Raw genomic sequence first — 70,364 nt, 5'->3', positions numbered from 1 at the left:
GTACATGGATATATTGATGTATGGATATATGGATGTATGGATACATGAATACATGGATATATGGATGTATGGATATATGGATTTATGGATACATGAATACATGGATATATGGATGTATGGATATATGGATTCATGGATATATGGTTGTATGGATATACAGCTATATGGATGCAGAGGCGTGCATGTACATGTAAAAACGATCCATGTCTGTGTTTGCCCACAAACAGCCACATATAAATACAAATATAAAAATAAATGTGAATATATACAAGAATGATAAAACTATAATCATTTCCAGGCTCATACTCAGGCCCAACGGCGCTGCCAGCTCAGCAGAAATGCCAGTGTTTCCTGCAGCTTAGAAAGCGAGAGGAAACCACGGAGCTTTCAGGTGGCAGCAGGTGCTGATCTCAGAGCTGACAGCGCTGCCTGGGGCTGCTCTGGCCCTCAGCCCCACACCGAGGCAAACAGGGATCACCAGCACTCTCAAATATTGTGGTGGATCCCCCCCTTCCACTCTATTTTAGTGTGTGATAAAAGCACGATGGCCTGTCTTGTTCAGGTGTGATTATGAGTAGGAATTCTCTGATTCCTGAGGAGTCACTGATGTCTGTGCTTCAAAGGACATGAGAGGAAAAGACAGGGAGAACCAGAGAGTGTCTGTGTCCTGGGAGGGATTCAGCCCAGATCAGAGCTTGTGTTGTGTGCCTCAGGCCCAAGCAGGTGGTGAATAAAATTAAAATAAAGGAACAATAATTGTGTGCTCCCAGCTTTAGTGCTCCTAGAAAAGTTGTGCATCTCCTACAGAAAATTTTCAACAATCTGTGCCCTCAGAGCTTCCTTCCTTGCTACAGTTTGGCACTTCTCAACAAATTTCCCACCTGTCCTGGGTTGCAGTGTATTCTATTACCATCCTCATGAGCTGTTGAAACCAGGTGGGGCAGTGTTTCCTTGCCTCCTCCCCCCAGACTATCTTTCTGTTCATGGCCCATCATTGTCCTGCCACCTGACTCAGAGATAACTCCCTCCGGACTATCTTCTGTTAATGAGCCTAATCAACACTTGGCCTCATGACTCATTACCCCATTGTGAGATGTTCCACCCAGAGGGAGGAACCAAGCATCCCATCGTGGATATAATCTGAGACTCTGAACACCAGAGACAACCCTTTCCACTGGCTCTCCAGAGGACAGGAGCTACACAGCCACCACTGCACCTTCTGAGGAAAAGCAGACCCTTTTTTTCTACAGGATCACTGCTTCAGAGAACTGCAGCCACCCTTTTATCGGACTGCTACCACCACCCTGACTAACAGGGTGCCACATTGTATCCTAACTCTGTCAGTTTAACCCAGTGTTATCTGCCTTTATTTTTTCTTCCCCCCTCCTTTTATTTCCCTATTAAATTGTTATTCTGACTTGGTGTCTCCCACTAGTTTGTTTTCAAACTAGTACACCACCTCAGCAGAGCGTTGATTTGGGAGGCTTTGTGACACCCAGGCTGCTGGAAAAATCTGTTTTCTTCCTCTGAACTGAATGCTGAACAAACACCATCTGATCAAGTACCTCTGTGGGCACCCAGGGAATGCTGCAGTGCAGCAAAACTGGGGACACACAGCACCTCTGGAACAGGAGAGCAACTTTTCATCTGCAATAAAAATGAGGATTTTCCCTCAGCTCCATCCCAAAGGCAACAAAAGCAGAAGCAGCTGCCAGGGCTGGGCTGTCTGGAGTTGGAACAGAGCAGGAAATCAAATCGTGGGCACACTCAGCTGTCTGAGCAGCAAGGGTTCAGATGAGAGGGAGTAGCTGTGTGTTCACCTTGCTAGACCATGGATCTGGAGAAGAAATAGCAGCAAGGACGCAGTGGCTGGCAAGGGACTTTCATTCCAACTGCAAGGTGACAGTACATGGGGAGAATTCAATGTTTCTGCAGCCAAAAAAGCTCTGAGTTTTGCATTTGTTGCTGGCCAAACAAACTTCAGCTTTGTTTTTCATTTCCAGGCTGCAGGACCAGCTGCAAAGCCAGGACCTTTGCCAGGGCTTTGCTCCCTCCCAGGTGGTCAGACTGTCCAGGTACTGCAGGTATAGCAGGTTTCTGGGCACTGTTCTGCACTCAGCATTTCTGCAGCAAAGATCACCCTGTCAAGAGGCCATGTGGAGATCTGAAAACCCTCACTGAGAATCTTGCTTTGTGTTAGTTCACAGAATCACAGTCACCAGATGGGTCAGGCTGGAAGGGAACACAGGGGCTCCTCTGGTGCCACCTCCCTGCTCCAGCAGGGCCATCCCAGAGCACAGGGCACAGCATTGTGTTCAGATGGTTCTGGAATATCCCCAGGGCGGAGACTCCACCCCTCTCTGGGCTCTGTTCAGGGCTGGGCACTGCCCAGGGCAGCAGTTCTGCCTCCTGTGCAGGGGAATTGCTGGGATCAGTCCCTGCCCGTGGCTCTGGTGCCGCTGCCGGGCCCCGGAGCAGAGCCTGATCCACGCTCTGTCCCCTCCCTGCAGCCAGGGACACCCAGGGCTGAGGGCCCCTCAGACACCTCCTGAGATAGGTGTGGATGTGCACACAGACGCGGAATCACATGGAGAGTGTAGAGAAAGTATCCACTTTCTATGATTTATTTCTATGATAATAATGTGTTGTTTCTTCTCATAAATCATTTCAATTTCAAACAAATTGGTTTCTAAAAGTGGGGTTTAAATCTTTTATTGGTGACCTGACTATGTGGGTATGTGTGGCTATATATATTTATATATATATATGTATAGGAGAGAGATTATTTTCAAGAGTGTGTTGAGACAGGACAAAGGGGAATGGCTTTAAGTTGGCAGAGGGGAAATTTAGGTTGGATATTAGGAAAAAATCCTTCCCTGTGAGGGTGGGCAGGCCCTGGCACAGGGTGCCCAGAGCAGCTGTGGTTGCCCCTGGATCCCTGGCAGTGTCCAAGGCCAGGCTGGACGGGGCTTGGAGCAACCTGGGTTAGTGGGAGGTGTCCCTGCCCATTGGCAGGAGGTGGCACTGGATGGGCTTTAATGTCCTTGCTCACCCAGACCACCATGTGACTCTGAGCATGTCACAGAGAGCTGTTCTGTCTCTCCTGTAATTAGCCCAAGAAATGCCCCATCAGCACAACCATGAGCAGCACCAACAGCAGCCGCTGAGCAAGGACAAAGTGTGCAGAGCAAACATTTCACAGAAGGCTTTGGTGATGATTGTTGTTATTTGCCCTGCAGAACTTCCTAGAAGCCCTTGCCATGGAGAAGATGAAGCTGTTCAGCAGGGCTGCTGTGGGAGCTCCTCACACCCTGCCTGGCACTGGGCCCAGCTGCCCTTTTCTCAGAACAGCACCTCTGGAGAAGGAACGCTGAGCATCCCGAGTGCTCTGTCCAGGCCATCTCTGCCCAGGTGTTTTTCCACTGACAGATCACCCCAATGCCTGGGCTGGCATGTGCCACGAGCTGGGAATGTTCAGCGTGGAGAAGAGAAGGTTGTGTGGACACCTCACAGCCATGTTTCTTTGAAAAACAACCCCTCCTTCTTGAAAGTCCAGTGATGTCAGGGGTCAAACACTCCTGAAAAACCAACGGGCCAAGAGTGTTTGTGGGATCTGAGTGGAGAAACCTTTTGTGGTCATCCTTGCTGACCCCAGGAGAAAACAGCAGAGGAGCTGGCAGGTGTTGGCATCTGCAGTGGGCAAAGTGAGAAAATAATAAAGGAAGGCAGGCTGTCAAAGAGGATTTTTAGCACCCGGTACTCATGTTAATCCCCTGACCTACTTTCTGAAAGGCCTATATAAGGAAGAATACTCTCCACTGAGCAAGCAACTAATAAGCAGTGCCAGCATTTAAGAGTTGGGAGTGCATCAGTTCTGAGATTCAGTTATCTCTTCCTGGAAAAAATTAAAGCAGAGAAAACAAACACTCTTCAAATTAAAAAAAAAAAAAAAAAAAAATCCACCCGCAGGTCTATTTCTAACGAAAGCTTTGTACCTCAGCAGGGCTGGGAGTTGGCACCATGGCCCCAAAATGTGTTTGTGGGTGAGCTGCCCAATGGGGCCTCACCAGAAAGAAAAATTCCTGCCCTCAAATTGCCACGGCTTATTTTACTGGAGTTGTTGCAAACATCCGTTGAGCCACAGGCAGCCACAATGCAGTCTTGGCACCGAACTCAAGTTGTCTCATGGACTTGGAGCAGGTCCAGAGGAGGGCATGGAGCTGGTGAGGGGACTGGAGCACCACCCCTATGGAGACAGGGTGAGAGAGCTGGGAGTGTTCATCCTGGAGAGGAGAAGGTTGTGTGGACACCTCACAGCACCGGGGACAGAGAGAGACCCTTCATCAGTGATGGGACAAGGGAGGATGGGTTCAAACTGAAAGAGGGGAAACTTAGGTTGGATATTGGGAAGGAATTGTTCCCTGGGAGGGTGGGCAGGCCCTGGCACAGGGTGCCCAGAGCAGCTGTGGCTTCCCCTGGATCCCTGGCAGTGCCCAAGGCCAGGCTGGATGGGGCTTGGAGCAGCCTGGGATAGTGGGAGGTGTCCCTGCCCATGGCAGGGGTGGAATGAGATGAGAATATGTGGGGTATGCCCAGCCTCTGCCCTGGAGGGAAAGCCTGCTGAGATAAGGAGAGTGCTTAATCTCCCAGCAGAACTCCCCTGGAAAGGCAGCCACTTTCAGTTACCGTGAGAAGAAGACAAACCCAGAATCCTCTAGGAGACCCTATGCAGATCCTTTGTAGCCCATTGGCCTCTACCCTCTGACACCCACCCCCTGTATCCCTATAAGATCTAGCCCTCTGCCCCTGTGAGAGCGGAGAGAGCTCGTCCCTGGCCTCCCCTTTGCGGGGTGCGGACTAATAAAGCTGCCTCGTACGGAACTGCTACACGGGTCTGTTCGTCTCCTCCTGGTCTGGCCTGGAGATTGCCCTGCAGAGCAAGAGGTGAAATCACAAGCTGACAATCACTAAAGAGCTGACAGCCTCTGCACGGGCCCTCCAGGACGGCTGAGGGAAGACACCGGGCCCTGGGAAGACGGTTCCTCACGGGACCATCTCTCCGGACCGGTCACAGCTTCCTGGGTCTGACCTACTGACCCCACGCCAGCCGCCTCAAGATTAGATGAGCTTTAAAGTCCCTTGCAGCCCAAACCAGGCTGTGATTTTTTTCTTTCTTTCCTTTTTTTATGATTTCAAACTGTAAACACCTTTAAGCCTACAGACCTGTGGGGGAGGCCCACGCTGGGCACAAAGGGCTCTCACTCAGCCCTTGTGACCATCCTGGCATTTTGGGAGCTTTCATTTCCACTTGGCCAAGGTGAGATGTTTCAAGGGTTCTTTCTTCAGTCTTAACGACAGGACCTCCCCTTTGACTTCCAGTGGGGCTGAAGGTACTCAGCACATTGATATGAGGTTTATTGGACTTCAACCAGCAGGATATGTAGAGCTGTTGTCAAAATCAGACATCTGGCACATTTCACACCTGGCAGCTCTCATTTCACTGCTCATGCTGCTTCTAGTGAGGGGACAGCAATAAATGGCACTGGGGTTGTTTATATTTTGATAAGTTGAAGGCTACACCCTTAGTCCTTGTAAGAGCCACAAGATTATTTTCACCTCTTCATCCTTCCAAGAGCTGTTTCGTATGTTCTGGTGTAGGACGTCACAGTGTTTCAAAGCTCCTTGCCGTCATTCAGGAAATAAAAATACTGGAAATTTTCCAGAAGTGCCTTCCCTGGTGAGAGCACAGTCCCCTTCTGAGCACAGAAACATCAGCTCGAAGCATCCTGGCCCTCAGGATGTTTGGGAGGCCCCTGGGGGAAAGTGAAAGCCCATTGTGTGGTGCTGTGGTTGGGGCCAGACAGATGGGTTGGTTCATTAATCACCCAGTGTTGTTGGCTCAACACCTTTCTGGCATTTGGCTTTCTTCTTGCCCTCCTCCACACAGGGAAGAGTGTTTTCCTTATGGAAAAAGTCTTTCCTTAAATCCTTGCTTGTTTGACTTCAAAACAGCACAGATGCAGGTGTCCATGTGGGCATGGGGAGCCAGGCAAAATGAATGTTCCTAATCTTTCCTCTTCTTCCATTAATTTTTTCTTCTCACAGAGAGATCGGCTCAATAGCACTTCCTGTTGGATCCCCTCAAACTCACCAAATCCTGGGATTTCTGTTTTACATGTGTCAAAACCTGAGCACAGAGACACAAACCAGCCAGTTCAATGCACAGAGAAAATCACTGCCAGAACCCAAAACATCATCCCCTTCCTCCCTGCACTGCCATCCCCTTTCCTTTGCACCCTCACTCCTCGAGGCACAGGGGTGGGGAGAGCTCAGCTCACAGGCAGAGCCTGCCTGGCTCCTGCTGTAATAATTTCCACCCAATGTCCTCTGTGAAAGAAAACAAAAAAAATCAAAAAAACAACAGAAAGTACCTTAAAGCTTTTTTTTTTCTTTCTTTCAAAACTAAACTCGCCAGCCCCAGGGGAACATCTGACACAACCAGCTCCCTCCTCCTGTTCTTTCTGCATCGCTGTGTGCACACAGGGTGCCCTGTGGGAGGCTCTGAGATGAATTTGCCACAGGTGCTGGTAAAGATGAACCACATTGTCCTTGCAGCTCCAGAACCTCATTGGCACATCCCAGGCCCTCAGGGGCCACCAGGGACAGGTCCTCAGGGGCCACCAGGGACCTTGGCGTGGGTTTGTGCCAGGGGTGAGCAGATGAGCTGACCAGGGCAGAGCCACGATTTGTGCCCCCAGGTAACCTCTCCCCGCACTGACCTGTTTGTTAGAGCACCAAAGCACTCAGGCACTTGTGGCTTTTTGTAAAGCTGCAAAACAAGAAATGTCCCCTGATTCTCAGGAAACCTTACAAAACCACACCAGAACTCTGTCAGGCAGCCTGAGGTGTGTTCTCACTGTGCCTGCATCTGTAGGGATGGGAGAACTAACATGTATCAAAATTAAAAATGACCTGGCATCCGCTGAAATGAAAACAAACCTGAAAAGCTGCCTCAGCTCTTTTAACGAACAAATAGTGTTTCATTTCAGTTTTTCTTCATGATTTTGGAGTTTTCTGCTCTCAATAAACCTTTCAAGGCCAAGCAGAGCTGCTCAGTGCCTCCCTGCCGGGCTGGCCTCGGGAAGGGCTGCATCCCTGCTGGCTCTTCATGCAGGGGATGGGTGCAGCTCTGATCTCCCATGGGACAGGGTCCTGCACCTGCCTGTGCTGCTTCATCCTAGAAACCAGCAGAGACATCTGCACCTTTCACCATGCTCACTTTTAGTGGCTTTTGCTCCAAGATAAAACTCAGGTTTTCTCTTTGATCCCTTCCTCTCCTTGTCCCACAGGGGTCACAGCCCGCCAGGTCTGGCTGCCCTGCAGGGTTTGCATGCAGAGCACACCTCGCTTCTGATTTTCCTTCTTCTTTCCCATTGTCTGAGACTTCAGGCAGTGCTGCCCTGTGCAGCCAGGCTGTGTTTGCCCAGGCACTGCAGTGTCCCAGGATGGAGCTCTCTCAGCTAAAGCCGATGGCAGCAGAGTCTCTGGAGAGGGACAGGACATGAGCAGTGCCCTCCTGAACCAGATGCATAAAATAAACTGGACAATCCCCTTTGGAAAAGTTCTATTCCTCTCTCTTGATTTAAATAAAGAGGTATGAAAGATCCCTATTAAATTTTGACTGAGTGGAGACAGCAAGCCAGAAATGAATCCAGGCTCTAATGCAACAAACCTAAGGAGTACGCCGGGAAAACAAACCCTTCAGCATTTAAAATAAATTAAAAGAATCTTTGTTTTCCACATTGCACAATTAAATCATGGGTGTCACTGTCCCAGGGTGTAACTCTAGTCAAACAGGAGTTCACTCCAGTGAATGGCTGCTGTATTTTAGCTGTTGCTTTGCCTCTCTCCCAGAGCATCTTGCACTTAATTATTGCTGGTGGTACACTGGGCTGGGCGGGCATTTGGGCTGGCCCAGCACAGTGCTCTGGCTCATTGTAGGGATTAAAGACAGTGGCTGGTGACCCTGGAAGTGTCCAAGGCCAGGCTGGATGGAGCTCTGAGAACCCTGCTCTAGTGGAAGGTGTCCCTGCCCATGGCAGGAGGTGGAATCATTTGATCTTTAACGTCCCTTCCAAACCATTCCATGATTCCCGTGATTAAGTGGCTCTGGACAATCTGCCCCTGCTGGGCTCAAGAATGGTTTTACTGTGTGTGTGGAACACACCTTTCTGTACCTATTGCTGCTCCTGGCATAAAAATAAAGATAGAACTTTAAGCCGAGACAGTTTCAGCTTTACTCAGCTAATATTGGAAGGGTTGTTGATCTCCTGTAGAGTCCAGTGGCTGAATTCACAGACTCCTCTAACAGGTACTCATTCAGGGAGGGAATTTTAGCCTGCAGTTTTCATGGAATTATTATCAGGTATTTTCCTGTGCTTTCATTCAGTTTATGGTATTCTAATTTGTGCATGCTGACTCAGTCACGATTTCTTGAAGATGGGGGAAGATTGCTCAAATCAGTGCTCTGAATTACTCAGAGAGGGAGATTACATCTGTTATTATGGCATCCACTGGTAAATTAATCAGCCTGGTAAAGGATGAGGAAAAATACCTCCATCATCTGTCTCAGGTTTCGGCAAGAACCAAACCAAGCAAGTAATCTTGGATCTAAACCACTGCTTTATCTTGTCTAATTCTGGTGCCTCAGCACTTCCAAAACTTGTGGTTTCACCTCACCCATTCAGCAAAACCCAACTCAAATTCATGAACAGGCTTGGTCAACCTGAAAGTGCTTTTTCCAATGAATGATGAGTCACTGAACCATTTTCTCCCAGTTTTGGAGCCCCAGCATCTCATGGCAGGCAGTTCTGTGCTCACAGAGATGGCTATCACAGCCCATTCCACCGTAGGAGTGTTGAAAGCTCGGGCTGTGGGCTGTGCAGCTGTCTAGGACTGTATCCTGTGCTACCCTGAGCTCTCAGGACACCTCCTCCTCTATCTCTTAATTAATCCAATAGATTAATTGCCATTCAGTGGCTGCACCCAGTGAACTGCTCGCTGGGGTTGAGGTTACCAGACTGCTTCTGACTGGGATTTGCCCTGACTTGCAGGTCCCTAATGTGCTCTGTCATTCTGGTTTCCACCTTGCTGCTTTCCTTTCCTTTGTGCTGCACCCTCAGCTGGAGGCCAGACTAAATATTTAGATTTTGATTTAAATATTTAGATTTAGATTATAAGAACAGAGACATAAAAGTCTCAAAGGCTGCCTATAGAAAGTTCCTCTTTCTATGGAGAATCCAGGCCTGATCCAGCTGCTGGCTTTAATCAGAAAAATGGTGCCCAAGATAATTTCCTGAAGAAATCCAGTGCAGTCACCAGTGTTAGTTTGCTGGAGCTGCCTGACCTCCGCCTGGCTCCATCCCCTGTGACAGTGCCCTGCAAGGATGGGCACCTCTTCTCGTGCCCAGATCCCATGAAACCTTCATGACAACATCCTTCCCATTCCCTTGGACCCACAAATCTAACCTTTCAGCCACCTAATCCCTCATCTATCCCTACAAATCTAACCTTTCAGCCACCTAATCCCTCATCTATCCCTACAGCTCCTTCCTTCTCCTCCTCTTCCTGTAATCACCTATTTTTCTTGCCTGACAGTCCCTGCCCCCTCTTGTGCATCATCATCCAGTCCTTGCTGCACTGAGGAATTCTTTGTTTCTTCAGGAAACAAAACAAAACTGATCCTTTTCCAAAGTGTTATGAAATCCATTAGATTGGCAGTCAGGGAAGGCTTCCTGAATTGCTGAATAGAAGTGCTGACAGAGTTTGCTATCACTGGAAAACCACCAGTGATGCAAATATTTCATGAGGAATTAAATAGCTGTTGTGTTTGGTTTGTTATGAGGCAGCTCAAGAATAAATTCTATTTAGAAAAAAACATCTCAGAAATTTATCACAAAGAAAATGTCCCTTTCTCCACCACTAAAATATAGCAAACAGAGATCAAAAGGCTTAATTTTTTCCCACAGTTTCAAGCTGAATAAATACATTGAATAAATAAAATAATAACCAGTGGAGAGTTCCAAAACAAAACATCATTTTTATAGAAAAAAGAAATCATTCTATTCCCCAAATGCTGAACTTGTGTCTTTCGAGCTTATTAAAATATAAGGGGTTTTTTTAATTTCTGAAAAGCTTTATCAGAATGATCATCTTTCCAAAATCCGGTTTTGCTTTTAGTGAAACGGCATTTCTGAGAGGAGGGGAATCCACTGCAGCATTTCATAGAATCCCAGGAGGGTTTGGGTTGGAAGGACCTCAGAGCCCATCCCATCCCACCCCTGCCATGGGCAGGGACACCTTCCACTGTCCCAGGCTGCTCCAAGCCCTGTCCAACCTGGCCTTGGACACTTCCAGGGATCCAGGGGCAGCCACAGCTTCTCGGGGCAGTCTGAGAAGCTCCAGCTGCTTTCAGGCCTGATGGTTGAGGTTGCCCTGAGGGCCACTCTAAGCCAGGTATATCCCCAGTACACCCCAAATATGCCATGGCACCCACAGGGTTTAGGTTATCTTGGGTTTGCTGATCCAGCTGGCATGGATTTACCAGCTGGAACTTACTGGGTCTGACCCCATGGCCACAGCCCACCTGGGCATGCAGAAATGCCTTTCCCTTTTCTCTCCCCAAAGCCAGATCCATCCCCTGCAGGACCAGCACTGAAGGCTTTGCTGCCCACTCCTAGGGATGCTCCAGGAGAACAAGGGCAGTCCCTGTCCCCAGCCTGGGAGACAGAGCCTCAAACCCCAGATCAATGTGCTGTGCTTTTGCTCCTCATCAGCCTCTGCAGCACCTGATCAGGCTGCTCTCACCAGGCTGCCTCGGAATGTGTTTGTGCAGCACCTCAGACCACAGGTTTCCATTGCTGGTGTCACCACGACACCAGCAAGGCTTTGCCAAGGCTAAAACACTTCCTCAAGTGCTCTGCTCACCCTGTCCAGCTGCTTGTCAATGCCTTTATGTCTCACTTCTAGTTTTTAGGCTTTCAGGTCTTTGTGTGTCTGCCTAAGTTGTCTTTTGGCAAAAAAAAAATGCTGGTAGGGATATAAATAATATCACAAAGCAGCAATAATCACAGCCCCAGAGCAGCAGAGTGGCTGTGCTGTCTCTCCCTCACCTATATTTGGGTTTTGATGAGCCCAAACTTGGTTCTTCTCAGCCTCAGCCCCTGCCCTCCCCTGCTTCATATCGATTAATAATAACAACAACTTCTCCGTGGGTTACCACCCACAGATATCCACCCCCAAAAAGCCCCGGAGGAAAGAACATGAGGTAAGTTGTTGTGTTTTTTCTATTTATAAACAGAAAAAGATGATTCCCAGCCGTAAAAGAGACTGAGATGTTTATCTGCTATGGCAGAAATGTCGAGTCGACTTTTTGAAATTCCAAATGTGAAGTTTCCTCTGCTCGAGTTGAAGCTGTGTTGTGTTCTCTCACAACCTACACCACCACCTCCTCATGATCTTCACCACATCCCTCCCTCATTCCTTGCCTTGCCCAGCTCAGGCTCAGCTGGGACAACAGGGACAACCCCCTGTCACAGGTGCTCGTGGAGCTTTTCTCTGGCCAGTGATCCTGTTGGAATTCAGGGAAGAATCCCACTGCAGCTCCATGGATCTCATTTGCCCAACTCATCTGGCAAAGCTTTTGGGGAGTCTCTGCTCCATCAGTCACTTCTCCACCCCCCTGCCTGAGATTTTCTGTCTGTAAAATAGTAAAAATTAAGAAGAAGATTTTTTTCTTCCAACAGGATTTGAGCTGTGGGGTGAAAACACCTGGACTTAGGCCCAGAGATTTTATCATTAGCAGGTGCTTCTGCTCAGAGCTGGGTTAAACCCTTCCCAAGGTGTTCACGGAGCAGCTCAGAAGTGCAGAGCACATCTTGGTGGCTTTCCTTGGTCCCTGCCACTCTTTTCCCTCGGGCTTCTGGCCTAAGAAACTTGAGGCAAAGTCCTGAACATCTCCTCTAAAATAATGCTCCACTTCCAAGGGATGCTGACGCCCTGCCGGGGGGTCATGCCATGGCCCTTTCTCCCAGAGCCACCAGGGCGGGACATGGTGGTGACACAGCCCTGGGCAGAGACCAGATGTGAAACCAGACTTCCTTCCAGTCTGGCTTTTACCCACAGGCCAACCTCCTCTAGCAAACAGCTAAAACCCAACCAAACCAACCAAAAGCAGCCGTATCAAGACACATTCTGAAACCGCCTCGTTACATTTAGCAGTGGCCACGGAGAAAGGGGATATTTTTTGCATTTGAGTGGGTGCCTCAAACTTTCAATTATTTGCTGTGTTTTTATTTCATTCATTCAAAACACTCTTTGAAGCTGCGTTTTCCCATCCTGCGTGTTTTGAGAAGTTGAGCAGGGGAAATTAGGTAGAGATTTTCCCTGCTCAACAGGAGCAGGAGTGAACAAGTGATTTGGGGTCTAGAAAATATCTTTACTCAGAGAAATTTGAGCAATTTGGTTTAATTGTTTATTTATTCCAGCTGGGGAAAGAAGGAAATCTAAAACTGGGTCCATGTGAATTTAGATTAAGACAAAGAAAGTTTTGACCAGTGAAAACGAGAGTTAATGACAGCTGAGGGAAAAGAATCCACAAGATTTTCCTATTTTCTCTCTGGCTCTGTCAATCCAACAGAAAAGAGAAGCACATCCATGAGACTGGGATTAGTTAAACGTTGTCGTGACTCCTTGGAAGAAATGGCAGGTCCATTCTGACTGGAAGTCTTCGAGCTGAAAGCTGGCTGGCTTCTAAAATGAAATCTTCCAGTCTAGTTGAGTTTCCTGGGTCAGTTGTGCTCAATAAGGCAATCTCTGAGGAATTCAGTGTAATGGATTAGTGCTGATGTATCCTGGATGACAGAATTGGCTCAGCAGATGAGACACAGCCTTTGGAAGCGTATCCAGGAAAAATACCCACATGTGCTTGTCTATCACTAAAGATGAGTTCTACTTCAAGACAAATTTTCTACAGATTTTCTCTAGTACTTCCCACCCTTCTTCTCATTCATGTTTTAATTTTTCTACGATTAGATTGTCACAAATTCAACGCTGAAGTTGTATTTCACGTGCACCACACTCACATGAGTGTGATACCCTGAGTTACCAAGTGCTTGATTGTTCCTGTGACCCAGCCCACTGGGGCAGTTGAATGCCAATCAATCAGGGCTCTCCCTTGGGTGGAATTCCCCACCCAGGACAGTGACGATGAGGGTGGGTCGATGGGCGGCACAGAAGCCTAAGCCACGTCCCCCTGGGCAGTCTCCGGGTTCAAACCACCTCCCCCTGGTTGGGAACATTCTCTGTTCCTCGGTTGTTCACTGGTTCTTTGTTGTATCTCCCGCCTCTCATTTCCCCCATTGGTTCTTGTTGAATTGTATCCTCCCCCTGGCGCGTAACTCATTGGTTGTTTTCCCCTTTCCCCACGGTTTTCAAACCCCATAAAACTGAGGGAAAAGCCTCTTGGCGGGATCCGAGATTAAGATCAGTGCCATGTTCTGGTTGCTGAACTTCTGACAATAAACCTGTTGGAAGCCAGAGCAGAGGCCCCTCTCTTTTCCTTTGCCTCCGGATTAATGCGAGCCCAGACCATCGGCCCTGAGGTGCTTCCTCTGTGAAGGATCCAGCACGCGTGCCCAGCCAGCGCCTTTCTGCTGCCAAAGCCGGTCCAGAAAGACATCACAGAAGTAATGCTTCATTTTCTTCTGACTGAGAACATTTCAGAGCTCCTGGAAACAAGCCAGGGACAGTGTTACTTGATGATTTCCCTGACCTAGAAATAATCCAAGTTTTAATCTCTCCTGGAAGAAGCCGCTGTTAATTGATAGGAGAGAACAACACCAGAGTCTCAGTGTTTCCTAAATCTCTTTAAACCCTGAAACATACAAGATGTAGGCTTGGCTGTGCCATGCCTGCACTGATTTCCCACCATGACAAAGAATCCATGATTTTTTTGTCTTCCAGACATGGACTGAAACCACTCTGAGAAGACCAAAGCAAGGGTCAAAACCAAGCCCAAATCTCAGGAGCAGAGGAGGGCACATAAATCAATCAATTTTCACTTAAAACCAACTGGGGAGCACAGAAATGTCTCTCTGCAGCAAAGATTTCCATCACCAACCATTATATTCCCAGTAGGCAGGAGTGGACAAGTCACAATTCAAAGCTTTGTGCCTCTTCTTTTTCGGACTCCATGAAATTTTCGTAATGAAACCCCAAAAAACAAGGTGAAGTGCATGGTTTGGTCTGGAAACCATGAGCAATTCTGTGGTTTTGCTTAGGATTGTACTGCATCTAGTCCAAACTGGGGAGTTTCTCTTCGCTGAATATGACCTAAAGAGATTGAATTCATTCACAGCTGAAACTGAGAGCGAAATTTAGGGGGCATGAACCCACGCAGACTAAAAGAAGGAAAAAGGGTTTGCATGAAACCGCAGGTCAGGTTTGTTCACTGAGTTCAGCATCACCTTGAGTTGCTCTGGGAGGTGTTTGTTGCTGATTCACCAAACCACAGCTCCTGGACCCTACAGGGCTTGAGCTCCTCAGGAATTGTCAGCCAGCTCTGGGAACACACAGGTCCCCAAGTGCTGCTGATCTCAGGGTGGCACCTCTGAAGGCGTGGCTGAGTTTCCCCTTGCAGCATTCCTTCCTCTGGGAGAAGAGAAGGCTCTGGGGAGATCTTAGAGCACCTTCCAGTGCCTGAGGGGACTCATGAGAACATGGGAGCAGGACTTTCATGAGGATAGGTCGTGATGAGACAAGAGGGAATGGCCTTAAGCTAAAGGAGGGCAGATGGGACATTAGGAATAAATCCTTCCCTGGGAGGGTGGGGAACCCAGAAAAGCTGTGGCTGCCCCTGGACCCCTGGAAGTGTCCAAGGCCAGGCTGGATGGGGCTTGGAGCCACCTGGGACAGTGGGAGGTGTCCCTGCCCATGGCAGGGCCATGCCCATGGGACTGGGTGATCTTTAAGATCCCTTCCAACCCAAACCATTCTGTGATCTATGTAGGCTGGCAGGCCTCCGGAAAATCTAGGGAAAAAGTTTGGAAAAGTAGAATTGCCAGAGAAACACTTGCTGTTTGTTACAGTGGCTCGTGTTGATGGGTTCTCTTGAGTGTCCTTCGGGCATCTCAGTGCCCAACTCTTCTGCACAGGGGAAAATCCTACTTTTCCACCAGCAAAACCTGCTGTGTGTGGTGTGCCCAAAAAGCCCCGAGACATTTGCACAAAGGCATCAAAGCAAGGAATAAGAGAGGAGCAGAACTCAAGAATGGGCAAGATTAAATTTTTAAGCCTGCATGAATTGAGAGTGACATTGCAAAGATTCTGGGGTTGCATTAATTCAAGAGAAGCTGGAGTAGGAATGACATGAATATCAATGGGAATGCACAGAGCTTTTGTGCGCCCTGATTGGAATCAAAGAAAGAAATGCCAAATTTAATTCCACGGAGGGCAAACCACCCAGGATCCAGAGTGGAGGTGTCCTTCTTGTGGGTAAGAAATGCAGCTCTGAAAAGGCTTTGGATAATTTCAGAGTAACTGTTCCAGAGACAATGCTGGCAGATGCAGGATTTTACCTGGCAATTATCTCTGTAGGAACAAACAAAGACTGTCACTCAAGGCTGAATATTTTGATTTTCCTTTCCCATTCTCCTGTAATTTATACATTTTGTGGCTTACAGAAATAAACAGGCAGTGGTGATGCCCTGGCTGCTGTGTGACACAGGGATGCCTCAATTCCCTTATCCCACTGTCACTGCTCCTCCCTGGCTGTACCTGACAGTGATGGCTCCCAATCCCTGGATCATCCCTGTTCCATGATGGCCTTCCATAATTTCACTCCCAGGCAGGGTCCATTATGCTTATTTGATGACTGCCACCCTCAGAAGGGTGATGTCAAAATCTGGGGGTGATTTTTCACAAGAACCATAATAATTAACCTCCCACCCTCCACCTACTAATGAGGCTCCTGCTCTCAAATGAGCTCCTGCTCCCAAACGCCCTCAATCATTTTCCCTGCCTGTAGCTATCTCACAGCTACCTGGACAAGAAACTTGTCTGGGCTGTTTCTATAATCAGCCCTGGTATGGGCTGAGGACACAAACATTCCCAGACTGATCCCTCAGATACACCAGGATGAACCACTTACCGAGAAAGCACCTCAGAGCCACCTTCAGAATTGGCCTGGGGAGCCCAGAATTACTTAATCCTACATATTTGTGAGAATCTTGCCCCTTGTCAATGAGCAGAGCCTGGGAGAAGCCCAGCAAGTGCGAAAAAGCACTGCACACAAATGCTCACGCAGAGCTGTGCATTGGTACACCCCAATTAGCAGGATCATCAGCTGGGGAGGGCTGGGATCTCCACAGCTCTCTTTGGAGATGTTGGTCAGCCAAGTGCTGCACTACTCCCAGGAGGGAACTTCCAGCTTTTCTTTCGGTTTTTTTCTGGAGATTTTTGTCGTTAACTGTGGGGACAGGAGAGCAAGAAAGCAGCTACAGCTTGGAGGTGTCCCAGGCCTCAGCTCGTAACCAAAAGCCCCCAGCAGCTTCAAGCTGAACTTGTTCCAGTCACCGTGAATAAAAAGCTCCAGCTGACTTCCATGCTTTAAGGCATTTTGGAACATCATTCTTAAGGCTTTTACCAGTTTCACACCTGGAGAGAAAGCTCCTGTCACCCTGAGGAGACAGGTTATATTGCCTTCTTTGAACACTGATTTTTGGGGGGGATTTTGACAGCGCTCTGTCCTTTGCTGCAGCTTTTCTGTGTGTGCTCATGCTCCTGAGTCATTTGCATCAACTTTGCAGAGTCCTGGGGACTGCTTCAGGGAGTCTTTAGGGGAACAAACCTAAAGAGGGTCCCCAGGCTGGAGGGCACAACTCTGTTTAACCCCTGAGGTTAAACAGAGGCACTTTCACCTTCTGATGCCTCGTTTCTTTCATTAACAGGGAGGTAGAAGAAGAACACCAACATTGACCCGCCTCAGCAGCTGCTGTGAGGATAAATCCATCCCAGACTGAGTGACAGAAGGTAGCCCTGGCCCCTAAGGCACTCTACACTGGGAATTTTGCAAGATCTTTCCTTATTTGCCCTATAGGGATGGAAAAAATAAACGACTTCACAGTTTCTTGCCTGAGAAGAAGAGTGATGGAGCTTTCTTATTTTGAGAAAGGTGAACTAACAAAGCCTTTCGAGCTGCCAGAATTATAAATAGACTTTCACCCCACATTCCTGCACTTCCCTGGATGTACAGACTGCATCTCAAGCTAGTGAAACTTTGATTTTTCAGTGGTTCTCGTATGATTGCCCAGTAGAGTTCAGTGCATGGATGCCACACTGAGCAGAGCCTGTTTATGAGCCACAGGGAGATTTAGGAGCTGTCAAGTGCTGAATGCCAACTTTTGTGGGGTTTTCATTTCTAATCTAGGTACCTTATGGTGCCAGGTGAATTCAATTGTAACTGCTCTCTCAGTGAAGTCTAACCAGAGGTGATGTCCCGAGGAAGGTTTGGTTATTTTCAATCTGACCTCAGATCTCTCATCTCTCTTTTATCAAAAGCTGTCAACACTTACGCACAGGGAGCACAAATAACAGCTTCTCCCCTAAATCAGACTGACCAATCTTTGGTTCACAATTCCACTTCTTTCCATGGCCATTATTGACATTTCACACTCACACAGGGGAAAATCCTGATTATTACAGCTGAGCCATTCCAGAGCCATGCCTGTCCCAGCCCAGACCCTCAGATCTGTGTCTCAAAGACACCCAAGCTGCCCTTCCCAGTGTCATCATTTCCAAAACCACTGCTCATCCCCACCCCTGGGTGCCCACAAGCCTCACGCTTAGGTGGGTGACAGGGCCAGATGCTGCTCCAGTCCAATCCTGCCCCACAGCTCAGCCCCCACCTGATGCTTTTTTCCCATCCCAGCAGCATTCTCATTTTCCAGGGATAAAGCTCTGTGCCCTTTCCCAAACAGAACATCAAACTATCTGACCTATAGGGCCCTTTCTGACTTAAATTCTGTTATTTTCCTGCAGATGTTGAGGGGAAGATCCTTTTCTGTGATGCTGCTGCCTCTCTGTGCCAGCCCTGGTGTGTGTGACACTGTGCCAGTGTCAGTGCCCCTCACACCACAAGGTCCTGGCGTGGTCTCTGCCAACCTCACCCAATGTCCTGCACGATGAAATGGAGCCTTTCTCTTCATTTCCGTGGGTTTGAGTGGTTATTTCTTCCTGCTACCCAAATCCATACATTAGGGTTATTTTAGGATTATTTTATTATTATTATTATTATTATTATTATTATATTAGGAATCCATCCATTCCTCCTTCTGACCCAAATCCACCTCATGGTTTTTCTCAGGCCAACATTTTCAGGTGTATCCAGAGATTTTAGGAGCCACACTCACACCAGCAAGTGTAAATGTTCTTTTTTTCTCTCTTAATGAACTTGAAATTGACACAATCTTCTTCTTCTTCTTTTTTTTTTTATTATTAATTAGATCCCACAGTATGCATGAGAATATATTTCTGAGTGGTTCAATTTTTTATTATGCTGCTGGAATCACACAGAAATAGCCTGCTTTTCAAGAAACTATGAGATCCTTGTGGGAAATGAATGTCTTTCTGGTGTTCCATAACAGAGTAGCTGGAGTTTCAATGATTTGAAATCTCTAGGGGTGCCTGAAAATCTCATTCTGAATAACTCTGAGTATATATATATTTTTTTAATTTAAACAATATTAATTTTTCCATTTCTTCCAGCTTTGCAATTCATGCATTATTTTCTTCTGGTCATTAACCAGAACACAGAGGGGTTTAATACCCAGAAATGGATTTTCCACTTGGATTGACTCTCCCAAATGCTGCTGAAAGGCACCACAGGTTTTCTAGCTCCCCAGTTTGAGGAATGTCACATGGGAACAACTCTGGGTGTGTTTGGGCTGACAATAATTCCACTGAGTAAATGCTGTCTCTGACAAATTTGTGGAAGTTATTGCACTTTTATAACTGTTCCATTGTATTGTTTTATTGTTGCATTTTATTATCTCTCCTAACGCCTCTGCTTTCTACCTGCACTCCAAAGGAGATGGATGATGCACATCCACTACAGTGTCAAGAGGTGGTTTTTTCCCCCATACCCAATTTTCAGCTAATTTAATACACCTGATTTTCCATCTTCTCACAAGACCGAGTGATGTAATTCTTTTGAGCAAGGGAGGCAGCAGCACAGCACGAATAAACCCTCTGCAGCTTCCCAAGGAGATGATACTGCACAGTGGCAGCTTTAACCTTTCCTTTTCCCCCCTCATTTTCCTCCTGTCTGATGTCTATTTTTATCCAGTGATCTTATTTGAGAAACAAAATGAGGAAAGAACATTGCTATTCTTGGGAATCCTCCAAGAGGCTGGGATGAGAGATGGGAGATAGGCAGCATGTCCCTGCAAAGAGTGTTTTGTGGTGGCCGCCAAAGGTGTCCTTGCAGCACGGCTGGGAATGAGATATCGGAGTGTCATTTCCTTCAATCAGTGATCAGCTTTGCTCAGGACCACGTGAACGGGCAGAGATTCTAATCAAAGAAGTTAAAAACTAGACCCAAACAACTTTTTCAGCCTCAGCAAGGGCTGAGGTGTGGATGTGAGCACAACCCCGCAGTGCGGCGCGGGAGTGATTCATGGGAGGAAACGCAGAGCCTCCGACGATGAGGTGATTCATCCTCTGGGCGCTCAGGGTGTTTTGCAGCAACCTCAGTTTACTGATTTTGCATTTCCATATCAAATGATCTCCACATGTGCTCCCATGTTCATGTGTGTGCAGTCAGCTGCAGCTCACAGCAGGCTGGAGAACCCTGCATCCACTGGGGTCTCTCACTGAAGATAAAGGATCTTGGAAATCATCTCATTCCAGGCTGGGTGGAGCTCGGAGCAACCTGGGATGGTGGAAGGTGTCCCTGCCCATGGGGTGGGATGATCTCTAAGGTCCCTTCCACCCCAAACCCCTCTGTGATTCCCCGATTCCACAAGAAGCCCAAAAGCATCCTTGCTATCAATGGCCCTCAGGATGATGGCAGGAATCATTTGATTGAGCTTCAGGGCTGGGACCAAATGAGACTCCCCAAGCCAGGCCAGATGTGAAGGAACAGATCAACCTGCTCATGCCTTTGCCCAGGTTGACAGTGATATTTACGGAGAAGCTCCATGGTGTTTTCCAGCTCTGCCAGCCATCAGGGAGGTGGCAGCCACAGCTGGGATGATGTTGCTCACCCCGTGGTGTTTAGAGCTGTGTAGGGGCCAAAATGACCTCATGAGCTCCCAATTGTTTATTTCCTTTTCCTTCTCTGTGCCACGCCTTGTGTTTTCTCTCCCCACTCAGATGACAGCTGCCAGGACCAGGCAGCCCAGGGCCATGAAACAGACATTATGGTTCATTTTCTCTCATAGATCTTGGATGAGGTTCTGGGAGTGAACCGCATGGACATAAACACGAGTGATGGCTTTGACAAGAAACGGGCACAGTTCATATAAACCCAGAAACTTCTAAAGGCACCTACACCCTTCACCCCCCTGGATTTCAGTGGCAGCTGGGTTCCTACACATCTCTCAAAAACTGGGCATTAATGTCTTTGGTAAAGGTTTCAGTTATCACAGCTTCGGCCAAGGGTGAATTTCCAGCGAGCACATGGATGATGCTCATCTCTCATGAGTTCATTTCCTCTCGGCCCAGGAGTAGAAGAGTAAGTACTAACAATGGGCTGGGATATTTTGTATTTTTTTCTGACAAAGGCAGCCGCTTGCAATATCTACCAAGAAATAATTAGAGCTGCTGGTTTTGTGGTTCGCTTGTTTTCTGCCTCCCTGCCCTTTTATGCAAAGCTCCTTGCCGCAGAGGACACAGCTCGCGCTGATGCAAATTTGGGGCAAGCACCTATTTAACCTCTTGAACCAGAGCTGGGGAGCATTGATGCAACCTTTGGCAGAAGACATGAAACAGTGAACTGTGCTCTGGGAATCAGCTCCATCAGGCAGGTGAGAGTGTGAGAGGGTTTGCAGGGTGGTGTTTTCAGGGATTAGTAACAGAGCATTGCACTAAAGTTATGTTTTGAAAGCACATCAGCAGCACCAAGCCAGAATATACAGCCAGAGCACCCCAAAACACCTATTTCATGGGGGGTGCCCCATCCCTGGAATGTCCAAGGCCAGGCTTGGAGCACCCTGAGATAGTGGGAGGTGTCCCTGCCCATGGCAGGGGGTGGGATGGGATGATCTTTAAGGACCCTTCCAACACAAACCATTCTGGGATTCTGTGATTATGGGACCTTCCCAGCAGATTCCAGCATTTCCAGCTCACCCTGTGGGTTTGCAGTGTGTGGGCTGATCCGGATTGCCCTTCTTTGCACACATTTCTCCCATTTTTCCTCACTGACATTCAGTGATCTCTTTTCCTTTTGCAGCCATCAGCACCACCTGGTTGTTCTTGGTAAGTTTAGCACAGGTGTTTTTCTGTTTGAAGAGCTGACCTGCACGCCAGGTGTGAGTGCCAAAGCCTGAGAGCTCGCTGAGAGCTGGACCCTCCTCATGACACCACAGCAGGTGACATCCTACAAACTACACCACCATCACTCTCTGGAATAACCTCCACCCCAGTGAGGGACGTACCTGCTCAGTCATGAGCAGGAGCTGCTGAACTGCCTGTTCTGGAGTCACTGCAAGACCTTGGGAATTTGGATTTTCCTGCATTTCAGAGATGTCACATTGTTGAGGAGGGCTGGGGAGAAATTACTTTGGTAGGGGATCTCCATGTGCTGCTTCCCAAAGGGTGGATTTGCTGCTCTGAACTTGCTGCCTTAAGGGGACAAATGGCCTTTCACAGGCAAGACTTTGTAAATCTGTCCTTTATAATCAAAATTAATTTGCAGAATGAGAACCTCTGCTGCTCGTGGCTGTCCAGAAGCTCTGCATCCACCAAGAAGGACCCAGCAGGTGAGGATCCACCTCATCCAACCTGCCAGGCCTAACCAAGGGAGAGCATTTTCTCATCCCTTTGTCTCTGGTTCAAACAGGTTGTGCCTGTTCCCATGGTGATAAGGGATGCTCTGAAAAACACTGCTTTGCAAATCTCTAGAAGCCTTTGTAGTGCTGTGCTCCAGTGATTTTATTAAAGATAGTGGTAATGATAGGAAAATGCCACAGCTCTGCAATGTCAGGGGTGTAAAGAACAATTGGACTAAAATTGAAAAGTTCCACCTTTTAACGGGGAGGCCACGAGCCCAAACCAGAGGGAACTGGAGAATTGCACTCAATAAGTGCCTGGTTTTTCTGTTCTGATGTTCTTCCCAAGGAATTTCTTGCTGCACTCTACTGAAGGCAAGGTGCTGAGCTGACTGGATCATTGGTAGGATCCCCTTTGCCCTCCCTGATGTCCTCCTTATCTTATCAGACTGGGAATAACTGACACAAATAACCCAGGAGCTTGTTCCTGGTAAATAAATTAACTGGCTTGCCTGGATGTGATTCAAAAGGGGACACACATCCAGCTGGGAACATTTTCAGAGACACTGAGGTGTCTTTTGACTTGGACTGGCCAGAAAGCCAGGAGTCATCCCACAGAAAATATGCAGGGTTAGGAATGAGTGGTCCTTTAACACTGGAATAGAGTAGGAATGTTTCCAGATAAACAAATCTCACCTGAGCTCTGTGCAAAGCCAGGGTGACAGTCCCAGGCCAGGCCAGGATAGAAGTGAGCAGGAATTCCCTGACTGCAGATAAACCTGGGATTACAGACACCCTCTGTGGGCACATCCCAACCTCTGCTTTCAGCTACTTTGGTGTCACCGCTTTCTTTGTGCCTGGAACTTTGCACCCTGCATTGGAAATGTATTTCTGACACATTTCTATGAAATTCTTCAATGAAAATCTCACCCAAATATCTCCAGAACTCCAAAGAGAAGAGTAATCATAGACTGTCTGGAGTTGGAAGGGATCCATAAGGATCGAGTTCAACTCCCTGCTCCTCCCAGGAGTGCCCAGCGTGAAAACATATAACCAAGAGGATCCTCCAGATGCTCCTTGACCCTTGGAGAGGGTTAGTGCTGTGGGGAGCCTATTCCAGTGATCAACCACCCTCTCAGGGAAGAGCCTTTCCCTAATGTCCAGTCTGAACTTCCGCTGGTGCAGCTCCATTCCCTTTCCTCCTGTCCTGGTCACCAGAGAGGGGATCAGCAGCTCCTGCCCTGCTGCCTGTAGTGAGGAAGGTGTGGATGGCCATGAGGTCCCCTCCTCAACCTTCTCTTCTCCAGCCTAAACAAACCAAGTGACCTCAGGTGCTCCTCACAAGTCCTGCCTTGGTGCCTTTTTCACCTCCCCTGGACGCACCCTCAGAGTCTGATGTCCTTCTCCTGCTGAGGTGCCCAAAACTGCTCCCAGCGCTCGAGGTGGGGCTGCACCAGTGCAGGGCAGAGCAGAACCATCTCCTCCCTCCCTCCCTCCCTCACCTGCCTGGGGACGCCGTGCTTGGGGCACCGCAGGGCACACCAAAGGTCACCTGTGGGCACAGAGCTCTGCAGGTCGCTCCCTGTCGGGAGGCAGGAGAGGTTCCCGTGCACAGCAGGAAGGCAGAGCTCGGGGAGACTCCCTGAGCCCGAGTGTAGCTGCACTGAGTATAAAATGAAAGAGAATTTGCATATCTGCCCATTTCACAGAGAGCCGGCGGCGGGGCGGGGGCCTGGGGCGGGGGATCGCGGTGTCTGTTCACCTTCTGACATCGGAAAGCTCGGCTGCAGCGCACGGACCTCGGCGGAGAAATCCCTGAGCAAGAACATGAAGCTCCTTCCCCTGCTCACAGCTGCGTCCTGCCTCACGCCCCCGGGGCCCTCTTTCTTCGTAGAGCAAGTGATGAAGTTTTTTTTCCAGATCACATGAGCCAGGATGAAGGGGGAAAATCCTGCCAGGAGCAGAGATGGGCTGCAACTTGAACCCAATCGAGGGGAGACCCAGAGCAGTGCCTCTAGAGCTATATAAGAATGTGCCAGGCACAGGAGCAAACACTTTCTCAGGTGAAGGACTCGCATGAATCAGCCATGAATGTGAATGAAGACACAGTTCCCAGGAGGCTTGGGGCCACTAACAAAGTCTGTTTATATTTCATCATCGCCACGCTGGGTGTGTTGCTTGTCTTTGCCTTGGCCACCATCATGGTCCTGGTCGTCCAGAGGACGGTAAGAGATTGATTCATTGACTTTCTATTTTCCTTTCTTTTTTCTTTTCTTTTCTTTTTCCTCTCCTCTCCTCTCCTCTCCTCTCCTCTCCTTTCTTTTTTCCTATTTCCTTTCCTTTTTCCTTTCCTTTTCCGTCCTGAAGAACAGTTCCTACCTCTGTTATAAATGCACACACATAAATTTGGGCAAAAGATGAAACACATGGTAAAGAACTTAAGAAAAAGAGGACCTTTCTCCACAGACAGCATTTATTCTTTGCACACAATTCCTACTCTGTAAATGGAAAGAGAAAGCTCCTGATCCAAGGTGCCAAGCAGCCTCTGTCCTGCCTAGTTCGATGTGTGTCTCCTGCTGCTTTTTTGAGAGCAGCCACAGTTTGAGATGGTTTGGACTGCTCTGCTCCTCTAAAATAGTAATGGGCTCCAGCAGGAGACATGCCACAGCTCTGTGTGACACCCTGTGGTGCTGCTGCTGCTGTGGTGAGGCAGAGCTGTCCTGAAGCGCCCAGAGCAGTGCTGGGGGCCAAGGAACTCCCTCCTGTCCCCTGTCCCCTCAGTCCTGCCTTGGGTGTGATTTTTAATGCACAACCAGAGCTGTAGAAAGGATATGAGCGACACAAAGTCACACAAAAACAACTTTTCCCTCTGCTTACAAGCATTTTTAAGTTCTTAAAATAAAAGATTGCTCTCGGATGGAGCTGGGGTTGATGGGGAACCAGTGACAGCCAGAGCAGAGATACAGATGGCTGTGAGGATAAAAAGTGAATTTCTGACCTTGTAAGGGCATTGCCATTAACTTTACCAAGGTACAATGCCAGAGTAGAAGTCCCATAGGCTGTGGAATCTTATTGCAAAAACCAAAGTGCCGAGGTACCTTAATTCATAGAGGGAAAGCTCCAGCACGGGGCTGCTGGGGGAACTGCTATGGAAAACAAAACATGATCCTTTGACTCAATATTTTCTCCTGCTAAATTTACCCTGTGCAATTTGTGTGCCCACGTACAAACATTAGCCAGAAATTAAACCAGGAAGGCTTGACTGATCCTCCTTCAAGAGAGGAATCATTTACCTGTAATCAGTGTTCTCCCAGAAGAGAAGCACTTCGAGGACACTTGCCATGAGACATGGGGTTTATAAGTGAGAAATAGTGGGATATCAAGGGAGATCTTTAAAAGAACAGTCTGGGTAATTACAGACTTGCCACAGCTTTGCTGTATAATGAGGCTTTCATTTGTAGTTATCATGGAAGTGAGCATTAAATCACCTCTCCATCAGGATAAAGCAGTTATAGGAGTTGCCAGAGGAACAAGATTACTGAAAGAGGCAAGGTTTTGACTTAAAAGAGTAACGACACCATTGCAGCTGCTTTGAAAATGAACTTGGCTGAAGGAGGGAGTAAGAAGCTGAGGGGTGTTAGGAACAAATAAAACCAAGCAGCAATTTTATGCTCTGAGGAGAATTTGGCAGTAAAAACATAGATCATGGTTTGCTCTCAGGGAGTTCAGAAGCAGAACAGTCATCCCCCATCTGTGACTGGTCCTGAATTCCCAGAGCAGAAAAGAAGTGTTGGTTCTGTGGGACAGGTTCTGTGGGGAGCTCCAGGCCTGCTCCCAAAACACCTCAGCTCTTGGCTGCACTGTCCGAGCAAGGCTGGGCACAGAACCTTTTGGGAATCACGGCTGTGGCTGGGCTGAGCATCTCCAGCCTTGACTGCAGCAGCTGCCAGGACCTGAGGGGCTGGGGAATCCTTGGAGCCCTGTGGACCCAGAGTTGCTGTAGGGATCAGAGCCTCACCAGCTGACTTCATTATTTTCTTTATACCTGTGACAAAAGGAGCAACATTTTGTGTGATCATCCCCTTGGGACAATCAGGTTTCCCTTCCAGATGTTATCAGCTGGATTGTGTGAGTGGTCCCTGAGTTCAGGGATCACTCCACACCCTCCTTCTGCTGAGCTGAGAGAGAAGCTTTTATTTCCCTCTGCCCAAGGGGTGTTTGAGGGTCACAGGGACAATGCAGGGGTTGGACCCTTGGGTGCCACAGCATTCAGAGGAGGCTCATGGTGGCAGGATCGCACTGTCCCTGCCCCCATCACAGGCACAGGATGCTTGTCTGCCTTTTGACCAATTCATAATTGCCTAATTTAAGATGAAGGAAGACAGACTGGAAAAGAAAAATCAAAATCTGCAGAAACCAGGCGCTTGCAACACCCACAACCTGGGTGCTCCAAAGGAGGGAAACACGACATGAAAGGCTAAATGAAAAAGGCAACTATGATTCAAAGCTGCTTCTCTGAATCCTACAGCACCTCTAATAGACATTATCACACCTCCCCACTTTCCAGCACCCCAAGAAATTTCCTTTACGCCTTGTTTTCAAGAAGGGTAGCACAGCACATCAGTGCCACATCTGGCAAGGGTCATTTTTGGAGCTAAACTCTGGTTTTTTGGAACTATTTGCAGTGCTGAAGTCAGTTCATTTCTTCAGCTCTCATCTGCAGAACCACCTGGCTTCAGGCCATTGCCAGTCTTTTACAAGTGACTTTGTTTTCCTCTGGAATGAGAATAGTCCCTGTAAGGTTGTCTGGAGCCATCATTTTTCTTCTTAACACTAAGTGTGTTAAACCCTCTGCCCTTCTGCCTGCTGCATCCTCTGCTGCTGGATACATGTACAAATACACATCTCTACAGATATTTAGGTGTATAGAGAGAGAGAGCCGTGAAACCAGTGACAAGGAATGGGACAGGAAGGGCTGGAAAATGTCATTTTAAGGCACACAGACCTTCACAAGTCTGGTGCTGTACAGGAAAGTTCATCAGACACCTGAGCCTCCCGTTAACAAATTCTGTGTGAATGTCCAGAATCCCTGATCTGGGTTAGTCCATCACTGCTCTGGATTTTGTAGCCTTCACATATTGAACCTCTAAATTGTATGGGAAAACCTTTTTATCACCAATGTGGCAAATACTAAAGGTCAGAGCAGGTTTTTCTGTTTGCTGCTCTGCTCTTCAAGGCTGTTAAAAACCTTTAGCAGTAGATTTGTGAGTCATTCCTACAGCAACCAGCACGATCCTGCATGATTTATTGGGGTTTTATGGCTCCTTAAAACTCATTGTGGCTCCGGGTGCCCCAATAGGGACCTGTTGGCCCCCTCTGGTGGCAACCTTGACAGAAAGAAAAATAAAATAAAATTTAAAAAAAAAATTAAAATACTGAAATTTCCCCTAAAAGCAGATTTCCCACTCGTTGAGCACTACAGGAAACCCACTGAGGCATTTTAGAGGAAACTGCACTGGCCCAGCTCTTGCTGTGGGTGTTCTGGGCAGTGACAGTCACCTGCTGTCTGGAGGTGCCTCTTTAATACCTTTGGTCAGCGCAGGAGAAACTGATTTTCACCCAGGGCTGTGTCTCCTGTCAGGCTCGTTATCAGATGAGCTGTGGGGGGAGTGCTCTGTTTTCTGGAGTTTTCATGTCCAGCTTCAACATTTGCCCCCACCTTCCTTCCTCCCCAGCCAGAGTCAGGTCCTAAAATAAATCCCAGGGTCATTGAGGCTGGAAAAGCCCTCCAAGGCCATCGAGACCAAGCTGTGCCTGATCCCCTCCTTGTCCCCAGCCCAGAGCCCTGAGTGCCACCTCCAGGCCTTCCTTGGGCACCTCCAGGGATGGGCACTCCAAACCTCCCTGGGCAGCCCCTGCCAAGGCCTGAGCACCCTTTCCATGGGGAAATTCCTGCTGACATCAGGATGGTTTGAGGCTGAGCAGGAGCACGGGAGAGCCTTGAGGTTCCTTTTTAAATTGAATAATTTCCTTTGAGAGGACCAAAGAGCTCTTCCCCACGGAGCTGCCACATGGATGCACTCTTGAGCCCAGGCCCGTTATGGGGACTGTGGTTTGGGGGGATTTTCTTGGACTTTCTAGAGATAGATGAAGACTTCACAGTATCCCAGCCTGGCTTGGGTTTGAAAGGACCTTAAAACTCATCCCATTCCCACTCCCTGCCATGGGCAGGGACACCTCCCACTGTCCCAGGCTGCTCCAAGCCCTGTCCAGCCTGGCCTGGGACACTGCCAGGGATCCAGGGGCAGCCACAGCTGCTCTGGGCACCCTGTGCCAGGGCCTGCCCACCGTCACAGTGGTCAGAGGTGTCTGGTTCAATGAATATTCACTGTTGTGACACAGGAATTTAGAATGACCCTTTATTCTGTCTCAGCTTGAGAAGATTTCTTGTAAAACAATTAAGGGAAAGAAGAAATAAATCACTTTTGCTGGCACCTGATTATCATTCTCTCTAATAAAGCAAACTCAAATTATTCTGCTTGCTGAGTAAAGACTGAGCTCCTTCATCATGAGCCCCCAGATCACTCCAGACAGGGTGAAATTCGTCGTCTTGAATTCTCTCTGAGCTGGCACTGTGGAATTTCATCTGTTTGGGCTCCTCATGTGTGCCTCCTTGCATTCCAAGTGACAGCATTATATGCGATATTCTTGCTGCTGGAAAAGAAAGAAATAACACCAGTAATATTTCAAAGGAAGTTCTAAAGGTTTGTTTCAGTACCTACTCAATTGTCACTAAAATAAATTGCATTGGTATGTGCTGGTTTGACTCACTGGGAGCCCTCCCAGGTGAGAACACAATGCCTTTAGTCCATTTTAATTTTGTTTTTATGCCCTGAGTGCAGAGCAGGCTCTGGGTCATCAGCAAGGCTCCCTGGCTGCCTGATTTCATGGAGTGTAATCTCACTGGGGGCAGAGCATCCTTTTACTGTCACCTAAAATATCTTGAATTCTCCACAGAGAGCAGGAATGTTTCGATATCACATCGAACAGCAACGCTTCCCCGTGCCCTGAGTGTGTGAGAGGGGCAGCCCAGGGCACGGGGCAATGCAGGGGCTGAGAGGTCCTGGCAGAGATCCCTGGCAGTGTTTTCAGCCCAAACCCTTCTCAGATTTACATCTGCTGAGATCCATGAGAGTTCCCAAGGGAGGATGTCAAGTCAGGGACAAAAAGCTGGGAAATATCTATTTTTAAAAATGACATCTCTGGGTTCCTGTTCTGCTGCTGCCCAGCACCTTCCTGCCCAGCTCAGGAATGTCACCTGGAGAAATATTGGCTCAACAGGTGACTCTGCCTGCCTTGCACAGCTGTGGGGAGAGAAAAGGAACAACTTACAGATCTCCAAATTCCCCGAGAATCAGAGAATCATTTAAATTGGGAAAGAACCCAGAGATCCATGAGTCCAACCATTAATCTGTCACTGCCCAGTCCAGCTGGGAGCAGCTCTGCCACCTCTGCAGGACACAGCACCTGGCATCAGACCAGAGGGGAACAACTCTTTGCTGGGAGCAGATGCAGCTCCACACTTCACTGTTGTTCAAAACAAGGCCACATGAAGCCAAAATCGAATTGAAAACCTTCCGAAACATTTAAGATTAGAATATGAATTATGACAAACAGACCCAACACAGCTTCCCTCACTGCCCAACCACCTTCCTTCTCCCCACACCACCCATCTATCCACGTCACACACAGAAATGAGGGGTTTATGCTGTAACACCACTATGGACGAAGCTGTTCCCCAGCACAGGAGTGCCTCATTTCTCCCAGGAGATATCAGATGTTAAAGCTGGTAGAGCTTCCCAAATTTCTCCTTCCTGGACATCCCACTGGGTCACTGAACAGGCTCCCCAGGGAAGTGCTCAGGGCACTGAGTCTGACAGGGCTCAAGGAGCAGCTGGAAGAGGTTTTTAGTCCTGTGGTTTAATTTTAGGTAAGTGAGGAGCAGGGAGAAGGACTTAATGCTCCTCATGGATCCCTTCCAGTGTGCTAAGCTGGGCCTGGCCTGATTAGCCTGCACAATTAGCCTGGGTAATTTGTACCCAGGTAAAAGGAGCTGGTTCAGCCCAGCCTGAGCCAAACCCACTCCCTGACACTGAAACCCCTGTGGGGTCACCCAGTGTGAGAGTGAACGGATGGGACACACAGTGAGGAACTCCCAGTGCTTTCCTCAGCTGTTGGGAGAACATTTTGCTCCTTGAGGGCATTGCTGGACATTTATGAGCTGCCAGTGCCTCAGGGTTGTGTGTTTGGGTGACAGGAAGGTGTCATCAGAGGAATCCGGCTGCACTTCACTCCCAGAGCTGGTTTTCTGGGAATTTCTCATGTCATGCTGATTGAGGACAATTTCCTGTGCCATTTCCACCCTTGGTTTTACATCTCAGCAAGAAGTAGGAGGAGAGGTGAGGCAGGACATCACTGTCCTGCTCAGACCTCAGCTCTACAACTTCAATGCTCTTTCCTGGGCACTTGGTTCTCCCGGTTGTCCGGTCCCGCTCTGTCCTACTTTCGCCAAGCTTTGCAAGCCACAGACTGGGAGTTTTAGGACTTGTCCTTCTGAAACAGCCCCAACAGAACCCACACAAATTCTTACTGCACTGAGAGAATCTGGCTGTGTCAGAAATGTTCTGAAAAGGGAAACATTTCAGATCCACTTTTAAAGCAGGGTTGCATGTGGAATGGATATTCCCCGTTCCCAGAATAATCCCTCTCTTCTCTCTGTTCTCTTTCAGCCAGATGATCCTGCTGTGGAGGGCATCAAAAAACCCATCAGGACAGGTAAGACCCCTAAACAATCCATGCAATTTGTCACATCTGTAATGCAAATGTTGCCCAGGGTCACAAATAAGCCAATTGTGCACATCTTAACATTTCCCATAAAGACTCCTCTTGGTGAAGAGCCAAAGCAGTGGGGGAAAAAAAATGAAAATAAGCAAAAAGCTTTCAAATTATTCAGGAGCCCATGCACAGCTGAGGAAATAACAAATATTTCTGAATGTGCCCTGGGGTGCCTGTTCAGAAGAGCTTTTTGCCAGGAGATGGGAACATCACTCTGATTTTAAGGTCTTATTTTAAGTGCCGGCTCTTGCAAATGCGTGGAAAGTCCTCGTCTTCACGAGGCAGGGGTGAAAATGGGCTCCACGTATTCCAAAACAACTCCTGGTTTGTGGGGAAAAGGGAGAAGGGAATGGATGGGTCGAGAAGGGACAAGGGGAGAACAGCAGCAAAAGGCACAGAGCAAGGAATTGAAACAGGCAGAGTGCGAGCACAGGGAGCCTAAAACAGGAAAATCTAACAGAGACAATTTACCAAGATTCGGCTTTTCCTCAGCACAAATCAGGAGCGCTGTTTATGTCACTGGCAGTGCCTCACATGGCTCTCGGCACCAATATTTGATTCCTTGCAAATGCAAGTTCATACCCAGGCCCACAGGGCAGGAGGTGCCATTGCCTCCCACCACAGACGGGGAAATGAAGCCGTGTTCATCTGGAAGCGGGGCAGAATGGGAGTGGAGGAAACTGGGATTGTTCAGCTGGAGCAGACTGAGGGCAGAGCTCCCCGGGGGCTGCAGCTCCTCCCGAGGGGCAGCTCCGATCTCTGCTCCTGGGCCAGGGACAGCACCCAGGGAGCGGCTGGAGCTGGGCCAGGGCAGGCCCAGGCTGAGAGCAGGGAAAGGTTCTTCCCCCAGAGGGTGCTGGGCACTGCCCAGGCTCCCCAGGGAATGGGCACGGCCCCGAGGCTGCCAGAGCTCCAGGAGCGTTTGGACAGCGCTGCCAGGGATGCCCAGGGTGGGGCTGTTGGGGGGTCTGTGCAGGGCTGGGGCTGCACTGGATGATCCTGGTGGTCCCTTCCTGCTTGGGATATTCTGTGATTCCAGAATTCTGAGTAACAGGAGCCCAAGGTCTGGACAGTCCCAATCCCCAAATCATCTTTTCTGCAGCTGCCTTTTTGCAGCGTTTGGGCACCATTTACTCCATTTTGGGTAACTTTTGAATCTGTGACTCTCCCATACCTGGCTTGTTCCACAGCCCACAGTTCCCAAAGCAATCCCTGCGTGTCTCTGTGTCCTTCCTGAGAGCTTCACATCTTGCCTGAACACCATTTTTTATGTTTTAAAATTCCTGTAACCTGGAGGAATTTTCTTTTGCCCTTAGGCTCCCCCTAGGGCACCCTAAACACACACACTGCTTCCTTTCTATCAACCTAAGCATGCCTTTACATCTTCTTAAGCCTTTCTCAAGTCTTTCTGTGCTTTATTTCATATCTGAGGAGGCTCAGAAATGTGCAGGATCTGAAGGTGTGGAGCCTTCTGATCCACAGAGGAGGAGCCACAGAGGTTGTATCTGTAGGTCAGCGCTTTTCAAAGCAAAGCACAAGGGGTAGGGGCATTCCCAGGGCAGGGAGAGAGATGTCACTAGTCCAAAAGTCCATTTATATTTATATTATTTATATTATTTATATTATTTATATTATTTATATTATATTATTTATATTGTTTATATTGTTTATATTTTATATATTTATATGTATATTATTTCTATTATTTCTATTGTTTATATTTATAATTTTTGCATATTGACATGTATATTTCTATTTTTATATATTTATATGTATATTTATATTTACATTTACATGTATATTTGCAGTTATATTTATATTTGTATGAAAGAAAATCATAGATATATACACACATATATACCACATATAACTATATATAAATCTTACATTTTTCATTATATATATATGTATATATGATTTTATTTCAGTTCAAGCAACCTGTGCCAATTGTTTTTTCCCCTCACCTGCAGCTGGCAGGTGCCAGGAAGGAGCAATGTGCTCTCTCCAGGAATGGCCAGGATGCTGTTTCATCAGCCAGAACTTTTTTGTCTTTGGGTCCATATCAACCCCAGGCATCCTCTTGCTCTGAATTTCTGAATTCTGCTGCTAAATCTGAGATGATGTCGTTAGTGAAGGACAAAAGGGGGGCTGATGGTGAGATGCCACATCAGGAAGAGCTGCTGAAAGCTGCTTTTAGTGGATTTAAATACTGTCCCAGCCCACCCCTCAGCACCCATCAGTCTCTGTCGGAGGGTAACAGAGCATTCAAATATGCTCAGGGTCCTTTATTTTCCTCTTAAAATGCGTAGAGCAGTGCTAATTAATTAATTAATTTATATATCCAGTGGGTAGATTACTGAGGGCCCTTCCCAGGGAGCTCTGTCAGCTGCTGCCTGCTGGCAACCAAGCAGGGACTTGTGGCAAGTGCTGCAAGGTGCCACCCGGAGACAGGAGCAGGAGAAACATTCGGGAAGGGGACTCTGGTGGGGCTGGCATTGGTGTGGATTTAGATTTGGATCCATTCTGCCTCCCAGGCAGCCCAGATGGAAATTGGGCTTTTGTACCCATGAACCAGGGCTCCAGCATTGTCAAAACGGGCAAGGGAGCAAAAAACCAGCATTGCCCAGCTGGCAGCTGAGCCTGGCTCCAGCCCTGTGCCAGTGCCAACATCGCAGAGATGCCCCATGGGGACACAGCCCCATCCCTGGAAGTGTCCAAGGCCAGGCTGGATGGGGCTGGGATAGTGCAAGGTGTCCCTGCCCATGGATGAGCTTTAAGGTCCCTCCCAGTCAAAACCATTCCATGATCCTGTGACACAACAAATCTGTGCTGGGCCCAGCTGAGGTCACTCGGGCAGAGACTTCGCTGAGATGCCCATGGGCAGCAGCCCAGACCCAGCCACAACACTGAATTAATGGTGTCTTATGAAAGCAGGAAAGTGCAGTGATGTAATTGAAATCTCCAATGAGATTATGTTCTACTGTTAGCTAAACACCAGCGGGCACTAAAGCAGATTTCTGGGAGGTTTCCAGCCCTGACTCAGCTGTCAGACCCCAATGGATGGGCTGCAGGAATCCACAGGCTCAGGCTGAGAGTGATGCAATGTCAGCTCGTTAAATGTTTGCGTGAAAAATGGGATGAGTCTCCTCAAACCCTCCGGGCCACTGTCAGTGCAGTACCTGAGCAACAGGGGAAGGAATTCAATCCATCACGAGCTAAATGTTTGTGAAATGTTCTTTCCATGGAAGTGTTTCTCTGCAGAAACTCATCCCCATTTCACAAATTACAAATCAAGTGTTCGTGTGATTCTGAGGGGTATTGCTATGTTCATTTTTTAGAGGGAAAATGAACTCACAGACAAATTGATGACTGCAGACTCTGGAAAGGTGCAGCCCTCATCATCTCCTTGCTGGCCTCTCCGAGCCTCATTTCCCTGGGAACTGTGCAATCCTGGGCTTTTCTTGTTATTTGAACTGCAAAGATTCGTTATCAAAATCTCTTCTCATTTACAAAAGGAAAAAAACCTTATACAAATGAACACACACACACATTATTTATTGGTGTTTTTCTCTGGCACTGGACAGACCAGGAAAAGAAATCCAGCGTCCCACTCTCAGTTCCAATGGGAAATACATTCCCAAAAAAAATCTGATTCTGAGAAATTAATATAATACAGGTGACAGTCACAAACTTGCTACTGTAGAGGAAATCAGGCTGGAGCCAATGAGCCAAGAAGCCTTTTCAGATTTGCAGCAATATCTCAGAGGGCAGTTCAGCCTTCTGCAACTAAATCTGATCTCTTCCAGCAAGGAATTATCCCAACATTATGAGGAGAGGCTGAGGGAGCTGGGAAAGGGGCTCAGCCTGGAGCAAAGGAGGCTCAGGGGGGACCTTGTGGCTCTGCACAAGTCCCTGACAGGAGGGGGCAGCCGGGGGGGTCGGGCTCTGCTCCCAGGGAACAGGGACAGGAGGAGAGGGAACGGCCTCAGGCAGGGCCAGGGCAGGCTCAGGGTGGACAGCAGCAGGAATTTCTGCATGGAAAGGGTGATTAAACATTGGAAGGGGCTGCCTGGGGAGGTTTGGAGTGCCCATCCCTGGAAGTGCCCAAGGAAGGCCAAGGTGGCACTCAGTGCTCTGGGCTGGGGACAAGGTGGGGACCGGGCACAGCTTGGATTTGACGGCCTTGGAGGGCTTTTCCAACCTCAGTGATGCTGTGATGACGTTGCAGGCTGTCAGACCCCGATCTCACGGCAATGGGTTCCCCAGAAATGGATATTTCACTCTTAGACCATAAAGGTTTTGCCGTCTCAGCCTCAGCCCGGGGCGCTGTCTCTGTGCATAAATGCGACCCTGCCCGAGGTCTATCTGCCCTGGGGGGCCAGGGCAGAGGAGTTGTGTTTCTCAGTTTGAAAAATTTGGGCAAGCCTGGGCTTGCAAGTGCTAGAAAGTGTGCGGAGGCCTCCTCCAGGCCAGCATCCGGGGGAAATGCACCATGCACATCCACTGAGTCACAGCAGGGGCTGGAGGCTTAGGTCATTGTGGATGAGGTGATGGGTATTGCTCAGAATGCTGAATGTTGGATCTGCCCTCTCTCCAGTACTTAAAACACGATCTAGAAATAAATATATATAAAAATATGTGTATTTTTTAATATATTAAAAATTATATACACACATTTGTATATATAAATATACATAAATAGATATAATATACAATAACAATAACAATATAAATATAAATACATATAAAGAAATAGAAATAGAACTAATTTAAATATAAATATAGATACAGATATAGATATAAATATGTGTCAATATACATATACATATACAGAAATAGAAATAGAACTAATTTAAATATAGATATAGATATAGATATAGATATAAATGTAAATATAAATATACCTATAAAGAAATAGAAATAGAAATAGAAATAATATAAAGATATAGATCTAGATCTAGATCTAGATGTAAATATAAATATAAATATACCTATAAAGAAATAGAAATAGAAATGGAAATAGAAATAGAAATAATATAAAGATATAGATATAGATATAAATATAAATATAAATATGTACACACATACACACACACACATATATATATGAGTAGCTGATGCCATTATGTGCCCTATGCTACACTGACAAGCAAGCCGAGATTTGAAGAGTTTTGACCTAAAACTCCGCAGGTTTCGCAGTACTCAGGTGTGCAGTGAGGAATTCAGAAGAGGTTCTTCCTAAATTTGGTGGGGAAAAAATGGATATTGCTTTAATTTATGGCTTTGGGAGGAGGTGAAGTTGGCAGCTGAGTTCAGTTGCCTTCAGACCAGAGTGGCAGTCCTGGGCTCTTGAGCACTGAAGGCTCTCAGTGTGTGTGTGACAGGCACAGCCACCAGCAGAGCCCAGAGCTCTGCCCCTGAGCCCAGCTCTGTCACGGAGCTCAGGAGGGGATGTCACCCAGCTGCCACTTGTCACAGCATCACAAGGCTGGGCCAGTCCTTTGGCTGCTGTTTGCAGGGCACTGAACTGGCAGGAGAGAGTTAAAATTAGCTACAGGCACTTCAGGGAGTGGCTGCTGAGAAATAAAATCAGGTAAATTCTGCTAACTCTGGCTTGCTGACAGAGAGGTGTGACATCACCTTGCCTAATTCCATGAGCACTTAAATCCAGGGAGGCTACAGAGGAATCAAAAGCTCCCCAGTTTATTGCCTGCTTTTACTTCTTTATTTCATAAAATAATTCAGGGTTTTTCCCTGCTGCTGTGCCTGCCCACACTCTGCCCCCAGCCAGGGGTGATGCCATCCCCACGGCAGTGAAATGTCACCAAGGGATGGCTGGGACCAGGACAAGCCTCAGGAGACCCACTTGAGGGGCTTTCCATGTCTGGGTAGCACCACCTTCCATGCTGACAAAGCCACTTTCAGCTCGTGGTTTCAGTGCCCTTTGTTGGTGCTTCTGTCAGACCCACCTCAGAGCTGGGGAAACTGAGGCAGCTGGCACAGAGAACTTTCCCCGGCACAGTCACATCCTCCTGGACCTGTCTGGCAGCCGCCCTTGTGTCCTCATGTCCCTGAGCCCTTGGCTTCCTCCTGGCTGGACAAGGTGCTGTTGTGTTTTGATGCTCTGAGAGAAACTCAGTGGTTTGTTTTGCACCTCAGGGGGAAATCCTGGGGGCTCAGTGAAGTTGCAGCTTCTCTGAGGTCCATTTCACAGCCTTATTTCCCAGTCCCATTTCCCAGCCCCTTTGGCTTAGTGGGGAAAAGCTCCATGAAGCTCCTGGAAAAAGTCAGGCTGTTTTCCTCGGGGCTGCACCCTCTGGATGCCCATCCTACAGTAAAAGGGGTCAAAAAGACAAAAATAAGTTATCCTGATATCTTCCCACTGAGACCCCTCCCTCATCAGCAGCTTTCCTTGAAGCAGAAGATCTGCAGTGCCTGTGCCTCACAACATGCACTGAAACCCTCCTTGGTCCTTAGCCCCAAGTGTAGCTTTGTCTTTCGTCCTGCTCGCAGTGTTTTTAAGCTCATCTAATCCCACTGATTGCAGAGGGATTACCTCTGATTTACACCGTGACTCGTGCAAAGCCAATTAGGTGATGCAAGCACATCCATCGATCAGTCCTGAAGCTCTGGTAATTTCAGCCTCTCTTGGCTTGAGCCGAAACGTTCCAGATAGAAGAATTAACTTGAGAAATAAAAGTGGAAAACAGTTACCAGCTGCCTCAGCAGAGAGAGAACCAGAGCTGTCTCTGTAAAACAATTTTTTTTCCGTAATTTGCCTTCTGAGTAATGCAGCTGATGTCACCAAGTAAATGGTTTAAACGCAGGCACATCAAACTTGCTGACACCTATAAATGTTAAGTACAGCTCTGGAAATGCAAAGTGCAGGCTGGTCAGCGAGGGGAGACCTTTAGAGATGCCATGAACACCCTGAGCCGCGCAGGCCTGGCCAGGTTGGGGCAGCTCTGGGCTGGTTCTGGGCAGGCTCAGCGCTTGGCTGGCTTGGCAGGGCTTGCAGGGCTGCGGCCTCCAAAGGCTGCTTGTGCAGCAGGGGATTTTCAGCCTTTGGAGAGTAAACCCCTTCAAAGCCACAGAATTTCTGTAGATAACCTCTTCTTTCCTGCAGGACACTCGGAGTGTGAGCAGGCTCAGGGTGCTGATTGTGTTACCAGACACTCGTTATCACCATAACAGCTTTAGCTGAAATAAGCCTGAAGGGTTTTTGCCCATTCTGTGCCGTATCTCCGCATCTCTGCAGTGCCTGTGCCCTCACTAGAGCACTGTATTGACATGACTAACACCAGGAAAGCAGGCTTTGGTTTTTCTTCGGGGATTTCCAGAATGGTGAAGGGACTTCGGTACATGACTTACTCATTCTTGGAGAGCAGTGAGCTCCTGCTCTCTCCAAAAGCCTTTAAACTACTGAAATCAGAGAAATATTACAATTTTTTTCAAGATATCCACAGCCTCTGTCTCCAACAGAGAGTGCAAAGGGTGCAATACACACCACAGCAACCCCCTCCAGCCAGGGGAATTTGGGTGGGGGACCAGCTTCTCCCTGATTTATCCATCCTCCTTATTAAGACCCCCTTAGAAATCAGGCCATGTAGATACAGCAATAGTCTGGAGATTTGAATCTCTTATCAGTTTCAGGAATCTTAGGAAACTTAAGATCCTTATCCCACTCTGCATTTAGAGTTCTTGTTAGAATCATGGAATCACAGGATATGATGAGTTGGATGGGACCCACCAGGATCATCCAGTGCAGCCCCTGGCCCTGCACAGACCCCCCAACAGCCCCACCCTGGGCATCCCTGGCAGCGCTGTCCAAACGCTCCTGGAGCTCTGGCAGCCTCGGGGCCGTGCCCATTCCCTGGGGAGCCTGGGCAGTGCCCAGCACCCTCTGGGGGAAGAACCTTTCCCTGCTCTCAGCCTGAGCCTGCCCTGGCCCAGCTCCAGCCGCTCCCTGGGTGCTGTCCCTGGCCCAGGAGCAGAGATCGGAGCTGCCCCTCAGGAGGAGCTGCAGCCCCCGGGGAGCTCTGCCCTCAGTCTGCTCCAGCTGAACAATCCCAGTGCCCTCAGCTGCTCCTCATGGGCCCCTCCAGACCCTTCCCCATCCCCGTGTCCCTCCTCTGGACACTCCCTCACAGCTTTAGGTCTTTCTTATATTGTGACTCTCAAAACTGCCCCCAGGACTCAAGGTGAGGCCACTCCAGCCCAGAGCAGAGTGGGACATGTGAGGATCATGACACACAACATCCGAGGTCAAGTTTTAGTAGGATTTAGTTTTATGCATTAGTTGGTCCTTCAGAGACCCCTGTAGGGTCGGGGATTCTGATATCAGTTTTATAAACTGAGGCACAGGAAGAGTTTTGTGTACCCTGGGAGAGGGAGTATAATTTGATAAAGTTTTACTGAAACCCCTTCCTGCTTTATTCTTGGTGTTCAGCTGTGCAAGGAAACACAGAAAAATTCCCAATTTGCCATCTGAGCTCCTGTGCACTTCCACAGCCACAGCAGGGCCAGGAGAGGTAAAGGTGAGCAAATGCAAGGAGAAATAACCCTTCACCTGTCAGTTGCAGCACTGGGATATGCACTGCTTTCCTGAATCCCTATCTTGTCTGTGTGTCCGTTCCCTGTGGGCTCAGGGGGCAGCACCGACTCTGGGCTATGCAGAATAAAGGAGGAATAGTCACAGAATCAGGGAATGAATCCCGGACTGGTTTGGGTTGGAAGGGGCCTTAAAGACCATCTTGTTCCAACCCTCAGCCATGGGCAGGAACACGTTCCACTATGCCAGGTTGCTCCAAGCCCCGTCCAGCCTGGCCTTGGACACTGCCAGGGATGGATAGTCAGTGCCATTAGCTGAACATCCAGTATGGTGAGAGGAGGAAAAACTTACACAGAGGGGATGGAAGGCAGGAAAGTGGATGAAAAGGAGGTGAAATGCAAGGGGGAGAAGTGGGGAGCAGGGTCTGGGATGCAGGAACTGGATCAGAGGCGTGCGGTGCAGGGATGCAGGGGATTGGACACCGGGATGCGGTGCCGGGATGCGGTGCCGGGATGCGGTGCAGGGATGCAGGGGATGGATGGATCGTGGCTCCTCGGTGCGGTGCGGCCGCCTGCAGTGCCGGGCACGGCCGTGGGATGGAGCCGTCCCCGCGGCCGTGGGATGGAGCAATTCCTGTGGCCGTGGAATGGAGCAGTCCCCGAGGCAGTGAGAGGGAACAGTCTCCGCATCCCGTGAGATGGAGCCGTCCCAGCGTCGCGTGGGATGCAGCAGTTCCCGCATCCCGTGGGAGGGAACAGATCTCTCGTCCCGTAGGATGGAGCCGTCCCCGAGACTGTGGGAGGGAACAATCCCCGCGTCACATGGGATGCAGCAGTTCCCGAGGGATGCAGCGGTTCCCGAGGGATGCAGCAGTTCCCGTGGGATGGAGCCGTCCCCGCGCGGCTGTGCCGGGGCAGCCCCAGCACTTCCCCGACTCAGCGCTTTGGATTTGGGGCATTCCCGGGACCTCGGCTCCCCTGGGATGTGCGGGGGGAGCGGGGCAGGAGCGGGGCAGGCTCGGCCCCTCCAGCAGAAGCTTTGGGGTCCCTGGTGCCCAGAGCAGCTGTGGCTGCCCCTGGATCCCTGGCAGTGCCCAAGGCCAGGCTGGACAGGGCTTGGAGCAGCCTGGGACAGTGGGAGGTGTCCCTGCCCATGGCACTGGATGAGCTTTAAGGTCCCTTCCAGCCCAAACCACTCTGGGATCATATGAACAACCTAAAGTCCCAGCGAAATCCACATTTAAACTGTGAGGGAAGAGAGCAACATTCCAAAAGCACCCAAAGAGCCATTTTCAGAAGTAAGTTCCATTTAAATGTTTAAAAGCTTTCTGTAATTGCACCACAAAAATAACTTGGTTAAGTTAATCTTACCTGCACATAATTTCTGTTTCATAGAATCAGAGAGTCCCAGAATGGTTTAGGTTGGAAGGGGCCTTAAAGCCCATCCAGTGCCACCCCTGCCATGGGCAGGGACACCTTCCACTGTCCCAGGCTGCTCCAAACCCCATCCAACCTGGCCTTGGACACTTCCAGGGATGCAGGAGCCTCCCCACCCTCACTGTAATTCCTCCTTTTATCTATTCCAAACGCACCCTCTTTTAAACTAAAACCATCACCCCTGTTTTTAAGAAGCAGGGTAAGGAATTTAAGTTTGCTTGGCTGAGAGCTGCAATCTGCTAGAGCTTTAGGTTGTTATAGATTTACCGGTTGAGTGACACTGCTCTGAATTCCCTGGGCAGATCAGATATTCTCAGCCAAGGAGTAAGAACCAGCTGCTACATGCTGGAAGTGGGGTACCAAGTGCTGACTGCATTTTACAGTACCAAAAAAAAAAAAAGAAAAAAAAATGCTCAGGAGCAATGAGTTAATCTGTTAATCTGAGTTCATCTGTTGCTCTCTTCAGGGAACACCTTTGAGGACTATTTGAGGATCCTACAGCGTGTCCCAGACAAAGGAGCTGCTGCCTACATGAGAGGTCAGTGGGGAGTCCAGGGTGGGGGAAAGAGCTGGGAAAAGGAGATTTCAGAGCTGTTTGAAGAGCTGCTCGTGTTGTTCACACCAGGTTAAGTGGCAAATAGGTTTTCTGGCTGAATGGGCATTTCCTAGGAAAAAAATTCCTTTGCTCTCCTGGAATGCAGTTGGCAAACCCCTATCTGATCCTAGAGACTTCTTTTTAACTTGACAAAAATAAAAGGAAATAAAAGATTTACCTTCTGCACACCACAGAGGAATGTACATCTCCACAAACTGTACAATCCCCATGAACATGGAAAAACATTAATGTACATCTCCATGAATTCCCTTCAAATGCCAAGTGGGGAAGTAATGGAGGTGAACATTCACGTGTTTCTGTCCTGGGTTTCCTGAGGACTGGGTAAATCCTTGGAAGTTTTAGTGCCCCACTTCCACGTGTGAGCTCCCAGCTGTCTGACCAGTAGTTTTCCTGGAGTTTCCTGCAGGAAACCACTGAGCAGGTCTCTCCTTTTACCAGGGAGCACTGCTGGAAGTCTCCTAGGGCTGAACTGCAGTCAGTGGAGCTAACACCCCTTTGCTTTGCTTCCCAGTGTCCAGCGCCGTGAACAGCTCCAAGCTGAGCCTGGTGGAGAAGGGGGTCTGTGAGGCCATCCAGTGCAAGAGCCAGGAGCTGGTGATCATGAACGAAGGCCTCTACTTGATCTTTTGCCACTTGAACTTTCACTTTCCCAACTGCTCCAAGAGCCCCATCGACCTCAAGATCGAGATCCTGGTGAACGACAGGGTCGACAGGCAGACGTTATCCACGCTGTGCGCCTCAGACACGTGCCAAGACAAGACTTTTAAGACCTTGCTCCAGCTGCACCTGACGCACCTGAACGTGGAGGACCGAGTATCAGTAACACTGAACCACCCCGAATTCCTGAATGACGTTTCCCTTCCCAATGAAAACGTTCTCGGTGTCTTGAGATACAGCGATGGAATGTGAGCAGCTCCCTGATTTCCCGCTGCTGCCCAGGCTCTTCCTCTGAACACCAGTAGCCTGCTTTCACTAGGCACCACCTTGGTTTAAATTTCCCACCTTACCTCATCCCTAGGGTGAACAAGGAACTTTGTGAGTGTCCCAGAAAAAAACACTGCAAGAGCCACAGCTGCCAGGTTCCCTGGCTTGGCTCCGGGTGGGATTGTTGGAGTATCCAGCACAAAACTCACAGACCCACCAAGGGCTCCTCGAAACAAACACAGATTAAAACACAGCCAGATCATGGGAAGAATCTACAATATGGAGACTTTTAGGGTCACAAACTGCTGGCGCAGCACCTGCGCTCAGGACAGGGGGAAATCTGTTTAACTCTGTTTTACAGAGTAGTGTTTTAACCTGGTCTTTCCAAAAAAACAACAGTCAAAGCTTGCAGTCAAGGCTTTTCTTTACCACAGGCACACAACGACAACTCTGGAGTAGTAATGATGAAATTATTGACTCTCGGGCTGGTAGCTGAAACTCTGGGGCAGGACATAGGAGATACGGGATTTACAGGATATTTCTGTGCTGCATTCTGCTATGGACTTTATGCCATTTCCTTCAAGTGTCTTCCTTGTCACTATTTATCCATCTTTTCTATTTAAATATAAAGCTCTTTGGGACAGAGACTTTGTCTAAGCAGAGTGCTCAGCCTCTGTTCTCCCCTGGGCTTCCCAGACCTTTTCATATTAAATATTAAAACAGCAACGGAGTTGCGAATCTGGCAAATTGAAAAGTTCATTAGGGTGCATTTTCCTCGAGTGCTGCCCTGCCAGTTTGGTGGTCCCTGTGTGACACAGACCACACTGGCTGAGAATCCTCCTCCAGCACCAGCACTTTTTGGAAAGCCAGGACTCCAGACTTCCCCAAAGTCCAGACTTTCCCAAAGATGGTTTCAGACTGGCCCTCAGCTGAGAGCTGAGATGTTTGGGCAGGCCAGAGGATGGGTGGTATTTGAGCTTCTTTGATTCCTGGAATGTTTAGAGAATGCAGGATAAAAGAGCAATCTCAGCCCCTCTTTTTCCATGAACTGCCATAACCCAGGAATTTATTTGCAATTTCATTCTTACAGTGTGGGGCGGGAAGGGATCGAGATGTTCCCAAAGCTGGTGCCAGTTCAGTCCTTCCCCTTTTCCCTTCATCTCTGGGATCCCAGCAAGGCCTTTTCTCACCATTATTGGAGTTTTTCCCCTTGCACAACTGACATTTTTCTATGACTGGAGCTTGGCAAACTCTCCACAGCAAACATATAGTCATAGATTGAGTTTCTGGCTGCAGAAGTCCAGTGGTTTATCACCCAAGCTCAGTGGATGCTGGTGACTGATGTAGCTCCTTTTGTGTGTTCACACTCCAAATATTCCTCAGAGCAGTAATTTGTTTCTTGTTTTACATGACCAGAAACTGATGGTGCATATCAATGAGGTTTTGTCTCGTCGACCAGGTGACTTCAAAATACACCAGACACTTTCCAAAGGTCAGGAGGAACTGATATGATTCACTGCTAGAGATACCTACTTTCTATTTGGATAAACATCGATGCAAACAAAAATTCCTTCTGCTGTTAATGACTCAGCAAAAAAGAAAAGAAAAGAAAACTAAATCTAAAAGAAAAACCCAAAACACATGGATTTAGTTGTCTTTTCTTCCTTTTTCCCTTAGCGAAGAGAAATTTATTTTTATAAGAGTCAGCTGGCCCTGCCTATGACTTTGTCACGTCCTCTGGGATCTCCTCACCCCTCTGGGCCCTATAAATCTCTCATGTCTCTGAACAGGGATTTTAACTCATATTTGCCTCCACTTTGACACGCACAACCAGCTTCCAGAGAAGTTAAAGCAAGCCTGGCAGTGAGGGATCACAGCTCCTGAATATAGCAGCAGTCAGTGAGTGAGAAGATGCATCTCCTCACACATCCCACCACTCCTCCTCTCGCTCGAGGCTTTGAACTGAAAGAGAAAGGGCATTCTTTAAAACATAAAGCAGCTCTCCCTGCACAGGCTGATTTTATTCTATTATTTTGCCAGATGGAGAAAACCCTGACAAAGCAGTGCTAAGCTGCTCAGCCCCAGGCTTTTTAATACCTCTGGGTATAGAAATCTGGCCTCTACCCCATTGCCTCTGAGGAATAAGAATAAATTATAGCCAGAAAGAGAGCCCATTAATAGGGGCCAATTTCTCCACCAGTTACAAAAATGTTAAATGGCTTTTGCTGAAGCAAGGTCCCGAGCCAGGCAGACTCCAAGTCACTTCATTCTTTCATCCCTTTTCCTTCTTTATTTTTTTTTCCCTAAGTTTTTTTGAAGCAGGTCATTTCAACAACAAACTTGCACTTAAAAAAATATCCAGGCTGGTCCTTCCCATGAGGATGTGTCATTCCAGCAGCATCAGGAGCAATTCCCTGTGGGGAACAGCCCTGTTTGCAGCAGGAGAGTCCTGGCTCTGCCCAGGAGCATCTCCTGGGGCACCACACCTTGCTCTGGTTCCCCGTCACAGGGCTCAGCCCAGGAGAGGAGAGGGATCCTAAAAGCACTGAAGTCATGGAAAAATTGTGAAAATTCCTCCCCTGGTCCTCAGATGTGGCAAATGTGGGGTTTTCTGTGCCCGTGTGTGATTGCCAACTCCACCAGACCCAGGGAGCAGCAACAATCCCATAGCTCTGTTCTGTAGAGGGGTTTGGACCCTTCCCAGACACTGAGAAAGCTGTGCTCTTAATCTGCTATCTGCTTGGCCATGGGGCATCCATAGGATTTATCCATAATCTTGGTTGATAGGAAAAAAAATGCCTAGTATTGGCTTAATTCAGTCTGTTGTTAATTGCTGTGGAAATTTGTAACAGGGACTTCAATAGCAGTCAAGCTGATGTAACACATTCCCATCCCAGCTCACCCAGGGGCAGCAACCCAAAATCTGATCAGGTTTAATATCAGAGATCACAGAGCTGGATCTGAGCTGTGCTGGAGCTGTGAAGGCTTTGAAACCACGAGTACAATCAGATTTCACAAGACTCAGTGACACCTCCCATGAAATTGGCCCAAACCCAAACTCCTCAAAGCTCAGCTCTGAAAATTAGGCCACGGCTTATCTGACACAGATTCATTATTCACGGAGGGACTTTCACATTCACTTCTGGGTTTGTTTCATTTTTTGCTCAGCACAAGGGAAAAACATCACAGACATTTAGAAAGAAATCCCTTCCTGTGCTGAGGGCCAGCCAGGGGCTGTTGGCAACCTAAAAATGCACAGAGGTCCCTATTTAAAGATCCCACTTGGATCAATAGGGCACTGACCTGTGCAGCAACTGCCTGACTCTGCACTGCTCTGATCCATCCAGATTCCTCAGGAGAGCAAGCAGCAGTCTGCAAAATCCTTGGCTAATTGCTCAGGTTCTCAAATTAACATTATGATTATTATGATGATTATTATTCTTTATGTTACTAGATAAAAAAATTCAAAGCAGCTCCACTGTTTCCAGCACCCTATCCTGAAGATGACGTAAGAAAGGGACTACTCAACACAAATAATCAACCTAAAAAGCAAAATAAATAAGAAACTTTTATTTTTGGGACCTTCAAACAGGTCTCTAAAGAAGATACAACTTGTGTTTGGTGCGAACAGCAAGAGAAAACCTCAGAGCAAAGGCAGCTTCTGGAGGGAGAATGACTGAAATAAATGCAGATTCTGATGAGCAACACTTGAGGCAGCAGGAGCTGCACATAGTGACCTCAAAACCTCGTCCACCCTCCGCTTTTAATGGTTTTAATTGGCTCAGTTTCAAGGAACGTGAGGATATGGGGTCTTGGAAAAATGTTTTGGAAGAGCACATTCTGCAGTCAGACCTGGAACCCCCTGCCCCCATCCCCCACACTTTAAATTCCCAGTTTTTCTTTTCACTGCTGACCCCAGGAGCTTGAAGATTTGGGATGGAGGAGGGTGGCGTCCCAAGAAGGACAGCATGGCACTGTCTGAAATTCAGGCTCAAGGAGAAATTCAGGTGCTTCCAAGGAGAGGGAGGATTGTGAAACCCCAGAGCTGGACATTTCCATGGGGCAGAGCCTTCTCCATGCTCAGCATTCCCTGGGATTGCAGCAGCCTCGCTGCTCTGTTGCAATCAGGGATGCTGCACACCAAGAGTGAAGCCATCCGTTTTTCCTGAGTTGCCATATCCCGCAGTCCTGACATTCCATTTCCCTTCATGTCAACAGCTTCTAAATTTAGGCTCTCTAATTCCTTCTTAGAGGCAATGTGAAACAGGAAGCTCCAGGTGAGTCAGAGCACCCAAAATAGCTGCCCAGAAAAGCCAGGCTCAGCTGCTCAGTGAGTCTTTACTCAGTCCAGCCACCTCAGGCTCAAAAGCCACACTCAGTTCCAGAAAAAGAAAAGATCATTTAATGTGTGGATTGATAATTTATGGCCACTTTCCAGGGATGATTTATGAACTGAGGCCTCCAAGCAGGACGCATCTGTGAGGTAAAACACGATGACAGCTGAGCAAGTTGGTAGATTTATGGACACGAATAAGATTTTACAGTTTAGGTCATCTTTATTCCACTTATTCCTTGGACTCTTCCAGACCTGACAGAAGGAGAGCCATGTTTTGAAATTAAGCTCCAATTCAGTACTGGAAGTCACTTTTGAAGCTACTTTTCTCATATAAAACTGTGTAGTAAATATTTGACAATTTTTTTATTCCTTCAAGTTTGTGTATTTTTAATTTCCTTGGGTTTTTATCATTCTACTTCTTCCTCTCTTTGCTTCTATTTTTATGTCTCTATTTTTGTATGGAAGTGGATGGAAAAGGAAATCAAACAGAAGGTAAAGGAGAAAAATGAAAGAAAGCAGAGTGTGAAGAATTGGGGAAAAATACCCAATACTGTTGGAACAGTTAAATGAGCTCCGAGAAGCTCTGACTCCAGGGATGTGAGGGAATGTGACTCCAAGGCCAGGTTGGACAGGGCTTGGAGCAGCCTGGGATATGGAAGGTGTCCCTTCCCGTGGAATGGGGGGAATGAGATGAGCTTTAAGGTCCCTTCCAACCCAAACCAGTCTGGGATCCTTTGATTCCACCGTTGACACTGATCACAGTCTGAAGTGGGCAATTTCTACATCTTGTGCTTTAGAGGAAGGAGAAGTTTAATAGTGAAAAAAGCTAATTATATGCAACTTTAAAATACTTTCTATGAATGTAATTCCCGGGGCTTCAACCAAGTTCCTCAAGCTTGACAGTGGTGGCAGAGCAGGACTTTTGCCTCTGGCAGGCAGAATTATGAGCAGTGTTGCAGAGCCTTTATATCTAAAGGGTATTTTTCATGTTTAAACCAGGCTGTGTTGTGAGCATTCACTGGGGTTTTAGCAATGATACCTAAGAAATGCCAAAACAAATGAAATGGTGTTGTGTTAATTATTGCAGTTTAAATACTGGGGGCACAGGTGTTTTCCTGAATAAACACACCTGGTTCAGAGCACGGTGGTGAGAGCGTCTTTAATTATCTTCAGACAAATCACAGAGCAGATTTTAGGGTAGAGACAGGCACAGGCTGACCCTGCAGCCCAAGAAACACAAATATTCCTTCTGGGAAAGGAATTCCTGGTGCTGGACCACAGAGCCCTTTGGACAACTGCTTGGGCTGAGGGCTGCAGGGGGGATCTGCCCTTCTCCCATAAAGCTGTGAGAGAATCACAGAATCCCAGACTGCTTTGGGTTGGAAGGGAACTTAAACCTCATCTCATTCCCTGCTTTCCATGGGCAGGGACACCTTCCACTATCCCAGGTTGCTCCAAGCCCTGTCCAACCTGGCCTTGGAGCCACATTCCCTCACATCCTTGGAGCCAGAGCTCCTGTACAGCTCATTTAACTGTTCCAACAGCTGGGGTTTTTTCCCCAGTGCTTCACACTTTGCTTTCTTTCTTTTTTCTCCCTTCACCTTATGTTTGATTTCCTTTTCCCATCCACTTTTATGCAAAAATAGAGATGGAAAAACAGAAGCTATCCCAGGTTGCTCCAAACCCCGTACAACCTGGCCTTGGACATTTCCAGGGTTCCAGGGGCAGCCACAGCTTCTCTGGGCACCCTGTGCCAGGCCCTGCCCACCCTCATGGGTAAGAATTTCTTCCCAATATCCCACCTAAATTTCCCCTCTGCCAGCTTAAAGCCATTCCCCTGTCCCATCACTACATGCTCAGGTTGGACTTGATGATCTCAGAGGTCTTTTCCACCTAATTGATTCTGTCATTCCCTGTGGTTCTGTGATTTATTTCAGGGCTGCAGAGATGTTTACAGGATTTGCCAGTGCTTGGCAGGTTTTTGGTTTTCTCCCACGAGGATAAAATGTCTGTATGAAGATTTACAATTTGAACAGCTCAGCTGAGTGCTAGTGCAAGTTTTGGAATTCAGTCCTGCAAAGAGCTCATACTTTTGCTCTGATGCAGAGGAACACTTCAGTGCAGACCTTGCTCCCAGCAGGTGTTTAATAGCAACCAAGAGGCTCTGAAAATACACAACCACTTAAATTCTGGAGTGGTTTTAAGCAGGAACAGTCACAGTGCAGGAGTTGGGGTGCTGAAGCAGCCCAGGGTCACGGCACTGGATCAACCTTTGAGTAAGATACCTTCCTTTAGCGCCAGTGTTTTTAATGAGTCACTTGATCTTTGCCTTCAACTTTGATCATGGAATCACTGAATTGTTTGGGTTGGAAAAGACCTTAAAGGTCATTTCATTCCCCTGCATTCCACGGGCAGGGACACTTTCCACCATCCCAGGCTGCTCCAGCCTGGTCTTGGATACTTGCAGGGATCCAGGAGCAGCCACAGCTGCTCTGGGCACCCTGTGCTGATCCTTCACTACAAAACACATTAGGGGTGTTCTGAAATCCAAATAACTTCATTTTAAAGGGTATAAAATTCACTAAGCAACAAGGACTTCAGCGTGCATTTTGTTTAGGTGTCACATAAATTCATTTAAAGGATAACAGGACAAGGGTAAAAAAAATTCTTAAGCTAATTTTTGTTTAAAAATATTAAACAAAACTGAAAAGAAAACTACAGTAACTATGAAGAAAAAAACACAACAGACCTGACTCATTCTACAAGTCCTCTTATGTTAAATTCCACGAAGATTAGACAAAGTAACTTCCTTCTTGTAGAAGACAAATTAGAAAATAACTTTATTAATTACCCGCCCCAGGAGGTACATGCCATGTACAATTCAAAATATTTTTGTTTGTTTGTTTTTTATTTCCAGTCAGAGATTTGCTTTCATGAAGGAAGGATGTGATTTATGGAAGCAGCTTCGTTAGGATGTTACTGTCAAGGGTGCATTTCAGCAGCAGCACTGCCAGCTGAAGGCTGAGCCTTTCAGAAGTGAAGTGAAGCTGATTTAGGCACTGCAGGGGAAAGCAAAACCTGCTGGTCTTGAGCCAAAACCTGCTGGTTTTGAGCCAAAACCTGCTGGTCTTGAGCCAAAACTAGGAGTATCCAGCAGGGAAAGGGCAAGGCCTGCTCTGATGCCTTTTCCTGGTCTTAAAATCAAGAATCAAACATGGTTAGAAGGGAAAAAGGGGTTTTACCTCTATATTTATTTTAAGGATCCTTAGATGCACCACGTCCAGGTGGCATGCACCCAAATGCACACCAAAATGCACACACATGATAGATTGGGTATATCATTATAGATGTTACTAATTAGCAGATCTATCAAAGATTCCCCAATGAGAGGCTCGAGTGAGCCTCCCTCCCCAAGGAGCCTTCCCCTGGATGGTTCTATCTCAGTTTACAAAATGTGTTCTGGAGAGGACCTTGGGGTCTGGGGTTTCTAAGATGTTTGGTCTCCTAATTTAACAAATAAGAATGTAGGCTAAAACCCACTAAGAATACAAAAAGCTATAAAAAAGTTTATAAAAGGGGTATAAAAGAAAAGGCAAAAAATCATCATGGCATCAGTCCCATTCCCCATCCCATCCCACCAGGAGATCCTCTGGAGCTCTGACACGAGATGTCTCAGCTCTTCTGGTCAAGATGTATCAAGAGAGATCCCACTAAAAACTCACCAATCCAACCTCCTGAGGTGCAATAAGCACAGACTAATTAATTATTCAGCAATGTGAAGGGGAAATCACTCCTCTGGGTTGTTTGAAATTAACGACCTTTAGGTCAGAGTGAGCCATCACTGTTTGGCTTTCCTCACCAAACAGAAATGACTCACGGCCCTCACTCAAGGTCACATGGCTGATTTTGTTCAATTTTGAAAGTTTTCCCTCCTCTTGCATCCTGAACCATCCACAAAAACAAGGGAAAACACATAAATCCAGGGATCTGTAACCCAGCCGATCAGAGAGGAAGCTTGAGGATGAAAAGAAAACAATGAAACTCAGTGTGAAAAGGAGCCAAGTCCCCTGTGGAATTGGGAGATAACTCAGCTAATCTCATTTCATACCTCTTAAAGGCTTCCTAGAAACTTTCTATTTTTACCATTCTTCCCAAATCCTATCAAATGGGCAAAGTGAGTGCGTTGAACAGCAGTCACTCCAACACATAATCCAGGAAAGAAAAATCCACTCCTGTCCATTAGCAGGAATTCCAGCTTCTAACAGGAAGGGAGTTTTTCTCTGATAATTTTTAGAAGTTTATAGGCTGCAGTTTGTTTACATTATAGGATTCTAAAATAGCCTGAGCCTACTCAGACCAAATAACCCTTTAATCCCCTTTTAATGGGGATCTGTATTACTGAATATGTTAACTCATATCATTCCTGAGTTGTTTTTTTTCCAGAAAGATCATTGTCCAAAGGGGAAGAAAGAGATTTGTTTCTCCACCCTTCATTAGCAATTGCCCACCAGAGAATGAAAATGAACAGTGTATGTTAAAGACAAAAGGGAATATCACAGAAAAGAAACTGAAACCAAAATTTTTTTGTTTGTTTTTCCCAAAGCTCAGCCCCACGAGGAAAACCAATGTCCCAGAAAGTGCAAGCCATGAAGTTTTGCACCAAGACACCTTTTTTTCTCACTTTTTCTGGAAAGTACCAGTTTCACTGGAGCTTGTATCGACAGGGGTTGCTAAGAGCATGGCTGGAATTTCTGATCAAAACCACAGAAAGACCAAGGCATCAACATAAAATATCCAGGGGATTTGGCTCTTCCCAGAGGCAGGAGGGGCTGCAAAGCTTCACTCCAGGTCCCTGGGCCCAGCAGGCCTCGTTACCACGACAACACAGCCCTGATCAAATTCCTGATAATTAACACAGAGATGTGACTGTGGTTAAGAACACCCTGCTGGGGTGTCCCTCTCCTTGGCTGCAGCACTGGAGCTTCCTTGCTAATAACAGATTTTTAAAAATCCCAAAAATGCTAAGGAAGAACTTCAGTGCCAAAAACAGAATCTGGGAGCTGCTGCTGGGGATGGTCCAGTAAAACTCCTCTGCTGGAAGGGTTGGTGGTCCAAAAACCCCTGGTTTCCCCCAGGGGAACCAGAATGCCTTCTCTCTGTATCAGAGGCCTAAGAAATTAGTGTCAGTTACTTGTTTTGGGGGTTTGAGACAAAAGCTCGAGAGAGAGTCCCTAAAGAGCTGCAAATACTTGCCACACACAGGAGGAATTTTCATAGAATCATAGGATATCCTGAGCCACTGGATCATCCAGTGCAGCCCCAGCCCTGCACAGACCCCCCAACAGCCCCACCCTGGGCATCCCTGGCAGCGCTGTCCAAACGCTCCTGCAGCTCTGGCAGCCTCGGGGCCGTGCCCATTCCCTGGAGAGCCTGGGCAGTGCCCAGCACCCTCTGGGGCAGAACCTTTCCCTGATATCCAGCCTAAACCTCCCTAGACTCAGAATTCACAGTCCATATTTTTTGGAGTCTTCTGGGCAAGCCCATCACTCCCCAGAGGAGGTTGCGCCATCCTTCCAGTGTTGTTCCAAACACGCCCTCAGAGCAGCACCCAGAACAGCACTGGGAAGCCAGGAGTGCTCACCCTCCCTCAAACACTGATTTTCCAGCTCTGCCTCACTGTTTTGTTGTCATCAAGCTCTTACTCGTCCCTTAAAATCAAAGGAATCCCTGGAAAACATGCACTAGGCCTTTTCTTTGGTATTTTCTCTCACCACAGAGAAAAGCAGGAAGTGCAAGATGTTGGCCAGTGCTTCCTCTTTCCATTCCCTCGAGTCCTTTTCTCTCCTACGTTGATTTTCTGTGTTCCAGCTGCACTCTGTGACCTTCCCTCCAGCACCTTGGGGAGGGTCATGTCACTGAAAGGTGTCTTGAAAACACAGCCAGACACAAACTCTGTAGTGGAAGGGCACTGGGACACCACTGCCCACTTCCTCTTCTCACAAGAAACTCTTGTGGGAGTTGGAGAAAGAAGAAAACTGTTTTGCAAGTTGAAGAGAATGATCTGTCATCTTGCCAGAGCCCAGAGTGGATTTTGGCTGCGGTTTTCCAAGGAGTGTGAAAGAGTGAACATACAGCTTGCTTAGAAACACACTGAGATCTGGACAGCAGCTACTTGAAATTACAGCATTCCTGATCATTCCCAGCTCTGCCACGGGCTCAGGATGGCTGTGCCCACACCAGCCTGAGGGCAGAGCTTGTCTCAGGTGTGGTGCTGGCATGGGGCAGTGACAGCGTGGGATGCTGGTGGGGTTGGGTGTGACAAATCCCACACCAGGCATGAGGCTGGGACCATCCAGAAATGAAGCTGGGATAATCCAGGAATGATCCCGGGAGCAGTGATGCTGCTCCAGGGCACACAGAGAGACTGGCCAGGCTCTCCTGCAGGCAGGTGTTGTCCTGGCCCATGCTGAGGGTCACTTTTCCCTCCCACCCCTCATCAACCTCACACCGTGTCCTGCTGCCTGTTCCTGGCTGTCCCAGCCCCTGCACTGACAGCACGGGATGACAAAGGGATGGTAAAGCTGGGCTCAGGATCCTCTGCAAGCTCTGGCAAGTCAAGGACAATGACTCTGTCTTCATTTCGAGCTCTGCTGGAGGTTATCCCTGCTCTCACCACCCTCCAAAAGCACAAAATGAGCTGTGATCCAAGAAAATACCTGTCCATATCTTCTCTGAGGTTTGTTTCCTGATCCACAATAAAACACACCTAAAACACACCAAACATCATTCCAACTCTCCACCATGAATGGATGCTCAAAAGCACGGGACTAATGTTATCAGAGAAACTGGAAACGATGGCAGGGGCATTTGTAGAAAGCACAGAAGGCTTTCAAAGATGTCTCAAACATACAGCACATGCATGAACCACCCCTATGGGATACAGCCCCAGGGACTAAAGGGATCCAAGGCAGTTCCCCCATTGTTCCTGATCAGGATCCAAGTGCCATAGAAGCACAATCCATTCAGCATGGAAGTTTAGACTCAACATAGTTTGGAGGCCTTTCAGCTGTACATCACATATTGGATTATGTACTTCAACCACAAACAGATGTCTTCCAAAGAAGAAGTTTAATTCTGCTACTGTCTTCAGTTCTCAGACTGAAAATGAAATTTCAGTGCATTTCTCTGTTGAAAATGTTGCTCTTAGTCATGATTTCTGATTTTTAGAATATTTCAGTTTACTTGAAATAATTTAATCCTGACATGTGGGGTATTAGAGCTTAGGACTCATTATATTGAGATAGAAGGAATGGTCAAAAAAAATCAAACCTTATGGTGGAAAATAATTGTCTGTCTCATATAATGGAAAGTCAAATCCTTTTCTAATTATTTTCCAGAAAAGATTAAGAAAAATTAATCACAGGTCATAAGCAATCATCAACTCTCCTCAACTTCCCTTGGAAGTGCTGGATGCCCTACACCTTGGAAATGATATTTAGGCATTTATTCATGTGCATTACTCTCATTACTTTCATTTTTAGAATGAAAATTGACAAGTTCCCCTCCCTTCACTGCTATGAGATACCAAGCACAGTTTCCCAGAAGAACCATTCTGAGCTCCACGCTCCCTCAGCCTCCCCGAGCTGTGTCCTGGGATGGAGCTGCCACATTCCCTGTAGAGCCATCCCAACCCAGGCCATCCAGTCTGGCAGGGCAGCATCCCAGCCCATTCTCAGCTGAGACACAAACTCAGCACATACTGTTCAGGGCAAGGCACTCATGAGGTCATACAACCTGATTTTTGCAACAGTCAGACCTGGACATCCCTTGGCCATGGTGAGTCAGGGAAAACCCCTGGAACTGTACCTGTCCCTTCCCTCTTTCCCTGTGTCATAGGTTAGCAAGCATAGTCCCGGAAGGGACGTCCTTGCTAAGGGGTGCTTACAGTTTCCTCTGGGAACTGATAGAACCTATCAGCTGGCCAGTTTGAATATGGACACTTCTCTAAGCCACTTAAAGTTGTGATCACCTCTGTGATCCACATTTAAGAATAGGCAAACTCCCTCCAAGCTCTCTCTCGTTTCCGGCGCTGGGACAGGTGGCTGCAGGGCCCGAGCAGGGCCCAGTGGGCCCGGCCAGGCCCTGCTTGGGCCAGGCCGGGCCGGGCCACGGCCATCCTGAAGCCATGGACCTGTTCCAGCCGTGGAACCCCCCCCACTGCCTTGCCGTGGGCAGCCGGAGCAGCTCGGCTCTCCCCCCTCTCCACTGCGATAAGAAAAAATTCAACATTCCAGCTGTAAAGCTGCAAGGCCGAGGTGAGAGTAACCCTTTTATTGCTGTGAAGAGCTGAAAACCTGAGGGAAGAGAGAGAGGAGATGCTTAAAGCTGAAATTCTGTTGTGAAGCTATGATATATCAGAGTATCCTGTTGTAATTTCATGAAGATATGGGGGGTGGAGTGTTCAATTCGTGAGCAAAAGCACCTGCGCTGAGATAGGCAGATGCTGACGCAGCTGTAATTTCATGAGAAGTTTGGACAGGGAGAGATGAACCAGATGAGGACTTTTGCTCCGAACGGGAAAGGAGAAAACCTCAGTCCGTAGAGATGCTCCCAGAGATAGTCCTAAAGATGAAGATGATGAAGACCCTTTGCTCCCAGGGAAGGAGAAGGGCCTCTGTTTTTGTTTCTGAACGGCTCAACCTTAAAATTGTACCCCAAAAAACTTCAAGAGTGGACCCTCGAAGGCAGTTGCGGGAAAAGCTGCAAGTCGGGGGAAAGGACTCACACGCAGGCAGAGAGACTCCTCTTCCTAAATGGACTGAACGATATTTGGAAGTGGGCGGCTGTCTCGTTGTGATAATGTTTTCATAGCATGAGCAAGAAGAGACTTCTCTTTCTAAATGGACTGAACAAGGTTATTATGGAAGTGGTAAACAGACTGAACATCTTAAGGGTTGTCTTTTCACATCGTCAGTGGGAGAAGGGAGGAAGGTGGGGGGAGGAGGAGAGTTCTGAAGGTGGTATAATTTTTTTCTTCTTTTAGGTCTGTTAATAAACTTCTTTATATTCTTTCAAGTTTGGTGCCTGTTTTGCATTTCTCCTAATTCTTATCTCACAGCAGATAAACAGTAATGAGTATTTTGGACCAAACCACTACACCCTGTCACCACCCAGAGAATTTCTTAGGGACCTCTGGCACTTCTCCTACTGCTGGTGTGGCTCAAGGAGAGAGCTTTTAGCACTCTGCCCCTTTCCCAGCCAGCAGGAGCAGAGTGACAAATAGAGGTGCAAGGTTAAGGGGCAAATCTTCATCTAACCAAAGAGATCCTGCAGGTTTCCAAATAAACCAACGAAAACTCCAGGCTCTGATTCATCCAGCAACTCATTTTGGTGGGGAATGGGAGGAAATCATTTGAGGCAGAGCAAAGGGCAGTGATTTTATGGATGTTTTATCAAGCATTGAGGCAGTCAGCACCTATCACAATTCAATAGCAAGGTTTTGGTGGCAACTTCCTCAGCATGCAGGAGAGACCACTGTAAATCTGTTCAGAATCTTGGATCATCTCAGTGATGGAAAGAGGCCTGTGACCAAGTCTTGTGCAAGCGGAAGCTGTGGTTGATCACAAGCAATACAAAACCCTGCGGTAACATTTGATGTTACAGGTACTCTCCTGCTAAAAGCAAGTGACCTGAGAATGAGTCTCATAGACAGGAGCCAGCAAGTGCTGCTCAGCCTGATAATTGGTTGATTAAATCTGTTCACTCCTAGACTTTTTCCGAGGACAGGACAGGCAGTGATCACATCTTTGCCACCTTCTCCTGAAACTGCGCAAGGAGCTCAATTAAGGGGAGGGGAGGAGAGTGAGAAGCACCAGGGCGAAAACCACAAGCCCAGGAGCTAAACTGATTTGCCATCTATTTTCCATGCTCCCCTTTCATGCCTGGCCTCTCGCTGAGGATCAAACAAAACAACTTACATAACCTCCTGAGAGCACAGTGACGTCCTCACGGGGCCGGTCCCGCTCATCCCCATCTCGCATGCGTTCAGACATGCCTGTGAGGTACAGCACCCAGCTTCTGCTCCTTCCACCACAGCCACAGCGCCCTGAAACAGCCTCTCTCCTACTTAAAGACCTTTAAATATTAAATAGAGATGAATTTCACTTTAATCAAAGACACAATAACCAGCAGCCCGTCGGTCAGTGTTTTACGTTGTTATTTTCATTAACGTCAGTGCAAGGCCTCAAGGTCCCATTACATTTCCCATCCTGATTTCTTTCCTTCATGCCTAACGCTGCACTGGGCATGCTAAGGAGCCCTGCACATGCTTTCTGCTGCTCTTGACCTTTTCTGAAACCCTTCTGAAACACACAGATGTGGGGTTCTTTAATCAGGAAGATGGCATGTTACCAGGCCCTGCCAGACATTGCGAAATCAGTGGGATCTCGCCAGGGAGCTGAATGACTCCAGGACTTGGGCCAATCCAGTAAACAATTAGCCTGCTCTTGGCAGGAAGGGAAGACTGGTTTTTGGGAGAAAAACTTTTAGAAAAGAAAAGCAAAACAGAGTTAAACAAATTACTCATCATAGGCCTTGGGTGCAGATTTATCCCAAGCAAGGCTTGGGATGTTCTCCCACTGCACCCACTGAAAAGGAGAGGGGCAAAAACAAAAGGATATTTCAGGTCTGGAGATTTGGTTTTTCTGCTTTGTCTGACCCCAGTGGCCTTGCTGAGCTTCCAAAAACTGCTCAGCCTTTTCCACGCTTCCTTTCCTGTTGGCTTGCGGGCAACCACAGACCTGGAAGCACTGTGGGAAGGACTGGGCTTCCCCTGCCCCAGAAAACATCCGTCTCCTACAGCTCCTCTGTGCTGTTGATGACAGCCCAATCCCACATATTTCCTGGGATTCCTCCAGGTCCTCGGTCTCATTCCTGGGCTGCTGCCAGCCCTGTGTGGCACATGGGCTCCCATGGCAGGAAGGCCAGTGGCCATCACAGAGCCAGGTGAGGCCTCCTGCCTTCCTGGACCTGTGCATCCTCAGGGAAGGCTGAGTGTGCTCTACATCTGCTCAGGATCCATGAGGAGAACATCTTCCCCTGACCCAAATGAGGCAAAAAGGAGGGTGAGGTTCCCCTGCCTTGTCAGCAGCTCTGCCCCACACACACCCCCAAAGGCAGAGAAACCTCAGCTGAGCCCTGGCATGTTCCCTGCCAGGGAAGGTCTGCCAGGCAGCTGTGCAGGCAGAGCTCCAGAAACCCCTGGCCCTGCTGACTCACAGCAGTTGCTTTACTCTTCCTTCTGCTTTTTCCACCTCTGCTTGTGGTCATCATCTCACAATCAGAAAAATAAAACCATGACGTGCATAGAAATCCACAGCGCTGCCTGCTCTGCTGGCCAGTGTTGCCTCATCCTAATCCTTGTCCCCTCTCAGGGGCACGTGGCCATCTCCCCCTTGCAGGGAGAAATTATTACCTCCAAAGGCATCCAAAGGTTTCCCCAGAAAAATCTCAGCAAAAATGACTTCTCTGCTATGTAAACTTTCATTCAGTGATAATTGGACCCATCCCAAACCAGAACTCTGTGTTGGAAAATGTTTTGCTGGTCACTTCTCCCAGTTAAGCAAAGATGGAGGAAGTTAGCTCAGGAAATAGCAGGGATTTGGCTGCATAACGAAGGATTGTTTCACTCTGCACAACATCTGAGACATGAGAAACTTGGCACTAAATGGTGCTATTTAAATGATTATTAATAACATTATCAGCTTAAATTAATCAGAGTCCATGGCTGAAAGAGTTACATGTGTAAATAAATATGTATTTTGGCTGGACCAGATTTTGGGCACCTGTAGCCCACCCTCCTGCTCAAAGCAAGACTGGCACTGGCACAAGATCAGTTTGGTCATGGCTTTCCCTGACCACATCCTGACATCTCCCCAGGGAAGGGTTTTGGACACCTCTCTGAGGGCCTGTTCCTGAACTCTATTACCCTCTGAGTGAAAAAGGTTATCCTAAACTCCATCATCAAGTTCCTAAAGGCAGTTGATGGCTGCGAATCATCCCAGGTGCATTATCTGGCACTGCCAGGACTTTTTGGCTCCCCTTTGCCAAAAAACCCAGCCCAGCATCCTCAACATCTCCCAGGTAGTGCTGGGCAGGACCCTGAGCACCTCTGTAGGAAGTGGAGAGGCAGGTGCTGATCTCTGCTCTCTGGGATGGATGGGACGTGTGGGAATGGCTCAAAGCTGCATCAGGGCAGGTTTAGACTCCACACAGGGAATCATTTCTTTACAGAGAGTGTGGTCTGTAGGTTACGGGTTTCGGGGTTCTGGGTCCAGTCGGGACGGCCGGACGTAGACGGATGGAGAGATCTCTATAGGCAGGTCTTGGGACACAGTCGGTTTATTGTAAAGGGCGTGGGTATTGGAGCACTGCTCAGAGCTGCTAGACTCAGCTCTGAGCAGGCCCAAGAGAGTAAGCAGGTGAGAGAGAGAGAGAGGGTGTAAGAGCAAGAGTGGAAGTAAGAGTAGAAGTGGAAGAGAGGAATAGAGAAGAAGAGAGAGAATCAGAATCAGAAGTGAGAATGTCTGAAGTCCTGGTTACAATACAATAAATCATCTTCTGTACTGAATATTCTAATTGTCACTAACCAATCTAATACAAGATACAAATCCTATAGCATTTACATACAGCCTATAAGAGTTCTTATATTACCATAAAGTGTTACATCTTAACTTCTAAAAACTACTCTTTGGACCCCTTCTGCTGAGCTAGTAGGGTCTGCTCTGACCCTTGGACCTGTTTGCAAGCAGAGGGTATTGTTTCATCAAGAGGGGATTACTTCAGTGGCCATACCATTGTTTTCTAGTTGTTCAGTAACTAAGACCTGGTATTTCAAAAGTGGCTTTCATTTCGATGTTGCCTGTAGTTTTCATATTCCCAAAATCTTTTGTCAGGCAATCATATTTCCAAGGTTTTCCTGTTCCATCTTTCCCAACAGTGGTCCAACACTGGACCAGAATTCCTGGAGAGGAATGGCCTGGCCATGTTTAAGAGGCTTTTGGACAATGCCCTTAAGAATTTGCTTTAACATTTAGTCAGCCCTAAAGGGGTCTGGCAGTTGGACAAGATGATCCTTGTAGGTTTTTCCCAACTGAGATTATTTCTATTCTATTCCATTCTATTCCATTCTATTCTATTCCATTCTATTCTATTCCATCCCATTCCATTCCATTCCATTCCATCCCAGTCTCCTGATCCAAAAATGGACATTACATTCCCAACACAGTCTCGCTCTCACCAAGTGCAGAGGTCTAACCATACCCCTTGGTTTTCTGGCCTCTCTTCTCCTGACTTTTAACAAGATAAAAAGAAACCACCTGGTTTTGTCATCAATTTGGTCCAATGAGGCCTGAGTCAAATCATTACCAAAAGCTGTACACTCCTTCCACTGATTTCCTTGGATTTGGAACAAGCAGTCCCAATTTTACCAGCACTGCCAGCTGCCCACAGAGCACAAGTTGGAATTCCTCTTCCCCGGATTTCAGTGTTTCCCCCTCCCTGGGCGAGATGAGCAGTGTCACCCCGCTACAGTTCTGGTGCCTCTCACTGCATTCCTTTTGAGCACAAGTACTTGGGGGAAAAAAAAAGTTTATTTTCAATCCCTTTTTTTCCTCTGGCAGCTCCAGGTTTCCCCGGAGCTTTCCCACCCACATCATTCCTCGGTGCCTTGCTCGTCAAGGAGCTGCAGAGCAGTTTCTCTGCGTGGGGGTGGCCTTCTCAGCCAGCTCCAGAAGCAGTGGAGGAGAGGAAACACTTTGCAGAGGGTGTGTCGAGGCAAGGAGTGGGATTTTTCAGCCCATGTGGTCACATGCGTGGGATTCCAGGATTTTACTTCTTTTTTTTTTTTTTCCATCTGCATCTTTATGTAAATCACATCCAGAGATGGAAACAGGTACTTTTCACTGGAAATGTGAATAATAGTGCAAGAATATCAAGCTTTGTCCTATTTCTGGAACTCTCCTCTCACCCTTGGGAGTTTTTCCATCATGTCTGAAGACCTTCCTGAATTAAACAGGGCTGCTCTGCTCCACCAGCAAAGTAAGAAGAGTGAATCTTGCCTTTCAACCAAAACAAAAACTAAAATTGAAGTTTTTCCTAAACATTTTCCAACTTCATCAATCCTCTGATCTGCATTAATCATGGACCACACCCTCACCAGGGGCCGAGTCCTTGCACACTGTGCTCATCAGCCGTGTCCCCAGAACATTCCCCTCAGGAAATGTGCATGAATGGGTGGCTGTCACAAAGTGTCCTTCCTGTATCGTGTTCAAAGTGACCACAGGAAAGTTTGTGATGCACGAAAATTTCTGATTCACAATCACCCACCTCTCACATGGTGCTGGATGGTGGGGGAGGACAGTTGGTGGGAACTCGTGTGGAGGAGATGGAATGCTGCCATGAAGCACCACAACAAAGCCTCAAATGGTCTCCACGCTGGAGTAACCAGATGGGTCTTGTTTCAATACAAGACTGTGACCAAGTGATCTTGAAAATCCTGGGCTCCCTCAGGAGCTGCCAGCTGGGAAAGGAGGGAGACAACACCCCACAGGAGCAGAAAAGGACAGTTTGTTCTCTTAGTCAGAGTTATAGAATGGCTTGGATTGGAAAGGACCTTAAAGATCATCAAGTTCCACTGTCCCAGGTTGCTCCAAGCCCCCATCCAACCTGGCCTTGGACACTGCCAGGGATCCAGGGGCAGCCACAGCTGCTCTGGGCACCCTGTGCCAGGGCCTGCCCACCCTCCCAGGGAACAATTTCTTCCTAATCACCCATCTAAACCCACTCTATGGCAGTTTGAAACCATTCCCCCTTGTCCTGTCACTCCAGGCCCTTGGAAATTGTCTCTCTCCATCTTTCCTGCCAGCTCCCTTCAGGCCCTGCAAGGGCACACTGAGGTCACCCCAAAGCTTCTCCTCTCCAGGCTGAACAATCCCAGCTCTCCCAGCCTTTCCTCCCAGCAGAGCTGCTCCATCCCTCTGATCCCCCTGGAGCCTCCTCTGGCCTCTCTCCAGCAGCTCCAGGTCCTTCCTGTGCTGGGCCCCGGGGCTGGGGCAGCTCTGCAGGTGGGGTCTCACCTGATGGAGCACTGGAGGACCAGTGACCAAACACCACCAGTTGGTCCCAGCAGACACGGGGACAGCTTTGTGTGGCTCTGAGGGCAGAGCTGGGCTCAGGAGCTTGTCCCAGCTCCTCTGGCTGCAGCTCGTGCTGGAGGAGCCTTCAAGCTCTTGTAGCTTGCCAAGGAGAGCTCGATGTGGTACAGGGGGAAGTATCCAAAGCTAAAACAATCCATCAACCCAGCTGTGGGAAATCCAATGTGTGTCAGGCCTAAGCCTGAGCCCACACCCAAGCCTGACCTCCAACCCAAATTTTGATATTTCTGCATTTAGATACTCCCAGGCTTTTCCAAAAAAAAGTAAGGAAGGCCAGCTGAGAAGTGATGGAGGTCAGAGGTTTGGGTGTTTACTGGGGTGTAGTCCAGCTCCCTCTGGGAACTCCAAACAACATTTGAACAGGAGCTAAAAGTAGCAACTATGACAAACCCAGACTAAGACCCTTGGACTCGCATCACAGCAACGTACACATGACAGTGCCATCAGGTTCATCTCACAAACACTCTGCTGATTGCACCATTTTATCCTGAAACAGCTCAAAACTCTGCTTCTATTTTTTAGCACATCCTTTTTCTAAACGAATAAAGACTCTGCAGAAGGAAATATTGCAACTGTTGTTTCTGACCAGGGAAACCAGGACATAGGAGACAACTCTGGAAATGTGCTTGTGCACATTCTGTGAAAATACTGTTTGTATTTCTTAAAAATGGCTCTTTTCTCACTGGAGCTGTCTCACGGTGTGGCAGCCACAGGTTTTATCTTGCCTCTGCTAAGTAGAGATGATGCTTGAAATTTCCTTTCTGTGGGCCATGTTCAGAGGTTTCGCTTTGTTTTCTTCCAGCACAGAATGAAAAGCTGAAAATTATGCCCTGAATATAATTCCTTAATTTGTCTAATATTTAACTTCAGTAGAGTCAAAATGGGTTTTTAAATTTATTTTTACCAAAACAGAGAAAAACTGGATTATTTTGACATTAAGTCAAACTAAGTTGAAACAGGACAATCAAATATCATTGAAGTGAAAACTGTGGATGTTTATTCTTGGCAAAAACAGCATCATTCCTCCAAGTTTTCAGTTCACTTAAGCAAAATTTCTGTCCAGAGAGAAAATATTTTGATCAGAAAGATTCTGTTTAGATCTGACATGGCTCAATGTGAAGTGCCAAGGGTTGGATGCACCTCGGGATTGAGGTTTGGCATCTCACCCTTCTTGCACAGTAAGTTCTGCTGGTTCTCTTCTTCCCAGCCATAATTTTAAACAGCAGAACTTTTGTGTTATGCAGCCTGGGAAGATTTTAAAACTATTTTTTGTACTAGATCTGCAATCCTAAACAGCAGAGATTAATCTAAACAACACTGATATTACAGCTGAAAATATTATTAGCATTTAAAATGTTTGCCATTGAAGAAATTTACTTCATAACAAAACCAGTAGTAATATTCAGAATAGTAATATTAGTAATAACAATTTCTGATTAAATCATCAAGTGCTTCACAAAGGTTGGGCTCAATGATCTCGGAGGTCTATTCCAACCTTAATGATTATGGGAAATAAGAAGCCCAGAATCCCAGCCTGTATTTTCCTATTATAAATTCAAAGCCCAGAGAAGAAGAGCAACTGGCCAGTTCAGAATACACAATTCTAAGCTTTTTTTTAGGCTTGTTTTTAAGCTGGTGATCAGATCTCTGTTCTTTTCCTCCTCTCAAGGACATTTTATGTAGTAGGTCTCAAAAAAGCCTTGTAATCATCTTTTAGCCACACACTCCAAATGTTTGTGCCTTATGCTGCCTGCATTCTCCACACCTCAAGTAATCCTCTCTGGATTTTCCTGGATCTCCTTCAATTGGACATGCTGCTACAGAGGTAACCAGAGACAAACACGCTTTCAAACTGAAAAAGGGGAAAATTTAGGTTCAATATGTGGAAGGAATCCTTCCCTGTGAGGGTGGGCAGGCCCTGGCACAGGGTGCCCAGAGAAGCTGTGGCTGCCCCTGGATCCCTGGCAGTGCCCAAGGCCAGGTTTGGAGCAGCCTGGGATAGTGGGAGGTGTCCCTGCCCATGGCAGGGGTGGGATGGGGTGAGATTTAATGTCCCTTCCAACCCAAACCATTCTGTGATTCTGTGACAGCTCTTTATGTTATTCCTGTCTCTTCCATGGAATGTCAATAAAAATCCTTGGACACCAAGCACTCCAAAGCCCTGGAACACACAGAGCTGTTCAGCCATGTGTGAAAGCCTTTCCCAAAGACGATGATCCTCTAAATGACCATGGCCCAGCGTGGAGGTGGACTGGACACCCTGAGAGCACAAGCTAGCGCTGGTCTGGCTGGGGACCCGGGGTCACCCCTGGGTGGGAGGGCTGTGCTGGGCTCCCAGAGTGGCTGCACAGCCTTCTCCTGACACCTGAGCCAGAGGTGGCTCGTCACTGCAGGCCATGCGTGCCAGGGATTGTGCAAGGGGTGCTGGTGATTTCCAGGAGCCAGGTGACTTCCCTGCCAGGAGAACAGCCCCACAATGAGAACTATTCACCTGGTTCGTGCTTGCTGCCTGCTGGCAGCAGCCAGGAACAGCTGAATCCGTGACTGAGGGGTGGCGTGGATTGCTTGGCACCCACAGGAAGGGTTCTGAAGAGTGGGGACGTTGCAGTGAGTGGAGGCAGAGCAGAGGTGCTGCAAGCCCAATTTGAGAAAGGCATGGAGGAAAATAAAAAAAGAATCCAGATCTAGATAAAAGAGAAGCCTTTCTACCCGACTCCCTAGTTTTTCTTTTCCAAGGTCCATAATTTCCATTAAACACAATATTACTCTCCTTGCACTGATACCACAGGACCCCAAATGCCCTTCCATTACTCATTCCAAACACCAGTCCCAGATAATTCAGCGAGGGAGATTTTACCCTTGAATGCCCAAGACTTTAGGTAGCACATTCAAAATCCGGAGGGCTCAGTGTTGAGACATCCCACTGAGAATTTGGGATTGAAGGCTGGAAGAACATTCATCATTGTAAAAATGTTACTGGAATGACCCAGAGAACAAGGAGGGAGAGGAACTTGTGAAGGTGAGGGAAATTGTGTCTCAACAAATCGATGGAAAAACAAAACAGAGGAGTCTCTGAATTAGGTAAGGAGGCAGGAACATCTTCAAGATTTGAGCTCCTTCTTTTCCTCCCATCAGGTGGGGAAGGCTGCTCTGCTCAGTGGAACAGGATAAAGGAAGCACAGGGCCATCTTAGATCCAGCATCTGCTCCAAACAAACACACACAGATGATTCATTCGTCTTTATTTATCAAGACTGTTCTGCCAAAAGCCGTAGAAGTCACTGTTGTGATCCTCCTGTGGTTTTATACGGCTTCATTTTCTCAAGACCATTGCTTATTCAAGGAAAGGAGATTATTTGTTTTCCCCACTTGCTATTCTTCCCAATTTCAGATAATAGGCAAAATTTCTGGGAATGGCATGGCAGCCTGCATGACATTTCTGCAAATGGAAGAGTTTTATTATGCACTACAGACAGATGTTAAAGCTTTCCACAAAAACTCATCTTCCAGCAACAGGAGAGTTTAATCAATAATAATTACAAAGAAACAGGCATTAGTCCTTCAGCTACAGCTGATATCACCTTGTACCTGACAAAGAGATAAGAACACAGGGCAAAATTATTCTGCAGATTTAGAAATCATGTTATTCTTGCTTGGTCCACCTATGACAGCAGAAAGGAGGGAGGCAGGGTGCAATTTGTGTCCCTTCCCTCGCTGTTTAGTGAGCCTTACACCACAGAGCTTTTCCCAGTACTCCAAATTGACCCCCTAATCTGTGTTGCTCATATTCCCCAGGTATTTCTGAATGTCCTGGTCCTGATTCTTCACCTGAGCAGTAGTGAGACTGAAAGATAGAAAAGAAGTGGATGAGGAAAAGAGGCTAAAACCCTTCTGCATTTTGTTTCGTTCACCATGGCAGCATTCCAGCACTGCCCTCCAACCTCCCCTGTCCCCGTTCCCTTCCCACCCGTGGAGCTGGGTGTAAGTGGGAATTGATTGTCATTGGGAAGTCACTCTGCTGTGAGGAGTGGGACAGGTTTGGGGCTGGAGTGGCTCTGTAAGGCCACACCACTGCTCTAATACGGCCAGAATTGAAAGTATTGGGGTGTGTTGAGCTTTTGACGGGGTACCCTTCCTTCTCGGACCAGAGAAGAGAGCAGAGGAGGCTGCTGTTCTGCTAAGTTCTTTATTGCATAGTCTCACAGCTTTCTTGAAGACAGAGTTCCAAGGGGGTTACATGATAAAGGCAAGCAGCAACAGAAAACAGCTGCTTCTTCTTCTTCTATATGCTCTGTATGCTCCATATATTTTTTCTTACAGAAATGTGGATTATATATTTGTTAACTGACCAGTAAGATTAACACAAAATTCTAATTTCCTTTTCTTAACCTATCCAGGTCTAATTCTAACAGTTGTAAGTCCTACACAAGTGTTACATAGGTATTACCCAGATTTGTGTATACAGTTTCTATCAGCTCTTATTGTTTGTGTGAACACTCCATCTAAAAAATGTGAACAGTGTAATTCTATCTCTATTTTGTCTAAAGTAAAGAATTCTGTGAAAAAGTACCACTGCTGCAGTAAGAACTGTGTTTAAGGTCTCTGCTACAGCTTTTTAATGTTTAAGGCACTTAGCATATATTTCTACTAAAAGTTAAAAACTCTGTATTTCTATTTCACTTTGGTGTGGCTTCATGGATCTCAGCTTGTCCAAAGGTTTTAATTCATCCCCTGTGCTTTGGCTTCCCTCTGGGCCTGAGTCCAGAGGAGCTTTCACTCCAACAGGGGTTTGAGCTACAGGACAGTTTACAGGGGAAATTAGATAAGGAACATCAAGTATTTCTGTCGTGTTATTCTCCCAGGATATCCCCAGGATATTTGGTTTAACAGAATTATTATCTCCCCCAGCCTACATTCTCACCTTCCTTCCATTTTTAGATTACCAAGACCAGATTTTTACTGATCAGTGTAAAAGCAGTAAGTGATTTGCCTTAAATAATTGAATGCAGGAGAGTACCAGGGAACAACCTTTCTTCACAAGAGACCTGCAGTTATCCACGACATTCCTGCATTCTCTACACTAAAAGATTCAAAACCAAAAATTCTTCCAACTGTCAATGGCAGTGTGTTAATTTATAGGGTTCAAATCCCACCAGATCAGCTGATAGAACATTCCAGAGGCAGAACATTTTGCCAAGCGTTATGTCTTGACAGCTGTGTGCAAGTAACAATTAGTTCAGGTGGCAGCACAAAAACAAGCTGATGTTTGACCTGGGAAATGACAAGCACTTGCAGATAAAACCCGTAGGTATAATCAGGTATAGGATTCAGAATAATTCTGTGATAAAGCACAGATTGTGCCATTAAGGTGAGCATCTGTTTCTCATCATTTTCCCCATATAACACCTTTCACATCAAGCACTGTCCTTTTCTTTCGCCACACCAGAGAGGCTGCAAATGGGAAAAAATACGAAGCTTTTAGAGAATTCTGGTTTTCAAATAATTCTTTGATCCCAGTTTAAAAAAAAAAAAGAAGAAGAAGAAGAAAATAAGTTTTACTGCTTGATTTCTGTATAGGCTAACCTATAACTTCTCCTGCCTACTACAGCCCGGAGTTCGGCTCCACAAAAGTCATAAATTTTAATTAGCTGCAATCAGCCTTATCAGGTAGTTAAAAACTCATTTGGATGGAGGCAGAGTCACATCCTGTGTCAAGAGATCCTTCCACGAGCCACTGCTGTGCTCCAGCAAGTCCATTAGTTCACCCACCGGAAATCTCGGCTTTGATGCTTGGTGCAAAACACTTCTGCTCTTCCCCAGAGGTCCCTGACTCACTGGTTTTGCCCAAACAACAGGGCTGGGAGGTGAGGGCCATTACACCACTTTTCCAGGCTCATGGACACTGGAGAAGATGATGTCTCTGTTTCCTCCTTTGCATATCCACACCAGCACATCCCAGAGCGCTCAGGATGCAGCGATCCCTGCTCCTGCTCCTGTCGTGTCCTGCAGTGTGGTCATGGATTGAGTGAGGCTCACCCACAAAGCCACTGCCTAATGCACAGGGCTGGCTCCTCATCCCACAGGTGAGACTGTGCCAGGAGATCCCACGGAAGAGATGAGGGAGCTGGGAGCTGTAGAAAAGTTTCAGGAATTGACTAATTAACTTCCTCGGCATGCGAGAAAGGCCCAGTTAAGAAGCAGCAAACTCCTGACCTCAGAAGGCAGCCAGGAGGATAAGCCTGCACAGACTCCTACACAGATCCTGCATCCCAGGCTGGGCTGTCCCAACAAGTCTCCATCCTCCCCCACTCAGGATGTCAGTGCCCCGATGGAGCTGACAGAGCAGTAGTGCCTGTCAGCATTGCCTCACGAGCCACACCCACAGCACCCGCTCAGCACCTGCCAGCTCCTCTCTGCACCATCCCCAGGTGCCTTCAGAGCTGCAACTCCATCCTAATCCCACCACGACTTTTACCAAAACACGGTGGTCTCAGAGCAGGCTTCATCCAGGTGCATTTTAGCTGCTGCAAGCACCTTTTTTGGTGTCTCATTTTCCCACCTCAGCCCCTCCAAGTGTAAAACCAGTTACAAACCTCCACCAGGTCCTTCTGCACAGGCTGACCATGACATCTGCCATCGTTTCTTCCCCAGGTCTGCTCTTCCCACACTGCTCTCTCACCCACCCACAAAGCCAAATGTGTTCCTACTTCAAGCCTGTCTCCTGCCCACCTTGGCCACGTTCCCCCAGGGATGGGAGCCTCACTGAGCACCTCATGGCAGCAGCTGGATCATGCAGCCCCTCTACACAACGACCTGGGGGTCAGGCACTTCCCTGGAGAGATCCCATCTTATTGCTGCTTATTTTTGTGGTCTGCACTGATGTTTGATGCAGTTATTTTCTCCCTGGACAGTATCTGGGGGTTGAACCCTCTGCAAGTGCAGCTCTCTGTTGTCCCAGGTCAGTATCAGGCAGTGTAAGATGAAGGCACATTCTCATATATTCACTTAATTAACTCTTCCAACCAATCCCAGTTCTTCAAACAGTTCCAATTATGAGTCCCAAATCAAAATCTTACACCAAATGATGCATTTCAAAGCAATTCCTCTGGAAGACATGAATGCATACACATTTTGTCCTGCTAGGAGACAAAACTGTCCTTGTAGGAGACTTCCCTCCTCACAAATGTCACCTCAAATAACCAACAGGAGCTTCCCAGCTTTCCTCCTGTCCAAGTGGTGCATCTCAGGAATGCACTGCTTCTTCCTTTGGGGAAGCTACAGTTTTCTTCAACTTTTTTTGGGCATCAGCTGAAGAAAAGTAGGCCTGATCTGCCCAAGAAAAGCAGCTCTCAGGAACTGTTCCTATCATAGCTGCATTTCATAGAATCATAGACTGGTTTGGGTTGGAAGGGACCTTGAAAAGAATCCTGTTCCATTCCCCTGCCATGGGCAGTGACACCTTCCACTATCCCAGGGTGCTCCAAGTCCATCCAACCTGGCCTTGGCCACTTCAAGGGGCAGTCACAGCTCCTCGGGACAATAATTTCCCAGGTGTTGAGAGGCCTGGGGAGATAATTTTGACCCAGCACTTCACAGGGAGAAGCCACACAAACAAGATAAATGCTTCCTGGAGCTAACGTGATTCTTCTGTGCTTCTATAAAACTCAGAGGATTCTGCACTTCTGTGCAGTTTCCACAGGTGTTTTTATCACCCCTGAATCTGTTCAGCATTAAAAACCACAAAGCTTGAGGGAAGTGAAGGCTGGAGCCCGTCCCTCCGAGTTCACACTTGTGTCACTTCTGCATTCAAAGCCATGACAACACATTTTGTACAAGATGACAATAATTTCCTCTGCCCCTTTGTAATTTCTGTGCCCTCACCTCTCATCCCAGCAGGCTGTGGTTTTCACAACCCAGGAGGCTGTGGTTTTCTTTGCTCACCATGAGTAGAATTTGTCCACTCCCTGTGGAGACTCATGAAACCTCACAGAATGTACACAGTGTCCCTTTTTTATTGCATGGGCTGTGCTCTGGCTGAATCACCCTCCCAAATCCCATAATCACACATTAACTGACACATGCACTGCAACTTCCAGGGACAAAAATCAACGGCAGCACTTTGTGGATGGATGGATGGATGGATGGATGGATGGATGGATAGATGGATGGATGATGGATGGATAGATGGATGGATAGATGGATGGATGGATGGATGGATGGATGAGGGATGGATGGATGGATGATGGATGGATAGATGGATGGATGGATGGATGATGGGTGGATGGGATGGATGATGGATGGATGGATGGATGGATGGATGATGGATGGATGGATGGATGGATGGATGAT

General features: G+C 47.6%; 1 protein-coding gene across 1 annotated transcript; it reads left to right on the top strand.

Annotated features, from left to right (window-relative positions):
* The first annotated feature begins 23,791 nt into the window (after positions 1-23,791).
* TNFSF8 (TNF superfamily member 8) lies at positions 23,792-47,170 on the top strand. The gene is made up of 4 exons (XM_042052686.1): positions 23,792-24,271; positions 30,836-30,881; positions 41,395-41,466; positions 42,056-47,170. The coding sequence occupies exons 1-4, from the start codon at positions 24,077-24,079 to the stop codon at positions 42,451-42,453; spliced, it is 711 nt and encodes a 236-aa protein (XP_041908620.1). The 5' UTR covers positions 23,792-24,076; the 3' UTR covers positions 42,454-47,170.
* Positions 47,171-70,364: the final 23,194 nt, after the last annotated feature.

Source organism: Corvus kubaryi, unplaced genomic scaffold (assembly GCF_017639235.1).
Source record: "Corvus kubaryi isolate FWS band 111438036 unplaced genomic scaffold, C.kubaryi_AGA036_p1.0 78, whole genome shotgun sequence".
NCBI classification, from domain to species: Eukaryota; Metazoa; Chordata; class Aves; order Passeriformes; family Corvidae; genus Corvus; species Corvus kubaryi.
Note: the sequence above shows the minus strand (reverse complement) of the source record. Positions and strands in the feature narration are given on the sequence as shown.

Coding starts and splice junctions, on each gene's coding strand:
- TNFSF8 (XM_042052686.1), top strand. CDS start 24,077: ATGTGCCAGGCACAGGAGCAAACACTTTCTCAGGTGAAGGACTCGCAT. Junction 24,272..30,835: donor TCCTGGTCGTCCAGAGGACG/GTAAGAGATTGA, acceptor GTTCTCTTTCAG/CCAGATGATCCTGCTGTGGA. Junction 41,467..42,055: donor AGCTGCTGCCTACATGAGAG/GTCAGTGGGGAG, acceptor TTTGCTTCCCAG/TGTCCAGCGCCGTGAACAGC.